General features: G+C 44.9%; 1 long non-coding RNA gene across 1 annotated transcript; it reads left to right on the top strand.

Moving 5' to 3' along the window:
• The first annotated feature begins 25,538 nt into the window (after positions 1 to 25,538).
• LOC146405884 (uncharacterized) lies at positions 25,539 to 63,426 on the top strand. Its single transcript, XR_014839443.1, has 2 exons — positions 25,539 to 25,680; positions 59,390 to 63,426. It is a non-coding gene; the product is annotated as an uncharacterized LOC146405884 (long non-coding RNA).
• The last annotated feature ends 8,663 nt before the right edge of the window (positions 63,427 to 72,089 follow it).

Genomic DNA, 72,089 nt, shown 5'->3' with positions numbered 1-72,089 from the left:
TTTAGGATTTGAACTTCCCCTTGGGGACCTGGTGACCTTCCCATTTTTCTGAGTTCAGAAACATCTCAGAGAAAGTTTCTTGTGTGTTTGCACTTTCAGTTTGGAAGCCTTTGCTCAGAGGCCATGTATACATTTGAGTTTGTATCTGGGGAGTCGGTGATCTTGGGGAATGAGGGGCCTTGCCTCTTTCCTCCCCTGCAGGTTCTTTTTCCTCCATTCTATGTTCCTTTAAAAGAAATCCTTTCAGTGAAAACCCTGACATGGACACACTTTTCCTGAAAGGGGTCTTGCGTCTCCACGGAGCTCTGGCCTCTAGAAGCTGGTGCTACTGATTTGCTGCCTCTAAGGACACTTGAGGAACCGGAGTGTCCTTAAACACGGAGGCTTTGAAATAGCACAGATTGACTTGGAAAAACCCATGGTGACCAAAGGGAACAGGTGGGGGTGGGGGAAGGGACAAGGCTTAGGGATTTCCACGTGCACACTGAGGTCTAGGGAGTGATTGGCCAACGGGGACCTGCCGTGCAGCGCAGGGACCTCTACTCCACACTCTGGTGATCTGTGTGGGAGAAGAATCTGAAAGTGAATGGATGAGTGTGCATGAATAACTGGATCACTTTGTTGTAGCAGAGATGATCACAACACTGCAGACCAACTACACGTCAACACAACGTCAAAAATGAGACACAAGGGAGCTCCAGTTGTGGTGCAGAGGAAATGAATCCAACTAGTATCCATGAGGATGCAGGGTTGGTCCCTGGCCTCACTCAGTGGGTTAAGGATCTGGCATTGCTGTAAGCTGTGGTGTAGGTCACAGACGTGGCTTGGATCCTGTGTTGCTGTGGCGGGGGTGTAGGCCAGCGGCTGTAGCTCTGGTTCAACCCCTAGCCTGGGAACTTCCATATGCTGTGAGTGTGGCCCTAAAAGAGAGAGAGAGAGAAAAAAATATAAAGTAGCACAGATTGGAAATGTTCTTTCTTTTATCTCCTGTGCTTCTTTTTCCCAGAAAGGACTAAAGGCCATTTCAAGAGAAGATTTTTTATTTTTTTTGTCTTTTATCTTTCTAGGGCCATACCCGAGGCATACAGAGGTTCCCAGGCTAGGGGTCGAATTGGAGCTGTAGCTGCAGGCCTACGCCACAGCCACAGCAATGCCAGATCCGAGCCATGCCTGAGACCTACCCCATAGCTCACAGCAAAGCCGGATCCTCAACCCACCTAGTGAGGCCAGGGATTGAACTAGCAACCTCATGGTTCCTAGTCGGACTTGTCTCCACTGGGCCACGACAGGAACTCCCTCAAGTGAGGACATTGATGGCGAGTTCCTCTCATCACCAATTCCTGTGGAATCAGCTCAGTGACGTCAGCGGAGGTGACAGAGGCTGTGGTACATGAGGGGACGTTAGCACGGCTGTCTTTTCATGGGGGCTTCTTGTCTCCAGACAGGTGGGCAGGTCCACATGCTGCTTTCAGTACATCACAGGTAAGCCCCTCTGATTGGTCCAGGGCAGGGCCAATGACAGAGCCCTCAGCTGCTCGAGCCAGGAGTGGAGGGAGGCTGTGGGCCCTCCTTTTGATGGGTTTATTACATTTCCATGGGCTCCCCCAGACACAGTCTTTCCAAGGCACCGGTGAGTTTGCCTCAATGTGCCACTGAAGAAGGTGGCATCGCAGACCCCGAGCAAAGGGCAGACCTGCCCCCTGGCAGTCCCTGCAGACTGGGTGTTCACAGCTGCCCAGTGATGGACCAGTGGCCTCTTGTGTCCCCGTCCACATTCGCTGCTGATGTCAGGGCTCATGACTTGGGAAGGACGGGGGATGCTCGGAGGTGAGGGGGTGACATTCCAGACAGCCTTGGATCAGGCCCTGGGCTGGATGAGGGAGAAGGGAAGATGCGAGGAGGCCTGGGGTCCCAGAATCTGCTCAGGGTGGAGGGAGCTGGGCTTTCCTCTCGCTGGGGCATGTCTGCTGGGAGAGGAAAGGCAGACACCCCTGGGCTGGGCACCCAAGGACCATTTTCGGGAGATACAGTCAGGTGAAAGCCCAGCTGAGAACAGCGGCTCGTGAAGCAGTGTCCACGACAGGCACGCATCTCACCAGGACAGGGTCCTAAAAGCAGCCTCACTTCCTCAGAAACCGGCACACGCAGCGTGGCCGGGGTTGGTGTGGACAGAGCAAGGCGGGACTGGGAGATGATCTAGAACAATCCAGGGCACGGCCCAGGCCCGCCTCCCAGGTTCCCATGGTGAGCCGCACCCTCCTGCCCTTTTGTCCAGAAGGCCCTTCAGGAGAGCAGCCAGCCCTGAGGCCCTGACCTTGAAGAAGAATTTCCTTCTAACCTCTTGGTGATCCGGGAGGGGCCGGCCATCCTGCCTCGGTTTAAGTTTCTTTTTGGTGATTCCGAAGCGGGAATCAAGGCCTGGTCCGTTCTCCCTGACCCTGGCCTCCCCCAGGCTCGATTGTCCTGGGAAACAAATTCACGTGGTAACTGGGCTTGAAATCAGTGGTAACAGGCCAAAGATTGCAGTTTTAAGCAAGAATTAAGGGGGATGGACAAGCGTGCTTACAAGCTGTAATATTCCAGACGCAGGAAGGATTCTGTTCAAGTCTCTTCCAAGAATCATACTTTGCCTTTCGGGCCAAATTTCCCACCATCTGGACCCCTCAGATGCTAGGACAGCACTTTGTGGTCCCCCGACCACACAGGGACCCCACTGCCTGTTGAGGTGGAGAGAAGGCTGATCACACGAGCCAGGTGTGGGGGGCGTCCACGTGGCCCCGGGTTATATTTTGTGATACTTCTCTTCCCCAGTCACAGTGCAGGCTCTTTGACGCAAGAATTGCCTTCTTTTCAGTCTCCAGCTCTTAGCCTCGGCCCTCACGCGTAGCTGAGGCTCAGAGTTGTCCATTCGATGCGTAAGTGCCCGCAGTAATCACCTTCTGGAAACAGGCCAACCCTGGACACGTGAGCTTTCCTTCGTCACTGTTCACCCAGCTTAGCTCTTGGGCAGAACTGAGGAGGTTATGCTCTCCAGGTACCTTAAATACCTACAGCCTATGGTTTCAGGAGGCCAAACGGGGACCTTGGATAAGCTCTTCCACTTTCCTTGAACTTCAGTGTCCTTGTCTTAAAGCCCGTGGTGAGAATGAGGGGGAGAGATGGTTCCTGTTCAGGAGGCAGCCCCCCTGGCCCAGATCTCCCAGGGCCACCCCCCGCCCCAGGCACTGTGCCCCCATGGCCCTTGGAGAGTACGTGAACCTTCCTCCTTCAGGGTCAAGGTCATGCTGCCTTGGATCCCGCCGTCTTTACCATTTTCCCACGTTTACTCAGATCTTCTCTTGACCTAAGATGGCTATGGAGTTCTTAAAGGTGGAGCAGGTGGGGGCAGAGCTCCTGGGTTGGACTCAAAGGGCCCCTGTCCCAAGGGGGTGTGGTCTGTTGCAGGGTCACTTTCAGTGGCTCCTTGGTCCCTCAGGCGAAATGACTCCCGGCAGTGGGCAGGCTGTCCAGGGCCCCACACAGCCCGGGCATGTCCCATTTCCCATGTCAGGACACGGAACAGACACTTTGGGGATTTTAAATACAAAATCTCTTAGGGCCTGAGATCCCTGGAGTGTGTGCTTGGAGGGGGAGGCGTTGGGGGGGGGTGGCACACTCAGCAAGGTGTTACGCCGGGAGATGGACTGGGAATTCAGTTCTATTAAGCATCTTTATTAATGAGCAGGAAGTGGGGTGTAAACAGAACATGAATTAAGCGCCTGGATACACAGTCAGGAGGTGCTGAGACAGACAAGCCATCTCTTTATCATCTCCTTGGTGAACAGGACTGGGTGATTCATGGGGCCGACTGACTGAAGTGGCACACACACTCTCACTAATGCGGCCATTTGGTCAATTCGTAGCGGGCGTTTTGGTTGGCTTTCTCCGCAGGTGTGTCCTTGTACTGGAAGCCTTTCTGTTATGCTCCTTTCGGAATGATGAGTCATCCTATCTGAAAGCGTCCAGGGAGAGAGAACATGTCTCGGGGAGGCCAAGGCGGTACAGATGCAAGCAGGGGCGGAGAGTGGTGCTCACTGGTCCAGGCCGGCTACCTGACTGTTCTCTCCTGACCCTGGGGAGGCCTCGCCTGTTTTGTGTCTGCTGCACCTGTTCTCCAGAGAGATCTCACAGATCTCCCTCCGAGCAAGAGTGAGTCGAGAACAGGCTAAGAGCACAGCGTGCTCTTGATTCCCATGGTGTAGATTTGGGATCAGGAGTCCTGGATTTTAATCCTCGTTCTGCATTTTTCTGACCCAGTAGTGGTGATGAAGTCACCACCTCTCTGAGCCTTCATTTTTTTATCCATGGAAGGAGGGCTAGAATGGAGCGATCCAGGGGTAAGCCTGGGAAGATTAAATGAATTTTGTGAACTGTAAAATCATCTAAAGTTAGTATGACATTGAATTGATTTGCAAAGAGTGAGGCGTACTATCCTTGTGTGTACAAAGCACTCCAAATAATTACCAGCAGAGCGGCCAAGAACATTTAGAAATATGGATAGGAAATTAAATCTGGAAAAATGCTGGTAAATACTTAGGGACAGTAGAAAATTGGCAGGGTTTGGAGTTGGCAAACTAATCAAACTATTTTTCAAATGCTTGGGTTCAACAAACTATAATGAGTTTGCCAAGCACCTTTTCTTATAAATTTTAGATCCTTTGTTTGTTTCAGCTAAAACACGATCCATAAGCTTCTGATTCATTTACACTTAATTCGCTAAAAGGCTATTTGTTAGCAGCCATCAGATGTTCCAGAAACCTTCTGCGCCCACTGCAAAGAGGCTTTCCAGATTTCTTTTTGTCAGAAATGTTACTAGCCTGGTGCACAAAGAATATCTGGGTATATTTAAACATCATTTAGTCAAAATCCTATTTTAAAAAATTCTCGAATATATATGTGTATGTATACATGTAGGTGTGTATATGTGTGTATATGTGTGTATATGTGTATCTATGTATGTATACATGTGTATGTGTGCGTATCTATGTGTATACATGTGTCTGTGTGCGTATCTATATGTGTATACGTGTGTCTGTGTGCGTATCTATATGTGTATACGTGTGTCTGTGTGCGTATCTATGTGTGTATACGTGTGTGTTTATGTGTATATTTATGTATTTGTGTGTATATATATGAATGTTGGCTGTGTGGGATGGAAACTACTGCTCGAACCCTCTAACTCATTCCCCCTTGGCGGTTCTGACTGGTGCATGTGTGTACACGTGGAGAGATGAGCTGGTCACCGCTCAGACTATGAACTGTATTAATGGAAAGCTGGGTTGGACACCATAGCTTAGACCTGGTACCCGAGGAGCATGCCACCACCTTGCCCTGCGATGGAGAACGCCTGAGAGCACCATCTGGGGGCACACGGTGGACAGCAGAACCTGAAGGAGGCAGACCCTGCCCGGGCCCCTGGACCCTGCACGCACACAGAAGCCTGGGGGCCGTCACCTCTCGTCTCTCCTTCGTGTGGGGAGGAGAGAACTGGGATGGAGCAGGAGGCGGGAGAGCGGACTCCAGGGCGGCTCCCTTCTGGGAAGCGACGTCCTTGCCTGCGTGGGGAGGGAAGGGGACCACGTCGGCTTGCAGTTCACAGGTGTGCCCTCCACACGCACTTGCCCTCCTCCCTCTCTGCCTGAGGCTGGCTCACGGCAGGGGCCCTTCCAAGTCCGAGGATGTGCGACCAGAGGACAGACCGAGGGGGACCTGTGGAGTCTACCTCCTGACCTCCTGGGTCGGGGGTTGCTGGGTATGACTTCTGAGAGCTTGAAGCAGAGGTGGGAAGGGAGAGGGCTGGGGAGAGGGTGTTTCCCTGTGTTCAGGTGCGGACAAAGCTCTCTCTGAGTTTGGGACGGTCGGTCCACCCATTTTCCCGCTTTTCCACAGCAGCCCTTCCCCAGTCCCATTACTAAAGTGAGATGAAACACACCAGCAATTTTAGGGAATATTAAGAAAAAATTTGTCTATAATCCACCTACCCAGAGACACCATTAACAGTTTTCTATGTGTCCTTCCTCTCTGATTTCTAGTTGTGTCTGTCTTTTTTTTTTTTGGATGAAGGGTAATTGATTTATTTATTTTAACTGAAGTATGGTTGATTTACAATATTCTGTTAATTTCTACTGTGGAGGGGGAAATAACATATATGCACTACTGTATAAAATAGATGATTAATGAGAACCTACTGTATAGCACAGGAAAATCTACTCAATAGTTTGCAGTAACCTACATGGGAAAAAATAATGGATATATTTATATGTATGACTGATTCACTTTGCTGTTTACCTGAAATGAACACAACACTGTAAATCAGCTACACTCCAATAAAATTAAATTTAAAAAAGAAAACAAACTTCTACTGTACAGCAAAGTAAGTCAGTTATGCATATCTACATTCCTTTTTAATATATTTCCCATTACGGTTTATCACAGAATATTGAATATAGTTCCCTGTGCTGTAGCAGGACCTCGTTGTTTATCCATCCTGTAGATAATAGTTTGCATCTGCTAAACCCAAACTCCCAATCCTTCTTTCCCCAACTCTTCCTTCTCCTTGGCAGCCACAAGTCTGTTCTCTATGTCTGTGAGTCTATGTCTATTTTGTGGAAGTTCATTTATGTCATATTTTAGAAACCGCATTCAAGACATTCAAGAGATAGCATGTAGTATTTGCCTTTCTCTTTCTAGTTGTGTGTGTAAGTGTGTCATTAGGGGGGTAGTCAACATTTATAAAGAGTTAGGGCCATACTGTATCCACAGTTTCATATTTTTCAGTTTAATTTTTTTGGGTCATGAGCAATTTTTCACACCTTTAAATAGTTTTTAAGACCTTGATTTTTAATGGCAGCATATTATTTTACTTCTTAGGTTGTTTCTGAACTTGCAGCATTATAATTATGACCTAATGACATGCTTGCACATATGCTCAGTAGGAGTCTTCAGCTTTCCTTTAGGATAAATTCCAAGAAGTGGGTTTACTGGGTCAAATGCTAGAACACATGAAAGCTTTTTCCAGCTAATACATATTGCTAATTTTCCTTTTCTTTTCCCTTCCTTCCTCCCTCGCTTCCTTCCTTCCTTCCTTCCTTCCTTCTATATTTCTTTCTGTTTTTAGGGCTGCACCTATAGCATATGGAAGTTCCCAGGCCAGGGGGGTTCAATCAGAGCTGCAGCTGCTGGCCTAAGCCACAGCCTTAGCAACAATGAATGCGAGCCTCATCTGTGACCTACCCTGCAGCTGGGATCCTTAACCCACTGAACGAGGCCAGGAATCGAACTTCCATCCTCACGGACACCATGTCAGGTTCGCAACCTGCTGTGCCACAATGGGAACTCCACATTGCTAACTTTTCATAAAAAATTGTGACACTCTGGCACTTCATTTGAGAGTACTTGATCTCTATGTTGTGACAACTCTGTGTATTACTATTTCTAAGTACTTCATCCTACTTTTGATGCAGTGTAAGCTCTGTCATCAGGGATGCTGAGCTGGAAGGACCAGACTGATGCTTCTCAGATCGTAGCCCAGCCAAGGGCTCCAGCCTGAGCCCATCAGGCCCTCTCCATGGTCTTTGGGACACGGGGCCCTCCCAGAACCCCTCCCAGAGCCCCTCTGGCCTTCAGCTGCAATGTGGCCATCAGCCAGCTGGCTCCTTCTTCCTGTGGGCTGCTCGCCACGCAGCTCTGAGTCTGAGTGCCAGCCGAGAGCTCCGGGGACGTTTGCAGGCCCCAGGCCACTCAGATCTCAGAAGGCTTGTTAGCGCTCAGATCTTTTGCTGTGACGGGTTTCCTTTCTAGGTGGTCTGGGGGTTTCTATTCAAGACGGAGGCTGAGGAACAGGAAGACAGTCACGACTTGTGACAGTTCCCCGAGATGCTCATGTGAACCTCCTTCTGAAGGATGCTTCCCACGGCCTGTGACTCAAGGCTCCAGCGGAGTTGGGGTTGTTGGTTGTTCCTGCTTGGGCATCTGGAGAACCCTGATTGCTCTGTCACTCAGCTGGCGACAGTAGAGGGATGTCAGTGCTCCCTGAAAGGGGCCTTGGGGTTGTAAATGAGAAATGCCTTTTAAAATAAGACAGAGCAGCACCAACTTCCAGCAAGAAATCCAACCCCATCAAATCGTACAAATATAATTCTGCGTATCATGTGGGAAATAGACACAAGATTCATTTACACACAGCGGCCCATTCACAAACATATTTACGTGAGCAACTGGGACACTGCAGGGCCTGGGATGGCAAATTCTTGTCACTTCCACTGGCATCGATGTTTTCATTTGAAAACACTGTCCCTTGCAGGAGCGCCTTCCCCTTGAGCTGTGGTTGCACCCAGGTCCACCTCCCTAGCCCTTCTGGATGATTCTGCCCCAGAAGGCCTTCCTGTTCCTGTCGCACCGGAGCCCCCGGGGCAGGCTCACCACCTTCCTCCCGCTTCAAGGCTCCCTCTCCGCTGTTTCTGTGGCTGGGACTGGAATTCAAGGAGGAAGAGAGATTGATTTTTCTCTCTTTTATTTCTGGCTATCTGTGCATAGAATACATTTGACACGTTATCTGAACCTCTACAACCTAAGAGTATGAAGGAGAGAATTAGGCTATTTTACATTCAAGATTCCAAATGAATCAGGGAAGCAGCCATTTTTTTATTTGCTGTCCAATTTCAATTTACCAATAGGAAGAGTCCTGGGATCCTAAACTAGAAAAACAATTAAGGTGGATATTAGTGAGAAACGTATAACATTCATATAAGCGAAAATTATTGCCTTGGTATCCTGAACTCAGGGAAATAAGTGAAACCATTTGGTGCCTGCTTCAAATGATCTGGGCATCATTTCTGACTGAATCTGACAGGAGGAGTCTGGGTCAGAATGGAGTCGGTGGCACTTGCAGGCACTCTTTGGGTTTTCTTGAGTCCATCTCAGGATCCCTTGAGTATGTGCTCTCTGGTGTCCTTTGATGGCCCTGGGGCTCCTTGTAATTAGCTTGGAGCTCATCTTTCAGCAGATGGTACTTACGTCTGCAAGAGTAGCCCTCTGCCGGATTAGATGAATACTTTCTCACACGTAGTATGAAGGGGCTGCTCCAATGCAGCCGGCTAAATGTGATGGCCTCAGAGCAGAAGTTTCGTCTGCTCTGGATTGCAAACTCCGTCCATGCTTACTTTGTTTTACTTATTTTTATGGTGGTAGAATATACATAGCATCACATTTGCCACTATGACCGTTTTTTTAAGCATTTAATTTTGTTGGAGTATAGTTGACTTACGATGTTGTAATACGGTTAGTTTCAGGTGTACAGCAGAGTGAATTAGTCATAAATATAAATATAACCATACTTTCCCCCATATCGATTCTTACAAACTGTTGAGAAGATCCTTTATGCTCTAAAACAAACATTACCAATTGAACTATGTAGTCATGCTCTCTAATCACCCAGGATTTTTACTTTAATAGTCATTAGAATAGTTCTTTTATATTTAGAGACTTATTTTCATCCAATATCATTCTTTAGCTTACGTAAAAAGAACATATGCCAAATAACTTGCTTAAAATGTAGTGTCCAGTTCAGTGGTATTAAGCACATTCACAATAGTGTGCCACCTTCCAGCTCAAGAACACATATCTGTATATATATCTGTATTTTTAGGGCCGCACCCATGGCAGATGGAGTTTCCCAGGCTAAGGGGTTGAACTGGAGCTGTAGCTGCTGGCATACGCCACAGTCACAGCAATGCCAGATTGGAGCCGTGTCTGCGACCTACACCACAGCTCATGGCAACACCAGATCCTTAACCCACTGAGCAAGGCCAGGGATTGAACCTGTGTCTTCATAGATACCGGTCAGATTCGTTTCCTTTGAGCCATGATGGGAACACCCAGCTCCAGAACATTTTCATCACCCAAACTGAAACTCTGTCCCCTTTAAACAGTGATTCCCCATGGACCCCTCCCCTCAGCCCCTTCTACTTTCACACAGTTCTTTTTTTTTTACAGGGGGTATAAACACCTGAAATTTAATCCTGACTAAAATAGGATGGCCATAGCAACAACGTACCCATCCAACTCCCGGCCGTCTCAGCCTTAAGAAGCAGGAAATCATATAAAGTACCACAGACCAGGTGGCTTAAACGAGAAAAATTCCTGTTCTAAAGCTTTGGGGGCTGGAAGTCCACAATCAAGGGGTCAGCAGGGTTGGTTTCTCCTGACGCCTCTCTCCTTGGCCTTCTTTCTGTGTCTCCACCTGGTCATCCCTCCCTGCTTGTATGCAGCCTTAGCCTTCTTCTGACAAAGGCACTGATTATACTGGATTAGCACCTACCCTAATGGCCTCATTTTAAATTCATGACCTTTTTAGAGATCCTATTTTTAAATAAAGCCACATTCTGATACAAGGCAAGGAGGTTAGGACTTTGACCTGTGAATTTGGGGGTTGAGACTCTGACTTGGGGTACCCTCTTGGATGCTGCAAATTCTGAGGACACCATTGGGTGAAAGGAGAATGGAGGCAGCTCAGAAGAGAACAGAGACGCCGTGTGTGAGAGCCCACGGGACCCTCAGGGAAACTGCGGGAAGCACGTGCCTCTGTTCCTGAGAGTTTTCAGAGACCAGCTCTGGGATGGTTTCATTTCCTTAAAGACACCCGAAAAGGCCCTAATATATACCGCCATCGACAAGGCGTGTGTGGCAAAGGTGGATTTGAAAAGTAATCACAGTCAGTCCATAGAAATGTCTTCAATTGGCTGTTTTATTGGGCAGCTCGTCATGCCTGAAGATGGGGAGAGGTTAGTCCAAAAATATTGTCTCCTCTGATGCCCCAGGTTTAGTTTGTGTTTATGATGCTTTGGGATCATGGTGATTAGAGGCCTTTGAGGAAGGCTTCAAATAATTCCTCCTCTATCCACTTTTCCCCCTGAAATTTAATATTTCAGCCAAACAGTGTGGTCCTCACCCTATGTTTGCTAAAACAGTTAAGGACATGTCATCCAACCCACAGCCCAGAAAGGAGCTCTGAGCAGCTGGTAGAAACTCGGTGGGCATTTTCCAGCAGTCTGGACCAAAGAGAGTCTGTACCGCACACAGGCTGGGAGCTGCCAGCCCTGGTCCCTGAGGGGCTGTGACCAAGCTCCATGGGCAGATGCTGAGCCCGTGCCTCTGTCCCCCTTCCTACCTGGCTGCATCCCGCTCTTTATCATCCTCTGCCAATGCCTCGCTCAGCCAGCACGGCCTTGTCTCAATGCTTCAACTTCCTTTTGAAACAAATCCTCTCCTAGGTTTCAAAAACAAAAACGGCCAGTACCTCGGAAAAGGAGAAATAGAGAAGGAAGCAAAGAATCTATATTTGTAAGTTCATAAAGAAATAAAATTCGGTGTTGTTGTGAAGAATGCAGAGCCTTCTTTTTTTTTTTTTTTTTCTTTTTTGCTATTTCTTGGGCTGCTCCCGCGGCATATGGCGGTTCCCAGGCTAGGGGTCCAATAGGAGCTGTAGCCGCTGGCCTACGCCAGAGCCACAGCAACGCGGGATCCGAGCCGCGTCTGCAACCTACAGCACAGCTCACGGCAACGCCGGATCGTTAACCCACTGAGCAAGGGCAGGGACCGAACCCGCATCCTCATGGTTCCTAGTCGGATTTGTTAACCACTGTGCCACGACGGGAACTGCTTTTTTTTTTTTTTTTTTTTTTTTTTCTTTTTCTTTTTTGCTTGCAGAGCCTTCTAATAGCAGAGCAAGAAAAGAAGAGGTGGACGTCTGTAGGCTGCTCTTTAATTCGGAGAGTGAGTGAACACGTGTATTCACCATGAGCATGTTCCGTGCAATTCTAATTATTCTGCCTGCTTAGCAAATTCATTTTTCAAAGCCAGTTCTAGGGCGAATGTTATCCTGCCCCCTCCCCCCCCGCCTCCGCATTAGGTGTATACCTGTACCAACAACTTCCAAACGAATAGAGCAGGCGTTAATAAGGTCTTACCAGTTGTGGCGGTAGGTGGGATTTAAATCAGCCGTGTTTGACCTTGATGACGCTGGACATAGAGTCACCTCAAAGTGATGTGACTAAAAGCTAGCTTTTAATGGGCTATGTTTTGTAAGCATTTCACGTGTATTTAATTTTAAAACTTGGGAGATGTGCCAGAGACTTCAGACCCAGAGTTGACACTTGAGAAGGTGTGAAGGTGTTTTCTTCTTTTGGTAGCACAGCGAACATCCTTGGGCTGGTGTGTGCTGGCAGGGGGCCCAGGCCCCCTCAGGTGCACAGCTGCCTTGGGGGTGGGCACTGCCTATGCTGGAGCAGCTGCTGTGGGGGGAATAGTTCCACCTAGAGGGTGACTGCCATGTCTGCTCTATTGGCTTCCTGCTTTTGTGCTGGCAAGTTCTCACCAGGCAAAGAGACTGACTCTTCTGATTAAATTTCCAATGACCCTGAAGGTGACGACAGGGCAGAAGCCAGGTACACGTGACCTTCACTTTGGGGCTCTGGGCTTTTGGCCTCAAGGAAAATTATGTGACATAATGCAAAAAACCCGGCAGGGATCTTGGCTCTGCCACCTGGTAGACCTGTCATTGTGACCTCTTTGAGCCTTGGTGTCATCACTCATAAAATTTAGGTGACATGGATAATAAGCTGGCATGGAGATTTCATTATTAAAGGTATTATATCCAGAACTCAGTGCCTGGCACATGGATGGTGTTCAATAAATAATGGTTAACATTGTCTGCTTCATTTGGACATATTTCTATTTTGCTTCTTTCTCCATTTCCCCTTTTCTGAGGTTTTGGGGTGTTGGCTTCTTTCCGCAGGACAACCTGCTGGCACTGTGGGGACCTGCATGGGAATTAGTCAATGTGGGGGGGTTGTCGCTGTGCTGGTCACGGCTCATCTGAAATACCTGGAAGTCAGGTACAGACGAGGCCAGATCCAAAAATTCTTCTTGTTCTAAAGGTCTGTATGAGTCCTGCATGCAAATTGAATTTTGAAAGTTGCTTCTCTCGATGGAACATTCATTTAGTGCTGGAAAATACACTGAGAGTTAATAAGGGTCCTGTGCGGCAGTTTTGTCTTTTGGGATGTGTGTCCCTGGACCCCTGTCTCTCAGGGGAGTCCCGCCCAGAAAGAGGGTATCAGAGGCAGGACCAGAAGGGGCTGCCTCATCATATGGGAAGGAAAACAGAAAACTGCTGTCTTCATAGAGTCTGCCATTAGGAATAGCCCGTACCTTAATCTCTAGAATATATAAACAACTTATACAACCCAACAGCAAAAAAGCCAATCAATCAATGGAAAAATGGGCAAAAGACCTGAATAGACATTTCTCCAAGGAAGATATACAGACGGCCAACAAACACATGAAAAAATGCTCAACATCGCTGATTATAAGAGAAATACAAATCAAAACTACCATGAGATACCACCTCACACCAGTCAGAATGGCCATCATTAATAAATCCACAAATAACAAGTGCTGGAGGGGCTGTGGAGAAAAGGGAACCCTCCTGCACTGCTGGTGGGAATGGAAACTGGTACAGCCACTATGGAGAACAGTTTGGAGATACCTTAGAAATCTATACATAGAACTTCCATATGACCCTGCAATCCCACTCTTGGGCATCTATCCGGACAAAACTCTACTTAAAAGAGACACATGCACCCGCATGTTCATTGCAGCCCTATTCAAAATAGCCAGGACATGGAAACAATCCAAATGTCCATCGACAGATGATTGGATTCGGAAGTGGTGGTATATATACACAATGGAATACTACTCAGCCATAAAAAAGAATGACATAATGCCATTTGCAGCAACATGGATGGAACTAGAGAATCTCACACTGAGTGAAATGAGCCAGAAAGACAAAGACAAATACCATATGGTATCACTTATAACTGGAATCTAATATCCAGCACAAATGAACATCTCCTCAGAAAAGAAAATCATGGACTTGGAGAAGAGACTTGTGGTTGCCTGATGGGAGGGGGAGGGAGTGGGAGGGATCGGGAGCTTGGGCTTATCAGACACAACCTAGAATAGATTTTCAAGGAGATCCTGCTGAGTAGCATTGAGAACTTTGTCTAGATACTCATGTTGCAACAGAACAAAGGGTGGGGAAAAACTGTAATTGCAATGTATACATGTAAGGATAACCTGACCCCCTTGCTGTACAGTGGGAAAATAAAAAAAAAAATGTCAGATGTAACCATACTGGGGAAATGAAGCAAAGTATGGTGTAAGTAGTGTAAGAGTTTTGTTTTCACCTGTCAGAAAGTCCATGATAATGTCTAAAACTGACGACTTAATTGGGGGTATGGGACTGGCACATTGGCATACTGTATATGGAATGGATCATCAACGAGGACCTGCTGTATAGCACAGAGAATTGTACCCAATATTCTGTAATAACCTATATGGGAAAAACCTGGGAAGAAAAGGATATGTATTAGTATAACTGAATCATTTTGCTGTACAGCAGAAATTACTACAATACTGTAAATCAACTGTAATTCAATAAAAATTTAAATTAGTGATTCAAAAAAAAAAAGGAACAGTCCTTAAAGCAATCAAGAAATTTCCAAGCAAAACAATCAGTCTTATGGTTCCCCTAAAAACTTAAAAATACAAAAAACCCAAACCTTGCATATTCTCAATATCTCTAAAGAGACAAAGCAGGGATATTTTGGTTCCAGAGATGAAAGGTTGATTCATGATGGGGGTGTTTCATTTTTTATTTATTTTTTTGTCTTTTTAGGGCCACATCTGTGGCATATGGAAGTTCTCAGGCTAGGGGTTGAATCAGAGCTACAGCTGCCGGCCTACACCACAGCCACAGCAATGCCAGAGTCAAGCCATGTCTGTGACCTACACCACAGCTCACGGCAACGCTGGGTCCTTAACCCACTGAGCGAGGCCAGGGATGGGACGCACATCTCATGGATACTAGTTGGGTTCTTAACCCACTGAGCCATGATGGGAACTCCATGACCGTGGTGTTTTAAAGATTTGAAGAGCTGCCTGTTCCAGTCTGTAAATTTGGGGAGCTTTGACGTTAAAATCTAGGGAAAGCGATGTCCTGCATGAGTCCCTTAGGGCCACCCCAGAGACCAGATCCTGCCTGGCTGGATGCTATTTCCACATGAAACCTTCACATGCTTTAGGTCCATTGACCTGTGAGAGAAAGTGGGGAGAGGAGGGTGGTGGAGGGGGCACGGTCCTTTCAGCCTCTCAAGCAGAGCCAGCCCACTATCGAGCCATGGGCTGGATTAGCTTGTCACTCTGGGCAGGGCAGGAGAGGGCTAGGGCATGACAAGGTAAATGCTAATGCCTTTTTAAAAAAGAAAACATTTTTTCTTTTGGCTGCAGAGAGCAGCAGTTAGATGTGGGATCTTAGTTCCCAGAGCAGGAATCAAACTCTGCCCCAGCAGTGAAAGAGCTCACCAGGGAGTTCCCCAACGAGTGCTTTCTCTTTACGGTGGACCTCCTTATAGACCCCACTTGAAATGGCCTTGGACAGCATGGCTCACAGGACAGTTAATTGTTATTAATATCCAGCTCTCATGGAGTTCCCTGGTGGCGCAGTGGACTAAGGTCTGATGTTGTCACTGGTATGGCTCAGGTTTGATCCCTGGTCCTGGAACTTTTGCATGCCAAGGGTGTGGCCAAAAAAATTTGCAAAAAAAAAAAAAAAAAAAAAATCCAGTGCTCAGAATACCTTCTCACTTTCAAACACACGTATGTGTGTGTTCTTGCTACTGACTGAACATACTCATCTTCTCAGACATCAAAATGGCCATTTCTTAACCATCAGGACTGGAAAGGGATCAGGTGGTTGCCCCTGCTCAGAGAGTGACTAACGAGCAAGGGGGTGGAAGGCGTTCGGAGGCGTGGGGTTCTCCTCTGTCTTAAAGAACTTGTGGTCTGGTTGGGAAAATGAACCCCACACATGAAAAGGCAACAGACATTGGCTTTGAAATGCAGAGGTTGGCACTCTGGAGGAGCTCACCCGCTGTGGTTTCCATCTCCTGTGCACAGAGGCACTGTTCCCAGAATTCAAATAGAGTTGCAATGAACTTTAATATATTACCTTTTAAAAATACTGTCATTCGTCTCAAAGTAAACCCAAAGGTTAGCACATAGGATACCGAGGCAGTGTTTACGTCTGGAATTTAATGCAGAATCATTTCTAGTTCTATGCACAGTTGTCCCTGTTCCGCCCCGCCCCCTTGGTGTATATTTAACACACAATATTGCACAACAGCCCGGATGAGCCACTTAGGATCCCCTCTGTTCCCATTACATTTCCAGCTCTTATTTAAGGATGCTGGCACTCCTGGCAGTTCCTCCTCAGCCTCTTTACTCCTTTGGGTTCTAAAGACGATGGGAATCTGCTCTCTAACCGCTGTCCCGGCGGCCCAAACGCGGGAGATCATTCCTGCGGGAACCGCCTCGCTGTCCCTCTTGTCCTCGCATCCAATGGCTTTCTACTCGAGCAGCGCTTCTCTTTGGATCATGATTCAAGGTCCCCTGCCTGCCTCCCTTCCCAAGACCTCCCGTAAGGTCATTCACGTTGCGAATCGTTTGAGCCTGATTTTTGGGGGGATTTTTTTGGGCAGATTGATTTCAACTGAGAAGGTGGCTTCCACTTCTGCATCTGTTCTTTTAGGGTTGTAGGTGTCGCCGGTGTCAGAGAGGACAGGGACGTGGTGGGGCGGGACCATCAAGCACCACCTCCTTGCTCCCCTGCCTTCCCCTCATCTGACCATTTGACCGGGCCAGCTCCCGACCCCCCAGGGCTGCCCCAGGAAGGTTCTCGCACTTGTTCCTAAGAAGCTGTGGTTGGTTTCCTTTGGAAGCAATTCTGCCCTTAATTGTCTCTGGGGCTTTCCCCCTCATTGTGTGTGTAGTTCACATCAAGACCTTGCCAAGAATGGTTTGCTTATTCCCACTGCCCCCCAGTATCCCCCCAAACTGCAGGAAGCTCCACCCCCAGCCCACGTGGCCGAAATTGTCTCCCAGCCCTGTGCTCTGCAGGCCGTGTCTGCAAAGAATGGGAAGGGGAAAATGAGTTCGTTAGAGTGGAACCCAAAGCTGGGTCGGCGGATGACAGCCCTATAATTGGAGTATTTATGTGTCTAAATATTTCAGCATCGCCTGCGACGAAGCAGGCGGCGCAGAGAAGTGGATCTATCAGCCCCAGCAGACGCGGGGCGCCGGGCCCACGCTCGCAACCTTGCCCCTGTTTTTGGAAGGATTTTCTCTCCTTGAGTTCCCATTAATTTAAATCAAAACTAAAGTTCACCGTGACTCTCTTCTGCTGGTGACATTTTCCGCTTCACACATTGTCAACCTCATTTACCACGTTGCTGCTCGGCTGCGGTCACCTCCGTGGAAAGTGCAGAGCGGAACAGCACCGCCCCCTCCCCCCTCCCCCTCCCCCCTTTCCCACCTTCCTCCCCTCTTCCCTCCCCCTCACCTTCTCCCCTCCCCCTCCCTCCCCCTGCCCTCCCCCTCCTCTGCTCCTCCCCCCCTTTCCCCCTCCTCCCCCATCTCCTCCCCTCCCTCCCCTCCTTTCCCTCTACCCCCCCTCCTCACCTTTCTTACCGAGCCTTCCTCTTCCCGAGCCTCTCCCTGTGCTGCAGTCCTGGTCCAAGTGTGTGGCCGGCAGGAGCAGCTCATCGGCCATCACCACTGGACACCATGGATGTCCAGCTCCAGTCTCTTCACCCTTTGAGTGTTTCCAAGGACTCAAATGTTGGTAAATAACTGAAACAAGCTGCTGCCTCCGCAGCCCCAGAAGGACGGATTGTAGAGAAAACAGAGAAGGAGGGTGGAGAAGATCCGCCAGCGGAGGAAACTGACGGCTGCGGCCAAATTCGGGCCAGAACTCTATTCTAATGTGTAGGCACTTGTCCCACTCAAGTGTCTGGAGGTAGCATGTAAAAAATTCAGGTTTCCGTCTTCTCTGTAAGTACGGGTCTCTCTGCCCACGTGGGCCTGTGCTTTCCTGTGGAAATGGGGAGGCCGGCCTTCAGTGGGGCTGACTCCCCCCATCCTCCACCCCCACGCCTTATGCTGGGGTGTCAACTTGACCTGTTCCTCTGGGCATTCCAAGTTTTGGGCCCCTGCCCTGAATATGGTAACACTGGGCCCACACTGCCAGCCTGCTACCTTTGTAGGGAATCTAGAGGAAAAGCTTGTACCCAGCACACACGTGGTCCAAGCCCATTTCATGACACACCTGAAAGTTAGACGTGGCCTTTGCGTACTTCTCAGAAGGAGTAATTCCCTGGCGTTAGCTTCCAAGCATGAGACACCAGCTTTGGAAAGGAATCTAGGTTTTCTTTATAAAGTTAAATGTCTCTCCAAGGAAATTGAGCAGGGCCCTGTGGGGCTCCTGGGCATACAAGATTTCCTGTGCCCCCCATTTCTTGTTCTTGGGGAATGGGCTTCAGCCTCCAGGACCTTCCCTGAGTTCCAAAAAGCAGGACCGAGCAGTTGCTCATCAGGGAAGGGAGTGGCTGCAGAGACGGGGTGGAGCCGTCAAGAGCCGATGGTGCAGCCTCCGAGCAGGGTCCTGATGCCTCTTCAAGGAACACACGTAACATCGTCTTTGAGCTCTTCCTCGGAGCTGCAATCCCCAACAAGTGGAAGATGTGGATGAAACAGTGCTCATTCCAGAAGGATCATCACAGCCAGTCCTGGGGCCACCTGAACACCAGCTTTGAAAAACAACGCAAGCTCTCCTCTCCTCTGATCCCTACCAATGGGCCTGTTTTTCACTCCCCAAACTGTAAAACCACCCCCATCTCTCCCAAGGGGGGCACAGTCTTTAAGGCACTGGCCTACCCTGACCCTCCTTGGCCTGGCAAAGCAATACAGCTATTTTTTCTCCTCTGCTCAGAACGCTGTCTCTGCATTGCTATTCGGCACTGGTGAGCAGAGGCCGAGTTTTGGCAACGCCAAGAGTGGAATTCATTGAACTCAATATACAAGTATTGTCCTGCCCCGGGGCGGTGCTGTGAGTCTGTCCGCTGCCACTTCTCTCACCGGAACTTGAGTTCCACACGTCAGAGCTGTGTCTCAGCCCAGAGCCCGAGAGAGGGGTGATCACCACACGCTTTTGAACGTGAGTGGGTGAGAAGACCCGGGGGGGACATGGCAGGGGCCCTGTCAGGTGGACGTCCACCCACTGTGGGGAGAGCGACCGGCTTTCCTCCAGCAAAGGTGAGGGCGAGGCAGGGCGGAGCCCCGTGTATGCAAAGGCCCAGAGGCTGGAGATCGCAGGTCATGTGGGGAAGGGGACAGAGGGGCAGAGGGCCGCTTGCCAGAAAAGGGAAAAGAGACTGCTGGGCTAGACAGGGGCCGTATCCCCGTGGGCTCAGAGCCCTCCAGGGAGTTAGGGTTAGAGGGAGTTAGAGGGAGGTGACAAGTAAGGCAAGAAAGAGAGGGGACAGAGCAGGAGACAAGGGACCCAAGCGTGAGGGTGAGGAAGCCATGGGTGAGGAGCAGCAACAGAGCACAAGAAAGGCCTCATTTCCATGTCACCTCTAGGAGGTCCCGGGGAGGTGGCCTCGGAGTGGGCTGTGGTGAGGACTGGACGCTGGAGTCAGAGAGACCTGGATTTAAATTCCAGCTCTTGGCCAGGGATTATTCTCATGGATACTAGTTGGGTTTGTTACTGCTGAGCCACAAAGGGAACTCCTGTCTTCATTTTCAAAGGGTGTTCATTTACCCCGTGTGTGTTATGTGTCCCAATAAGGACGCGGGTCATGCACTCATAACCAGTGACATGTGCGGTGATCGGTCTCTAAATAAGGTCCTCTTCTGAGTTAGGTTAGGTTCTGAAGGTTAGGACTTCAGTGTTTTTTGGGGGACCACCCTTCAATCCAAAACAGCCAATGTGATGGATAAAGCTTTAAAAAGCACCCCCTTTTCCTCCCCCCGACAAATGAAGACTATCACCTGGTTTGCTATCTTCTTTTCCACTCTGGTTCTGCCACACACCTGGGTGCCCCCAGGGGACATGTGGTGGCCTGGACCCGAGAATTTTGACCCTCACTGTCCCAGTGACCCTACCCCACAGCATCACGGCCACTTGATGGCACAGTGTCATTGCAGCATCACTGATTCGCCTTCTCTCTGGCTCCAGCGGCTGCTCCCACTTTAGGGAAACTCTGTACCCATCCCCCTGCCTTCAGCCCGTGGATTGCCATCTTGACTGTGTCTCTATGAACTTGACTGCCCTGGGTCCCTCATATAAATGCCATCACGCTGTTTTTGTCCTTTTGTGACTGGCTTAGTTTATTTAGCATTGTGTCTTCAAAGTTCACCATCTTGCAGCATGGATTAGAGTTTCCTTCCCATTTAAGACTGAATAGTATTCCATAGCCTTATTTCATTTATGCATTCATCTACTGATGTATGCTTGGGCTGCTTTTTGCTATCATGAATAAAGCTTCTATGAGCATAATTCATAAACACCTTCCCAAGAATGTCTTTTCAGTTTTTTTGGGTATTCTGCTCAGAAGCAGACTCACTGAATCATATGGTGGTTTGATTTTTAATTTTTTGAGGAATGTCCATTCTCTTCTCCATAGACGCATCAGCATTGGTGCACAGGGTTCCAATTTCTCTACATCTTTGCCAACGGTTATTTATTTATTTATTTATTAAATAATAGCCATCCTAATTGGATGAGAGATTGTAGCTCACTGTGGTTTTTATTTGCATTTTCCTAATGGTTAGTGACATTGAGCATATTTTCACGTGCTTGATGGTTACTTGTGTATCTTCTTTCTCCGAGAAGCACCTGTTTGGGTCCTCTGCCCATCGTTAGCATTCTCTTAGCAGCATTTGATGTAACTGGTCCTGCTTTTTTTCTTCTCACTGATTCTCTTGACACCAGGCTTCCCCTGCCCACCTTCTCCATTCCTCTGGTTCTTTTCAGGCTGCTTTGCCAGCTCACCCTCTTCTCCCAGGCTTCTGCCTCTTGGTGCTGCTTACAGATTTTTCTCTCATGTCTCCTTCCCTTCATGCCCCACTTTGCAGGGAGAACTCACCCATCTCATGACTGTTGCCACCTCTAAGCACCATTGGTATTACAATGATCCTTAAATTCAAATTTCTAGGTCAGTGGTTTCTTTGAATTCAGATGCATGTTGTCTAACTGCCCACTTGACATTTCCACTCGCCTACCTTAAGGGTACTTCGTCATGTTCAAAACTGAACCTGTGCTCTGCCCCCAAACGCATTCTTCCTCCTGATTTACTGCTTCAGTAAAATGCACCTTTATCTGTCTTGTTCCCAGAAACCTCAGAAACACGGTATCTTTCTCTTCCTCCCTTCCGCTCGAGTCTTGAGGATTTCAGCTTCTAAATACATTACGTCACTCTTATGTGTGTGTCACTTTTAGTTCTTTCTCTCCATCTTCGTGGCCATCACATGTGTCTAAGTCTCACTGTTGTCCCTGAACTCAACTCCCATACTGACTTTTATTTTATGTACTACATGCACAGCGGTCTCCTTAACCATGCACGGGTCAACGCTGTCCATTCTCCCAAACCCTTATGGGCTCCTATGTACTAAGCGTCATGTCCAGGGACCCCGTCTACCACGGGGTGGGAGTGTGGGGGGACAGAGGAGAGCAGAGAGTTGAGCTTTAGGGAAGTTCACCCTTGAAGGTCAGAAGAGTGGGAAGACCCAGAAGAAGTCAAGGGCAGGAAGGCAGGAGGAAGCCCAGGAAAGGGGAAACACAGAAGCCGGGGAAATCATGCGCCAACAGAAACAAGGTGGTGCCCTTATCAGACGACGCTGAGGTGTGCAGAGAAGTGAGGACCGGAAGGCGTCTGGAGTGAGGAGAGAGCCTGAGGCGAGGAAGAGGAGGCAGTGCCTCAGGGGTTTGCTGATAAGCAGAGTGAGATGGGGTGTTAGTGTGCCAGGACTGTTGAAACAAAGTACCCAGTCTGGGGACCTAGACAGCAGCAACTGAGCGCCTCCAGTTCTAGAGGCTGGATGTCTGAGGTCGGGGTGTTAGCAGAATTGCTTCCTTCTGAGGCTCTGTCCTCGGCTTGTGGACAGCTGCCTTCTCCTCGAATTTCCTCCTATAAGGACACAGTCACGTGGTGTTAGAGCCCATCCTAAGGGCCTCCTTTACCTTAACCCCTCTCTAAAGGCCTCGCCTCCAGATACAGCTGCCTTCTGAGGCTCCCGGGTTCAGGGTCCCAACATAGGCGTTTGCAGGGGCCACAGTTTAGCCCAGAACAGATGGGGGTGGGTCCTGGGCCGTTTGCCACCTCGAGGCCCTTTGTACATAAATTCTGGGCTGACTTGGCTTCCCCCGACCCCCACTCTGCTTCTCCTCGTTTCCCCTCGTTTCTCCTCCTTTGGGTCAGTAAAGACGTGGTTCTTCAGACGACACCGCTCTGATCTTTCAAGCTGAGGGCCTCGCCCCACGGTGACTCCCTTGTTCTCTCTGGTTCTGTGTCGTTTTCTGCTGTCCTTTACTTCTGTTCCTTTGACGGTCCCTCCTTCCGGGCTGTGACCTCGGCTGCAGGCCCCTTACGCTTCTGCTCACTGAAACATCCCAAGGCTCCTTCCCTGAGCCTGGCGCATGGTAGATGCTGCGTAAATATTTGTCCCATAAATGACTGATGGAGGGAAAAACCAGCGTGCTCCCCAGTAAACATTTACTTTCAGTTTGCGTGCTTCTAAAGGCATCTTCCAGAGGCTCAGTGACTCCTGCAGAGAAAGAGAAAAAGGTGCCTTTGGGATGGAGATGAAGACCACCCATCACAGGGGCTGAGATGGGGACGCCTTGGGTGCCTCTCCCCAGATGGCTTGGTGTTAATTACCCTACACGCCATCAGCCTGACCTTGAGCCAGGCGCCACTTTCTCAGCCCTGTGCGTATGAGAGGTGTTAGCGTGTAAGTGTCCCTTTTTTCCAACATGTTCTAGAAATACAACCTAAAATACCTCAACTGCCGGAAAGTTACCTCTCTGTGGTTGTATTCACGTTGAGTTTTCTCTTTTAAAATTTTAAAATTGTTCGCATTTTTAAAGGTTTTCTTGAAGTATAGTTGATTTACGGCGTTGTGATTGTTTCTGCTGTACAACAAATGCCGGGGAGCCTTCCTTGACGTACACGTTGAAGGGAGCAGGCGCCCTGCTGCTCTTCCTTACGTGTTGCATCAATCCCCTCATCATCTGTAGTGGTCTGTGTGTACCTGCCGTTCAGCCATTCCCTCCCTCTGCTGGAATGAGAGCCCCGCAAGGACAGGGCTGTTCTTCTGGGGACAGTTGAATCCTCAGACACCAGAATCGCACCCGTAAAAGCCTTGGGTGCTATGTATTTGTTTGATGACTACAAACTTTTTAGGTGGGCGTTTCATTCCATGGTAGGAATTTAAAGAGCTGGAGAATGAACATTCATTTGTAGAAAAACAAAGCCAGAGCACGCGTTGGCTTTTTTACTTTATTTATTTTTTAATTTTATTTGGCTTTTTAGGGCCACACCTGTGGCATATGCAGGTTCCCAAGCTAGGGGTCAAATTGGAGCTGGAGCCACGGGCCTATGCCACAGCCACAGCAGTGCAGGACCCGAGCCAAGTCTGTGACCTACACCACAGCTCACGGCAGTGCAGGATCCTTAACCTACTGAGCACGGCCAGGGATTGAACCCGCATCTTCATGCATCCTAGTCATGTCCGTTAACTGCTGAGCCGCAAAGGGAACTCCCAGGCTTTGACTTTTAAATTGAGCAGATTTTAGATGAATACAGACACTTTGGGGAAGGGATTCGCAGGTGCATAGGATGAAAAGGCTCCTGGGGGGGAGAGGGTCCAGAATGTGCCTCACTGTGGTGCCACCAGCAGGCAGGATGTCCCTGAAGCCATGGGATGAAGATAATTCGTGCCATGGACTGAACTGTGTGCCTCCTAAATTCAGACATTGGCGCCCTGCCTCCCCAGGTGCTGGTACTTGAAGATGTGGGCTTTGGGAGGGGATTAGGTTAGATGAGGCCAGGAGGAAGAAGAGGCCAGAGAGATTGCCCCTCCCTCTCCACCCAGTGAGGACACATGGGAAGTGGGGTGTCTGCAAGCCAGGAAGTGGCAGTCACCAGGACCCAACATTATAGTCACCCCAATCTTGAACTTCCAGTCTCAGGAGTGCGGGAAGTGTTTGTTGTTTAAGCTGCTCAGTCTCAGGCCCCTGTTACGTTAGCCTGAGCTGACTCACATGTCTTGTGAAAGTGGTGCTTTTACATGCTGGTAATTCATTATAGACGAGAAAGTGCACGCACCCAAAGTATACCAGTGCTCCACATGGCCCAGCCTCTGCTCAGTCAATCGAAACACATCAAATCGAGTCCAAAGAGCCCTGAGAGTAAATCAGTATCTTTCCTCCATCTCTCAAGGAAAGAGCTAGTGGAGGTGCCCTGGTGAATGTTTCGCCGTAAAGAGAAACCGTCCCCTCTCTCCAACTCCAGGGTTCTCCATGGGCGGGACAGCCGTGCCTCTCTGTGAAGGACTTGCTCCCCAGCCCCCGGAAACCTCATCTGTCTGCTCTAGCCAAAGCGGGCCAGGTTTTGTGCTTTGAGGCCCTGGATAAGCCCGCATGAGAGATTTTATTGCCTCCCTGAGACAGCAACATTTCTCAGATGCTAGGACTTTCCATGCCTGAGCCGTTCCATTGGCAGGATCAAACAGCGACGACTCAAAATTCTGTCTCTGGGCCGTCTCCTGGGATGTCCTGTGATTTTCTTGAGCTTAAAGCAGAAGGCAAGCTATTGAAGCAACTTCAGCACCGGCTTGTCCTCCAGCCTTGCAGTAGCTGCCAAGGTCCCCAGCGACCCGTCAGGGCCTTGAGCAAGTCCAAGTACATTTGCCATCGCTGCCCCTTTGGGTGTTGGAAAAATAGCCTTTCTTGCAGCTGTGCCAGGAAGGCCTTAATCTCCCAGTTAATTGAACTTATGTTCTATCCCATACACCTGTTACTGTGAATGAACCATTGAGGCCGATTCAGTAGCTTTTCCTTCAAACGGTAAACCTAGTACCTCTGTGGGCTCTACCACCTTTATGGCGGGCACGACTAGCTTCCAACACAAATCCCAGTTTCTTCCCCCTTCCAGTACCAGGAAGACTACCGTCTCAGCCCCTGTGATAGGGATAGACTAGGCACAGGTGGTTGTAGAAGTCCGAATAGGGGATCCTTGATAAAGAGGGAAACCTGGGGGATATTGGGAGATTGTTGTTAAGTTCAAGAAAACCATCAGAATAAGACAGCTTGCTTAACTCCTGGAGATGGGAGATTGCCTCAGGTCTTTGGATAGGGGATGGGTGAGGCCTGCATTCAGATTCAGATCAACGGCAAAAGTTTGAAGACCACCCCTCAGCTGATCTGAATACACAACTCACTGGATACTCAGGAGGAGCTGCTACTCCCGGAAATGAAGAGGCGGGCCTTTCTAAAGCCCCGCCCCTGGGTGATAAAACTGTGGCGCACTGGATCCTCAGGCAGCGCTTCTTCGCCTTCCCGCTTGCATTTCTCACAAGCGTCCTATCCGGTTAAATCTGTTTCTGGCCTGTCACTCTGTCTCTCGCTGAATTCGTCTGCTCAGAGACATAAAGAACCTGAACCTCAGTGAGTCCGGACACAGGGTGAGTAACTCGAATTTAAAAATGTGGGTTTGAGCCACAATCTGACTTTAGATTGTGTTCGAGTCCTGGCATGTGGGTTCAAGCCCCAGGCATGTGGGTTCAAATCCCAATATGGTTTTTGGCTGGGTTCGAGTCCTGACATGTGTGTTCAAGTCTCAATCTGGGTTCTGGTTGGGTTCGAGTCCCGGGCATGTGTGTTCAAGTCCCAATCTGGGTTCTGACTGGGTTCGAGTCCTGACATGTGGGTTCAAGTCTCAATCTGGGTTCTGGTTGGGTTCGAGTCCCGGGCATGTGTGTTCAAGTCCCAATCTGGGTTCTGGCTGGGTTCGAGTCCCGGGCATGTGTGTTGAGTCTCAATCTGGGTTCTGGTTGGGTTCGAGTCCCGGGCATGTGTGTTCGAGTCTCAATCTGGGTTCTGACTGGGTTCGAGTCCCGGGAATGTGTGTTCGAGTCCCAATCTGGGTTCTGACTGGGTTCGAGTCCCAGGCATGTGGGTTCGAGTCCCGGGCATGTGGGTTGAGTCTCAATCTGGGTTCTGCCTGGGTTCGAGTCCCGGGCATGTGTGTTCGAGTCCCAATCTGGGTTCTGGTTGGGTTCGAGTCCCGGGCATGCGTGTTCAAGTCCCAATCTGGGTTCTGACTGGGTTCGAGTCCCAGGCATGTGGGTTCGAGTCCCGGGCATGTGGGTTGAGTCTCAATCTGGGTTCTGGTTGGGTTCGAGTCCCGGGCATGCGTGTTCGAGTCCCAATCTGGGTTCTGACTGGGTTCGAGTTCCGGGCATGTGGGTTCGAGTCCCGGGCATGTGGGTTGAGTCTCAATCTGGGTTCTGGTTGGGTTTGAGTCCTGGGCATGTGTTTTCGAGTCCCAATCTGGGTTCTGGCTGGGTTCGAGTTCCGGGCATGTGTGTTCAAGTCCCAATCTAGGTTTAGGTTGGGTTCGAGTCCCGGGCATGTGTGTTCGAGTCCCAATCTGGGTTCTGGCTGAGTTTGAGTCCCGGGCATGTGTGTTCCAGTCCCAATCTGGGTTCTGGTTGGGTTGGAGACCCGGGTATGTGTATTCAAGTCCAATCTGTGTTCTGATTGGGTTCAAGTCCCGGGAATGTGTGTTCAAGTCCCAATCTGGGTTCTGGCTGGGTTCGAGTCCCGGGCATGTGGGTTCAAGTCCCAATCTGGGTTCTGGCTGGGTTCAAGTCCCGGGCATGTGGGTTCAAGTGCGAATCTGGGTTTAGGTTGGGTTCGAGTCCCGGGCATGTGTGTTCGAGTCTCAATCTGGGTTCTGACTGGGTTCGAGTCCCGGGAATGTGTGTTCGAGTCCCAGTCTGGGTTCTGGTTGGGTTCGAGTCCCGGGCATGTGGGTTCGAGTCCCGGGCATGTGGGTTGAGTCTCAATCTGGGTTCTGGTTGGGTTCGAGTCCCGGGCATGTGTGTTCGAGTCTCAATCTGGGTTCTGACTGGGTTCGAGTCCCGGGAATGTGTGTTCGAGTCCCAATCTGGGTTCTGACTGGGTTCGAGTCCCAGGCATGTGGGTTCGAGTCCCGGGCATGTGGGTTGAGTCTCAATCTGGGTTCTGCCTGGGTTCGAGTCCCGGGCATGTGTGTTCGAGTCCCAATCTGGGTTCTGGTTGGGTTCGAGTCCCGGGCATGCGTGTTCAAGTCCCAATCTGGGTTCTGGTTGGGTTCGAGTCCCGGGCATGTGTGTTCGAGTCTCAATCTGGGTTCTGGTTGGGTTCGAGTCCCGGGCATGTGTGCTCGAGTCCCAATCTGTGTTCTGATTGGGTTTGAGTCCCGGGCATGTGGGTTCAAGTCCCAATCTGGGTTCTGGTTGGGTTCGAGTCCCGGGCATGTGTGTTCGAGTCCCAATCTGGGTTCTGGTTGGGATCGAGTCCCGGGCATGTGGGTTCAAGTCCCAATCTGGGTTCTGGTTGGGTTCGAGTCCCGGGCATGTGTGTTCGATTCCCAATCTGGGTTCTGGCTGGGTCCGAGTCCCGGACATGTGTGTTCAAGTCCCAATCTGGGTTCTGGTTGGGTTCGAGTCCCGGGCATGTGTGCTCGAGTCCCAATCTGGGTTCTGGCTGGGTTCAAGTCCCGGGCATGTTGGTTCAAGTGCGAATCTGGGTTTAGGTTGGGTTCAAGTGCCAATCTGGGTTTAGGATGGGTTCGAGTCCTGGGCATGTGTGTTCGAGTCCCAATCTGGGTTCTGGCTGGGTTCGAGTCCCGGGCATGTGTGTTCGAGTCCCAATCTGGGTTCTGGCTGGGTTCGAGTCCCGGGCATGTGTGTTCGAGTCCCAATCTGGGTTCTGGTTGGGTTCGAGTCCCGGGCATGTGTGTTCAAGTCTCAATCTGGGTTCTGGTTGGGTTCGAGTCCCGGGCATGTGTGTTCCAGTCCCAATCTGGGTTCTGGTTGGGTTCGAGACCCGGGCATGTGTATTCAAGTCCAATCTGTGTTCTGATTGGGTTTGAGTCCCGGGCATGTGTGTTCAAGTCCCAATCTGGGTTCTGGTTGGGTTCGAGTCCCGGGCATGTGTGTTCAAGTCTCAATCTGGGTTCTGGTTGGGTTTGAGTCCCGGGCATGTGTGTTCCAGTCCCAATCTGTGTTCTGGTTGGGTTCAAGTCCCGGGCATGTGGGTTCGAGTCTCAATCTGGATTTAGGTTGGTTTCGAGTCCTGGCATGTGGGTTCGAGTCTCAATCTGGGTTCTGGTTGGGTTCGAGTCCAGGTCATGTGTGTTCAAGTCCCAATCTGTGTTCTGGTTGGGTTCAAGTCCCGGGCATGTGGGTTCGAGTCTCAATCTGGATTTAGGTTGGGTTCGAGTCCTGGCATGTGTGTTCAAGTCCCAATCTGGGTTCTGGCTGGTTTCGAGTCCCGGGCATATGGGTTTGAGTGCCAATCTTGTTCTGGTTGGGTTCGAGTCCCGGGCATGTGTGTTCAAGTCCCAATCTTGGTTCTGGCTGGGTTCAAGTCCTGGCATGTGTGTTCGAGTCTCAATCTGGGTTCTGGTTGGGTTCGAGTCCCGGGCATATGTGTTCAAGTCCCAATCTGGGTTCTGACTGGGTTCGAGTCCCGGGCATGTGTGTTCGAGTCCCAATCTGGGTTCTGGCTGGGTTCAAGTCCCAGGCATGTGTGCTCGAGTCCCAATCTGGGTTCTGACTGGGTTCGAGTCCCGGGAATGTGTGTTCGAGTCCCAATCTGGGTTCTGGTTGGGTTCGAGTCCCGGGCATGTGGGTTCGAGTCCCGGGCATGTGGGTTGAGTCTCAATCTGGGTTCTGGTTGGGTTCGAGTCCCGGGCATGTGTGTTCGAGTCTCAATCTGGGTTCTGGTTGGGTTCGAGTCCCGGGCATGTGTGCTCGAGTCCCAATCTGTGTTCTGATTGGGTTTGAGTCCCGGGCATGTGGGTTCAAGTCCCAATCTGGGTTCTGGTTGGGTTCGAGTCCCGGGCATGTGTGTTCGAGTCCCAATCTGGGTTCTGGTTGGGATCGAGTCCCGGGCATGTGGGTTCAAGTCCCAATCTGGGTTCTGGTTGGGTTCGAGTCCCGGGCATGTGTGTTCGATTCCCAATCTGGGTTCTGGCTGGGTCCGAGTCCCGGACATGTGTGTTCAAGTCCCAATCTGGGTTCTGGTTGGGTTCGAGTCCCGGGCATGTGTGCTCGAGTCCCAATCTGGGTTCTGGCTGGGTTCAAGTCCCGGGCATGTTGGTTCAAGTGCGAATCTGGGTTTAGGTTGGGTTCAAGTGCCAATCTGGGTTTAGGATGGGTTCGAGTCCTGGGCATGTGTGTTCGAGTCCCAATCTGGGTTCTGGCTGGGTTCGAGTCCCGGGCATGTGTGTTCGAGTCCCAATCTGGGTTCTGGCTGGGTTCGAGTCCCGGGCATGTGTGTTCGAGTCCCAATCTGGGTTCTGGCTGGGTTCGAGTCCCGGGCATGTGTGTTGAGTCTCAATCTGGGTTCTGGTTGGGTTCGAGTCCCGGGCATGTGTGTTCGAGTCTCAATCTGGGTTCTGACTGGGTTCGAGTCCCGGGCATGTGTGTTCGAGTCCCAATCTGGGTTCTGACTGGGTTCGAGTCCCAGGCATGTGGGTTCGAGTCCCGGGCATGTGGGTTGAGTCTCAATCTGGGTTCTGCCTGGGTTCGAGTCCCGGGCATGTGTGTTCGAGTCCCAATCTGGGTTCTGGTTGGGTTCGAGTCCCGGGCATGCGTGTTCAAGTCCCAATCTGGGTTCTGACTGGGTTCGAGTCCCAGGCATGTGGGTTCGAGTCCCGGGCATGTGGGTTGAGTCTCAATCTGGGTTCTGGTTGGGTTTGAGTCCCGGGCATGTGTGTTCCAGTCCCAATCTGTGTTCTGGTTGGGTTCAAGTCCCGGGCATGTGGGTTCGAGTCTCAATCTGGATTTAGGTTGGTTTCGAGTCCTGGCATGTGGGTTCGAGTCTCAATCTGGGTTCTGGTTGGGTTCGAGTCCAGGTCATGTGTGTTCAAGTCCCAATCTGTGTTCTGGTTGGGTTCAAGTCCCGGGCATGTGGGTTCGAGTCTCAATCTGGATTTAGGTTGGGTTCGAGTCCTGGCATGTGTGTTCAAGTCCCAATCTGGGTTCTGGCTGGTTTCGAGTCCCGGGCATATGGGTTTGAGTGCCAATCTTGTTCTGGTTGGGTTCGAGTCCCGGGCATGTGTGTTCAAGTCCCAATCTTGGTTCTGGCTGGGTTCAAGTCCTGGCATGTGTGTTCGAGTCTCAATCTGGGTTCTGGTTGGGTTCGAGTCCCGGGCATATGTGTTCAAGTCCCAATCTGGGTTCTGACTGGGTTCGAGTCCCGGGCATGTGTGTTCGAGTCCCAATCTGGGTTCTGGCTGGGTTCAAGTCCCAGGCATGTGTGCTCGAGTCCCAATCTGGGTTCTGACTGGGTTCGAGTCCCGGGAATGTGTGTTCGAGTCCCAATCTGGGTTCTGGTTGGGTTCGAGTCCCGGGCATGTGGGTTCGAGTCCCGGGCATGTGGGTTGAGTCTCAATCTGGGTTCTGGTTGGGTTCGAGTCCCGAGCATGTGTGTTCGAGTCCCAATCTGGGTTCTGACTGGGTTCGAGTCCCGGGCATGTGTGTTCAAGTCCCAATCTGGGTTCTGGTTGGGTTCGAGTCCCGGGCATGTGTGTTCAATCTCAATCTGGGTTCTGGTTGGGTTCGAGTCCCGGGCATATGTGTTCAAGTCCCAATCTGTGTTCTGGTTGGGTTCGAGTCCCGGGCATGTGGGTTCGAGTCCCAATCTGGGTTCTGGCTGTGTTCGAGTCCCGGGCATGTGGGTTCAAGTCCCAGTCTGGGTTCTGGCTGGGTTCAAGTCCCGGGCATGTGGGTTCAAGTGCGAATCTGGGTTTAGGTTGGGTTCAAGTGCCATTCTGGGTTTAGGTTGGGTTCGAGTCCTGGAATGTGAGTTCAAGTCCCAATCTGGGTTCTGGCTGGGTCAAGTCACAGGCATGTGGGTTCAGGTCTCTATCAGGGTTCTGGCTGGGTCAAGTCCCAGGCATGTGGGTTCAAGTGCCAGTCTGGGTTCTGGTTGGGTTTGAGTCCCGGGCATGTGTGTTCAAGTACCAATCTGGGTTTTGGCTGTGTTCGAGTCCCGGGCATGTGGGTTCAGTCCCAATCTGGGTTCTGGCTGGGTCAAGTCCTGGGCATGTGTGTTCGAGTCTCAGTCTGGGTTCTGGCTGGGTCAAGTCCCAGGCATGTGGGTTCAAGTCCCAGTCTGGGTTTTGGCTGGGTTCGAGTCCCGGGCATGAGTGTTCAAGTCCCAATCTGGTTTTTTGCTGGGTTGAGCCCCGGCACGTGAGTTCAAGACCCAGTCTGCATTCTGGCTGGGTTCAGGCCATTCGTGCAGTCAGTCTCACCTGTGCAGTGGATGGCAGTACCAGTGAACCGCCTGCCATATCTTCTTCCCCTGTCTTGGCTCACTCTGAAAGTTTGTGTTTGCACCCACATGCCACAGATTGAAGAGTCCTGAATTCTGTGTCACCTCTTGTAGGAGAATCATCCTTCATATAGTCTGTTAGACTTTGAGGGAGTAAAAATCAAGGTTTGGTTTTGTTAGGCACTGGAAATTTGGTGCCGTTTGCTACCAAGCATGACCTAAGTTCTGCTGATGGATGAAAGGTCCTTCCTACATTTGGATGCTTGGCAGAGGCTCAGCATGCCTTGGGTCCTTCCATTTCTGTGTCTTCCCATCATTCTTCTAATAATTTTGTGCTGGTAAAGCCTGTGAGTCAAAGCACACTCTTGGTCAGATGGAGGGTGACAAATAGAAAACAAAGCACAGTGAAGGATACCAACTTGGATTTAGAACACCAAACCTGGAAAATAATGTGGAAAATGTTACTAAGCATAACTGGGAGCTATGTGGCCAATGATTTCTCATTATCAGCTCAAATATAAAAGGAATTTTAGAGTAATTCAACTATTTAACTTTGTTAAAAAATATTGGGGAGAAGGGTAAGTAGATGGTAGATTCTCAATGCATAGGGGAAAAAAAAACTCTTAAATTTATTTTCCCTATTCCTGCCACTACTTGTACCCTCTGCACAGAGCAGCTGCTCCTTGAAACTCTTGTCTTTGTTTTTCATCCCCAATCCCTCAAAATTCTGCACCATCTGATACTTGCCAATGCAGTGCTTCACTGACTTGGACGGCTACTCTTTCCCTCTGCCTTCCTGCTTTTTTTTAAATTCTTTTCTTCTGCCAGCTGCTATTTGCCTTTCAATAAAAGAAAAAGGCCTCACATACTCATACATTCATAACTTCCATCTCTATTGTGTATGAATGTGAATATCAAATTACTAGGCAAGATAGCATGAATTTATTAGCTTGAACAGGAAAATCCAAACTTTGGGCAGCCCATGGTGGTTTAGAACTTGGGTTCCCAACCCCCAGATTTTTTTGTTTGCTAGCAGTGTGAATTGGCAGCCAGTTAGCCCTTCCGAGTACCAGTAAATGCGTTTGTAAAATAAAATCAACACTACTTACCCCACGGGCTTATTACCAGGTTCAGTGAGGTAATGTATATGAAGTACTTAGGGCAGTATTGGACATGGAGGAAGAGCTCCGTAAGTATGAACTCTCCTTTTCCACCTCCTCCTTCTCTTGGGCCCCCATCCCCCCCACTGTACTCTGTTCCTGTCACTTGGAAAGCACTCAAGTAAATTAATTCGCCCATTCTTCTCATGGCTTTGAAGTAGGGTTTGTAACATTCATTTTGCAGATCAGAACACGTAGGAAGAAAGGAAGAGAGACAAAGGGGAAAAGAGGAATGAGGTACTTGGGGCTCAATTTCTCTCATTTGAATTTTAATCTAAGTTGAGAGTTAAATTAGCTTCCTGCCTCCATTTTCCTTGAGAATTCCAGTTAACAGCACTTTTCTACATTTCCAGGCCAGACTATAGTTGGGAGGTCTATTCATTCTTAAGGATGAACATGAAACAATCTGGCAAAATAAAATCAGTGAGGTGCAACCATCTTATTGAATTTGACTGACAGAATCTGAACATTTCCAAACATTCTTCTTACATACAGGAGATGTCATAACAAAATACCTCCAGCTGTCATAACAAAATACCACAGGCCAGGTGTCTAAAACAATAGACATTTATTTTCTCAGAGTTCTGGAGGCTGGAAGTCCAAGATCAAGGTGCTGGCAGGTGGGTTTCCTCTGAGGCCTCTCTCTGTGGCTCACAGATGGCCGTCTTGTTGCTGCCTCTACACAGGGTCCTTCTCCAGGGCATGGTGTCTGCTGTCTCTCTCCATCTGTATCTTTATCTCCTCCTAGAAGGACGTCGGTCATGTTGAGTGACGGCCCACCCTGAAGGCCTCACATTAACTTAATCACCTCTGTAAAGACTCCATCTCCATGCGATGAACTGGGGTTTAGGGCTTCAGCACATGAATTTTGGGGGAATACCATCTAGCCCATAACAACTGTAAGGTATAAAGAGACTTTGTCAACTTATTGATGTGTGAACATTTTGATGTGTAGGGAATTCTTTTTTTTTTTTTTTTTGTCTTATGTCTTTTTAGGGCTGCACCCATGGCATATGGAGGTTCCCAGGCTAGGGGTCTAATCAGAGTTGTAGCTGCCAGCCTACACCACAGCCACAGCAACGCCGGATCCAAGCTGCTTCTGTGACCTGTGCCACAGCTCTAGGCAATGCTGGATCCTTAACCCACTGAGCAAGGCCAGGGATCAAACCCACAGCCTCATGGTTCCTAGTTGGATTTGTTTCCACTGCAACACAATGGGAACTCTGGGAATTCATTGTTTTTAATGCAACACTCTGCAGAAGTTGAATACCACTGATATGAACTTGTCACATCCCAAGAGGTGTCACTGTCCTAGGAAGCTGTGGAAAGTGAAGCTCATTAATGTTCTTTTGGTTATGATTTAGTGATGAGCTGATGATGCATTACTAGTTCATAAAGTTTACTCTTTATGACGTTGAAACCGATGACTTTTTTTTTCTGAGTTGACTGTTGTGAGACTTGAGAAACTAATAATGCTTAGAGGAGAAAAAAAAACACCATTCTCTGAACCCAGTTTAAAGAAGCAGAACTAGCATAGTGTTGAAGGGGGAATTATTTTAGTCTACAAAATATTCTAAGGCCCAACTGTTTAGATGTGCTTTGGCCTCAATAGGTTCAAGGATTATTTGACACCATTTTGTAAGACCCTATTGAATATTAAAAAAAAACTCAAGGTATTTTATTCCTATAGAACAATATTTCACAGTGGTATCAGCTATTTTGGGCTGGATATTTCCTTCTCTTACTTTTCTCTTTGAAACCAAAAAGTAGAACCCCAGGAGCTCGCCTTGTTATGAAAAGCAAGGGGTCCCAGGTGAGATGGCCAAGGTTGAGAGGAATGCAGAGCCCTTTATTCCTTTTTCAGCAGGTTTGGCCTAGAATGAAGGCTGAGGTGTGGATAACAATGCAGTTGTATCTCTCTTTCTCTGACAATCTCACGTTCCTGGGAAGATCTTCAATTTTAAGGGTCCAGCAGGCTCTGGTAACGTGGGGAAGATGGCTGGGGTGAAGGGTGGCTGGAGCACGTGACTTGAAGTAGGACTATAAGGGGAGCATCAGCTCTCCTGTGAAGCGGAAGGCATGGGCGACCCCACGTCTGGGCACAGGTGACCACACGCCTTGGACCCTGGAAGGCACACTTGTGTCTTACACTTAAGATGATGATTGCAACGACAGACCCGAGCCGCATCCATGACCTATGCCACAACTCACAGCAATGCTGGATCCTTCACCCACTAGAGCAAGGCCAGGGATCGAACCCATGTTCTCATGGTTACTAGTCGGGTTCTTAACCCACTGAGCCGTAACGGGAACTCCAAGATAATGATTTCTTCAGACTGAATTCTTAATAATGCTGAAAGTCATCTTTGGTTCTGATAGACAAAGTCTTTCCTTTGAAGACAGTAGGCAGGTAGGTACAGTCGTGGAGATGTTAAAGTTTTTTGAAACCTCTCTGTAATGATTTCATAATAAGTAACTTTAGTAGAAATAAAGGACCCTAAACTCAATGCTCATCTTCAGTGACCCTTCGTAAAATTTATCCTGGTTAATTCCCCAACTCTGTGATTCTATGGCCCCATCTTCCTCCTCCTTTTCCCCCGACACCTGACGGATCTCCCCCTGCAGCATTCGTTGCTGTCTGTGCACAGGAAACAAGGATCTTTCCTCTTGACTTCTGAGTCCCTCAGCTGCACTTAACCTAACCCTTGGAGTATTGGATTGTTTAAATGGGATGATCTATTTTCACTGCATAATGAACATGGAACACCTGAGAGTTCTCCTAGATGATGTTTGAGGCCTCATTTAGCTCTAAAATGTCTAAAATCCAGTGTCTCATCTCCATAAGGTACTTCTCTATTTTATCCCACAAAGTGAATATAACTCTGTCATCCACTCTTTAATCAAGAAAGCTTCAGTGTTCTTGGACTATTTCTTGGGCTTCTCTGTCTCTCATACGCTGCCAAATGCTGCCCGCATTGTTTTCAATAGCATATTTCCTTGTTTTCTGGCAAGGAAAGCTTTATAACATTTCCAAAATAAGTAAGTCTCCAGTATCTGAGTAGGCCAAGCATTTGGCAAGTCCCAATATGTGAGAGAGTTTGTGGAGTCTATTCTAAAATTTCCCTTCTTTCTCTTTTACCCTATACTAGGTAAGCAATTATTTCTGCCACCCTTTCATCATTTGTCTCCTCTCTGGAGCCCCCTGAGGCTTGCGGCCAGACATGACGAAGGGAGTCTCTCTGAATGATAGCCTGTAACTGTCAGCGTTTCCCTGGGAGGGGCTGAATTCCCTTTTCAATCCAAACAACCAAACCAGAATAAAATCTCTGCAATATTTCTGGCCTATAAACAGCATGCCTTCCTTGGTTCGCTTCCTGACACCTCCCCAGACTGTTTGGGTTTTCGCAAACATCCTTCTTGGCTTCAGGAAGGGTGGGATGAGATTGTTTAGTTGTTCAAGGGGTTCTGAAGTCTCTCTCATCAGCAGTGGTTCCTTGAGGAAGCAGGGACAGAACAGGCGCTCGGAGGGAGCAAGGTGAAGCTTGTGGGGGAGGGGGAAGCAAAGATGAAATCTTGCTCCAAAGTGCAGATCCGGAAAGGTTGGGAAAAGCAAGAGCATTTCAGACTCCCGGGCTTGCTCACATACAGCCAATAACAGCCCAAGATCTACTCTGCTTGACCCTGTTTAGCTCAAGCTGGCAGAATTGTAAAAAGTCACTTGACCAGCCTGCGTCAGGTGCGTCACTTCGAGGTGGGTAGCGTCCAGATCATCTCCATTAAAGGGTGAGGGGGTGGACCTTTGCTTTAGGTCATTCTGTATGGCCGTGTGCTGTCAAGGACCAGGCTGACATGAGAGCGTATCATGTCACGGCCAAGAGCACCTGAACAAACTTACAAAAAGAAACAGGCCCCTTTTCTTCTTTCCTTTTTTAAAAGGAAGAGCAAGAAACGAAGAGTAAATGGTTGTCTTTCTGTTCTTTGTCCTCTTTCTGACAAGAACAGCTGTGACATTATGAATGACAAAGAAGGAGCAATTTGCAGGGACACGGGGCCAAATTATCAAAATTCAGTCCCTGTTTATCCATGGCATAAATATACGTGACGTTGGGGCTCATTCTTGGAACACATCGTACAGTTTCGCACAGGGTAGGGGGTGTATCTGTGCACCACTGAATTTCTACCATGTTTAACTCCTCCGAGGCATGGACGACGATCCTACGGGAAGCTCACTGGACTAGGGGATGGTTAACCACACGTGAGTTTCTGGACAGCTGACAATCTTTCTTTATTGATACTAAATTTGTGAACCACAGAGTAGATGATAGATCCATAAAGAAGTACTTTTTTATTTTTTCAATATTTCAGTATATTTTGCAGTATGTTTTAATGTAGTATGGCCACTGCTATAAGTATAGACATGCCTAGCAAAAGTCATTCAAGCTATTTGCAGGAATTTATAGCAAAGGTGCCTTTAGAATTCAGGGATCCTAGGAATCCAAACAGTAGCTTCGAGAGCTCCGAATGAGTACACGATGGCACAAGCAGTTGTCAACGTTCTTTTCATAACATTCTCTAAGTAACTCTGAAGCCGGTGCCATTGCTGATCAGTTAGTGTTCTGGTCCAGTGGGTCCCAGGACTCACACCATAACATCGGGGGAAATCTTTGCTTTTCTACCACTTGTGTCTGAGGATGATATTCTTCAGGTGGAAGTTGTCAGCTAATTGGTGTCAGACAAGTCTCCCCGGGGCCCAGCAAGCTCTGAGCCTACTATGTAAGTTAGCTAAGTTTTACCAAGGTAAATACTGATTCCCCAGATGAGGACTCCATCTAAAGAAGGAAGCTGAACAGTGGAGTACTTGCTAGAGTCCTGTGCTGTGTTGTCTTTTCAGCACTGGCCACTTTAGTCTCCCCCAGTGGAAATAAGCATCAGTTAGGTGTTTCGTTTTTTTGTTTTTTAATTTTTAAATGGCGTTATGATGCTCCTTGTTTGTTGTTCATGGGCCAAAGTCTCTGGTGAAGTTGGCTGGACTTCCAGCATTTGATGCAGATGCATTCCCTGAGCCTCAGAGTGATTTAGAGGTTCCAGGTTGTACTGTGAGAGCCTCACTGGGGACCTCATTTAGCCTTGGGGATAAGGAGGCAATGAGAAAGGGGACTCTGGGCCCGGCTAAGTTTTATTTTCCCAGAGTCAACTGGAAGGTGCACAGCAGGGCCCTCAGCTTCCTCTAGGGTTTGAGACGGAGGAAGAAACAAAGACCATGGGTTCAAATAGTCTCTTGAGATACACCAGTTAGGGCTTGGGAACCTTCCAGTCTTTGTCTACTGACTGAGGCCTTCTTATACGTGCGATATCTATTATCTTCTCTCCATAATTCATAATAAAACCTATGGGATAGAGCTCAAAAGCTAAGAATGGTGTCAGATTCTGCTGCCGTATTAATGTTTTAATATTGTTTAATGTTTAATATTGTATGATGTTTTAATATTGAATAAACCTGCCCAGTTTCATTGCTTTGCTTTTACTTAGAGTATTAATAAAAAGTGATGGCAACATCCACCTATGATTTGTTTTGCAGTTTTCATGGTGGAGTAGGTAATTTTATATATATATATATATGTATATATATATATATATATGAAAAAATAAACTTTATGCATACACATATATTTATCATTCCATTATCCTTTTTTTCTTTTTTAATCCTGAGTTCCTAAAGGACAGGATAATCTCCCATCTAGGTTAGCTCAAGTAACATTTAAAAAGTTCTCTAAGACGATGTGGTGGAAAGAATCCAGGAAATGGAGTGAGTCATCTTGACTTCATGTCCCAACTCTATCACTGTGCGACCTTCTGCGAATCACTTGATCTCATTGACTTTCAAAGTTTTCATCTATAAGCTGAGGATAAAAACTGTTCACTCTTTCAAAAAGTTGTGATGATCCAGTAAGATACTGATGATATCAAAGCACTGTGTAAACCCTAAATCAATAACTACCATTTAATCTCAGTAACATTAATGTAGGTTTTGATTTAAAGTGTTTCCTAAACTTAAGAGTATAGTAAGGTTAACATTTTTTTCTGGCTTTTTGCTTATGCAACTATGTACAGCAGCATGTTCCTGGTTAGGAAACAGTTCTATCCCCATGGTATCTTGATAGCTCTGAGAATTAAAAAAAAAAAAAAAAAGGGAAAAAAAAGGAATAGACTAGTGAATAAACTCCACTCATTTTTATTATAATGATTTTTTTGGTTTCAATTATTTGTATATTTCTGTGTAAACCAAAATGGGGTAACCTGAGATTTGGATATCTTTCCAATAATTTAATTTTCACAGTCAAAGCCTCATTTTGCAGATTTGATCTCCTGCAAGAAATGTCTGATGTAAAAAACTGGATCTTGGATTTACGACAATAAAGATAACTTTTGATGTATCCCTGAGCTCACTAGATCTCAATCTTTATTCAGATATAGATAAGATTAAGATTGAAAAAACTGAAAGAAAAGGGATCTAAGACCATAGTGAAAAATAAACAAAAGTTTGGGAGGTAGCTTTGAGATCAAGTGTCTAAATCAGCACCACCATGGAGAGAAAAGATCTGAGACTGTGAAAGTTGGAAAAATAACACCCCAAACTCCCACATTAGTCGAGTTCTCTTAATAAGAACTAGTGTGGCCACAGGTTAAGTACTGCCCCTGGGCCCTTGGGATAAGTCAGCAGAAATCTCCTTTAGGGGAGAGTATCACCAGGTTAGGTCCTGGAATCACTGCAGATTAAGTTTAATAAAATGTGGGTTTGCAAATAAATAATGTCCTGCAGAAGATGTATAAACTGCTATAAAAAAGCCAAACCAATAAATAACCATAGGTAAAACCGCAAGTTTTAAAACATTAGTATTATGATATATAGAATACAAAATAGTTACAAGTTAAATGGTTAAAATAAATTAAAAAATATACAGTAAAGTTGAGCATAAACTAAAAGTTACAAAATGAATTGATCATATCTGAAAAACAAAAAGAACCATATGGAACTTATAGGAATAAAAAACATAAATCTTGGAGTTCCTTCTGGCTCAGTGTGTTAAGGATCTGGCATTGTCACTGCAGCAGCTAGGGTCACTGCTGTGGCATGTGTTTGATCCCTGGTCTGGGAATTTCTAAATGCCATGGTGTGGCCAAATAAACAACAAAAAATACAAACCTTAAAATTGCAAACCTGAATGACTTAAAGAGAAATTGAGACATACATGAAGAAACAATTCATGAACTAGAAGATAGACCTGAAGAAATTACCTAGGATGTAACATATAATAAGAATAGGGACATTTTGAAAGAGATTAAGAAATATGGAAAATAGAATGAAAAGAGATTGGAAAATAGAATGAAAAGAGATAACTTATTTCTAATTAGTCTGAAGGAGAAATAGAATTGACAAAAGACAATGTTGAAAAAATGATGACTAATACTTTCCCAGAATTCATGAAAGAAATTCAGATATTGAAAGAAAACTGTACACCAAAAAATAAAGATGAAAGAAAATTTACACATAGTTATTATAGAATACCAAAGACACATTGGAAATTTAAAGATAGCCAAAGAGATTTTAAAATTTATATAAGAATGAAATAAGAAAAAAGGGATAAAATAAGGCAAATAGCCTGCAATTAGGTGGCAGGTAGCATTTGTGATTTATCAATAATCATAATATAAATGGATTAGCCTCATAAATTATATGACAAATGTAATTAAGAAAAGAAAAAATTTAACTACTAAAATGTATACTACTTACAAAAAAAGTTCTAAAATGCAAAAACATGGAAAGTCTCAAAAATAAAAGACATAAAATTATATACAGGCAAATGCTAACTGAAGGAAAATTGTTAATGTAATATGTTTATATCAGACAAAAATATATCCTCAAACAAGGAGAATTATTGCATAATGATAAAATTTCCAATTTATCAGGAGGATCAACTTTAGACTTGCATGGCTTTAATAAAACAGACATAAAATACATACAGCAAACTATAGCAAATCTACAAGAAATGGACACACTCACCACTACTATGTGTGTATGCAATACACCCTCAGTTACTGATGGGCAAAGTAGATGAAAATGAATAGAGCTAAAGAACACAGCTGGTCTGCATGAACTAATGTCCATCGATGGAACACGGCACCTACATCTAGAGAATATACATCCTTAAATTATGCATGGGAGAGTCAGCAAAATGGCTTGCATAATAGGACAGAAAGAAATTCTCAGTAGATTTCAAACACCCTGCTGTCATCATACAGTGTCTGGTTACCACGGTACAATTATGTGAAAGTAAATGACAAAAGATAAAAAACACTACCATTGAAATATCCTTGCATACTGATACACAGGCATTAAATGGTTTTCATTTTCAGGAACTCAGGTACTTAGTGTTTTATAAAAAGCAACTTCATTAGACTTATTCTAATCTTATTTTACTCGGTTGATTCTGTAAATATAAATATTTTACAAAACTAAGACACAAAATTAAACTGGAAAAACAAAACCTCCTGGAAATCAAAATAAAAGTTAACCTAAATTAGCCATTTGGTGGCATAACCACACAACAGAAGCTATTAAGTGATTTAAAATGTCATTCAATTTTAAGTCTTCAATGTACATATATACACGCAGGACAAAAAGAATTTCTAAAATTATATGCTGTTTTCAACAATCATATTGCCACTAATTATGTTAGTGTCATAATTTAGAGTCTGTTCTGTGTGATATGGATAAAACAAGTAATTAATTACGTGATGTTGAATCATTCCCAGTATCACTGAGTACAACAACAAAAAATGGTAGTGAAAAAAAGAAAGCATGAATCTGAAGGAGTGAAGCAAAAACCCTGGAGTCCTTAATTTGATTTGGAATATTAGCATTAACTCATGATGGGTTTTATCTTTTTAAAAACTATTTTTCTCTTGGCTTCATTGACTGAAAAGACCCAGAAACAACAACCAATCTAGCAGCACTGAACACCTTAACAGTCCAGATTGTGGTCTCTAAATACATTTTTTCTTTAAAAGAAACCATGGATCTTTAGAGGAAAGGCTGATTCCAGGTCGAGCGGAGCAGTGGGAGAAAAGATGTAAGATGGACTTCACCATCAAAATCCACATTATCATGTTCTATCCTTGAAAGAACCAAGGAGGTAACTTGAAGAAGCTCCCATCAGCAAAAAATTGGATATTCTGAGCATCAATACTAATAACATCTGCAATGGACCAATGCACATTAAATGTAATTATATCAATGAGCTTGTAGTGATGAAAAAAAAAATAAAACAATTAGTTGGTCACCACTGGAAGGTGCAAAAAACCCAAACTTTATTTCAAAAAATAATAAATAAGAATCAAGACTTTATTCTGCCTTTCCTATAAAAATTGTACTCTGGGTACCCAAGGTATAGATGAGGAGAAAAGCATTTTTATTGAAGTATTGCAGCTGACAAAAACCATAGGATTAGAATATTACCAGTTTTCAAGTTTGAATAGGTCCAGGCAATATTCAGTGATGGCAGATGCATCACCTAAAGATGATCAGACATGTGCTCGATGGAAGAAAATGCCACCAGCTGTGAAGGTGCTTTGTGAGGGAGAGAGAGAGAGATGAATCTGATTAATCCTAGGAGATTAGGAAATTCTTAGGGCAGAATCACCTAAGTGACAGTCATCAGAGTGTAATAAACAAGACTTGTTATGTGGAAGCTCTTCAGAAGAAGCTGATTTATTCCCCAAACACAGTGAATAAAAAATAGAGAGTGTGTGTGTACATGTGTGAGGGATCTAGGGATTGAAGAGCTTAAGGTCCTGCATAGGACAAACACAATGTGTGAACCACATTTGAATCCTGATTCAAACAACCAGTTTAGAAAACACTGTGATACTTATAACTGGAAATGTGAGTATTGACGGTGTTCAATACACAGTGAAAACGGACTTGGTGTTAAGTACATGATAACAGTGTTGTGGTCACATTACAAAAACGAAATGCCAGACTTTGCACTGTGGTGCAGAGTAAGGATCCAGCATTGCCACCGCTGTGGCATAGATTGCAGCTATGGCCAGGATTCCGTCCCTGGCCCAGGAACTTCCTTATGCTGTGGGTGTGGCCAAAAAACAAAGACAAAAACAAAAGAAAACAAAACGCTTGCATTTTGGAGATTGGTGCGTGCTCTAGTTAGCTGTATTAAACATCGGTGACATTCTGCAGTAAGAGTTCAGCTTGATTTGCTGAGATGAGAGTCAGGTGGCTGCCTGCTGATCTAGAATGGCCTTGGATAGGACAGCTAGAGTGACCACATGGCTCTCCCTCAGCAGGCCAGCTCAAATACATTCTCTTGGTGGTGGCAGAGCCCGAGAGTGGGAGCGAGCTTGATTGCACCAGCAATTTGCTTGTGTCACATTTACTAGAATTTCACTAGCATCCCAATGGACAAGGTAAATCACATGGTGAGCCCAGAGCCTTAGTGAGAGGCCAGGAGGAAGCTACACGCATAGACGGGGTCTGGCTAGAGGGGAAGAAAGGGCATCACTTTTTTAGGTGGGGAGGGGGGCTGTGCCTGCTGGCATGTGAACGTTGCCTAGCCAGGGATTGAACCTGAGTCCCGGCAGTGACAACACTGGATCCTTAACCTGCTGAGCGACCAAGGAACTCCAAAAAGGCACCACCTTGGTGCCATGCCATTGTACTAAATTAGGGAGGGTGGGCAGGGTTAGAGATGCAGTAAGCTTTTCCACCCAGTGATCATTGTTAAAGCTGGACAATGAACACCTAGGGATTCATTATATGATTCTATCTACTTTTGTATTTGCAATTTTCTATCCTAGAAAAGGAAAGAAAGAAGTCTCCAGTTCCTCCATCTGGGAAGGCTATTAGTGGATCTTCTTGAGAGTTTCTGATGAATACACTGTTCTCCAATGTTCTTTTCATGTTCTCATTAGGCTGAAGCAGATCACAAAGTCATGATTCTTCTGCCTGGGGGGCTGGACTGTGGGTGGGGAAGGCAGCAGATTCTTGAACATACTGGTATTTATGCCAGTCTCAATGACCAAGTTTCTATGTAAAATTCTCTCTACCCGTACCTGTTTGTACTTTATTGTGAAGCATATGACAGAATTGTGTCCTTTATGTGTCGTACACTGTGTGGTTTGATGTATTTTTTTAAGTTTTATTGAAGTACAGTTGATTTGCAGAGTTGTGATAATTTCTGCTGTCTAACGAAGTGATCCAGTCTTTTTCAGATTCCTTATCAGATTCTTCCCCCATATAGATCATCTCAGAATACTGGGTAATTTCCCTGTGCTGCGCTACACAGTAGGTCCCTGTGGGCCAGGCATTCCATATACCACAGTGTGCATATGCCAGTCTCAAACGCCCAGTCCCTCCCTCCCCTGCAGCCCGTCCTCTTTGGTAACCATAAGTTTGCTTTCCAAATCTGTGAGTCTGTTTCTGTTCTGCAAATAAGTTCACTTGTATTCATTTTCCCCCCTAGATTATCCATGTAAGTGATGCCATATGATATTTGTCTTTCTCTGACTTACTTCATTTAGTAATTTTTAGTTGTTTGAACACATGACAATTTCAACTTAACTAGTTTCTTTCCCTCTTCTTTCTTTCCTTCTCTCTTTTTTGTCACTTTCTTTCATGTTCTTACGTTAAAGGATATTTACTGCACTTCTGCGAAGGCCAGTCACTGTGCTAGGCACTGGTGATAAAAGGGTGGGCAGAGAAGCAGATCTGCCCTGACTCTACGATTTATAATTTCAAGCTCAAATTCATAATATATGTGAGAATGCTCTTGTGGTTTAGGTCTATCAGACTACTTTTTCACAGTACTTAAATGGCACTTTTCCCCTCTTCTTAACAGAAATTCGGCCCAAAGTCTTCTAAAACTAAGCAGCCACCTGCTGTAAATCCAGCCCTTCAGTTATTCCATACTTGTAAATCTTTATATTTCAGGTCACAAATCTAGAATTTTTCTGACACTAATTTTCGCATTCAAGTCTTTGCAAATTGCATATTTGGACCACATAGAGCAATTCGCATGCAGTGAAGGAGTTTACACTGAAAACCCAAGGAAGGGGGTGGGCTTGGTTATGCTCATTTTTCTGAGAGCAAATGAAAAGGACAAAACTACATTGGTTCGTGAACCTGGTTGTACTTGGAATGGGTTTTACATCTTCCATTTGTCTTGCCCGGAAAGATATATATATATTTTTTTGTGGCATTTCCTCTTTAGTTTGGGGCAGTCATAGGTAGAGCTGTTGTGTAGAGTAGTGATTATCTATGTAAGAAGCCAGCACGCTACTTCTATATTCAGGTTTGCTCTCTTAATTCGCTGCCAAGCTCACTCAGGCCCTTAAAGCATCATCCTGGACTTTGGGGGAACTCAGAAAACAGAGCCTGGAAGCTATGTCCAGGGTGGCAGGTCCAGCTGGATGAGAAGAGGCCCATCCTCTAGGAAATGTAGCCAGGACCCTACTATTCAAGAGGCATCACAGAAGAATAAAAGCCCCCTTAAGACAAACAAGGTGTGTTTCCAGGTTGCTCCCTCCACGATCCACCTGCAACCATCAGTAGCCACAAGAAAGATCGATAGCATCCATAATCATTTTGCTTGACTGAGGAAACCTAGCCCACTGTCAGTTTCAGGTGATGGATAATCTTTTTGCAATTTTTGTTTTAAAGTGAACTTTATTTCTGGTGGTCTGTGAAGAACCCCGTCTTTGTAACACCTTAGGGGCAAACTCCGTCTTGTACCAGGGCTATTTCCAAGAAGACAGTTCAGCTGAAGCCTCTGTGCCCTCCAGGTGGCTCCTTCCACAGTCTCCTTGTGGAGGAAAAAACCCGCACAAAAACAAATGCAGCAGGCCAGCGAGGGTGATGTCATACATATGCATTAAAGGCGGAAGGGCGTGAGGTCTTCCCAGCTGTTCACTAAATGCTTCCGCCCTGGGCACCACGGGTGAGCTTGTTAACCCTTCACCTCTGCAGAAGGGGATCGGCAAAGGTGAAGTTGCTGGTGTCCTTTTAAATCTACAGCTATTTGTGGTACCAATAAAATGCTCACGATGGGCCCAGATGGTAATAGGGATTTTAGTCATGAGCATCCCTGCGCAGCAATCACATGAGCAGCGCAAAGGGAAGGGGCAGCATTTTCGTTTTCCTTGTTAAGAGATGGCGGAAGCCTGGATTTGAATCTGGGCTTTGCAACTTTCTAGTTATGCCAGGGTATAACCACTGGGTCTCTACGGCTTCCAAGTCTCCGGAATGAGACTGATATTCTATATCCCTGTCTCAAAGGATGTTGTGAAGATGAAGCAAACACTACGTGTCAAATGCAGAGCATAATGTTCTAACAGAGGCTAACTTAGAAATATTGCTGACAAGGAAGAAGAGCTTGAAAGTGGTAATGAGAAGGAGGATAAGGATGAGGACGAAGATGATGACAGGGAGGAGGGTGAGAGAACAGCCTTCTGGAATTATGTGATCTGGGGAAGCAGCCCCAGAGATGTGAATTCAGTGTTTCCAGGCATCTAGCTATCTCTTATTTGTTTTCAACTATTTGGATTTTTATCATTGAGGGCAGCTTTCATGTTTATGTCTCTCTTTCTTATTTTATTTTATTTTATTTTTTTGTCTTTTGTCTTTTTAGGGCCGCACTTGCAGCAATGTGGAGGTTCCCAGGCTAGGGGTTGAATTGGAGCTGCAGCTGCCAGCCTATGCCACAGGCACAGCAACGTGAGATCCAAGCTGAATCTGCAGCCTACACCATAGCTCATGGCAATGCCAGATCCTTTACCCACTGAGTGAGGCCAGGGATCAAACCCATGTCCTCATGGATACTAGTCGGGTTTGTTAACCACTGAACCAAGACGGGAACTCCTATGATTCTTTATTTTTTAAATTTTTTATTAAAGTATAGTTGATTTACAATGTTCTGTCAATTTCTGCTATTCAGCAAAATGACCTGGTCATACGTATATATACGTATACACACACACACACATTCTTTGTCTCTTACTATAAATCATCCTTTTACGAGGTTATCAGCCATCTCCTAATGAATACTTCTCTAATCCAAGTTCAACAGGGTGTTGACATAGTGGTTTGGGTGGTATTTATACAACTCGGATTCTGTGCTGAGTCTTTCCTCCTTTGTTCTCTCTCTCTCTCTTTTTCTTTTTCGGGTTACACTTGAGGCATATGGAAGTTCCCAGGCTAGGGGTCGAATTGGAGTTGCAGCTGCCAGCCTACGCCACAGCCACAGCCACGTGGGATCTGAGCCTCATCTGCAAACTACACCATAACTCACAGCAATGCCAAATCCTTAACCCCCTGAACGAGGCCAGGGATGGAACCTGCATCCTCATGGGTATTAGTCAGGTTTGTAACCCGCTGAGCCATACATGGACACTTCCACTGCTCTTTTGATAGTCTTTTCAAACTTAATCTCCCATAATTTAAATGGGGTCTTATCCGTGAGACTGAAACTCCATCCACACATGTGGGTAAGTGTGTTCTTGGTACCTATGCAAACCGTGTTCAGTAACACAGAGCAGCTCTCTCGAGGCTGTAACTCCCACTGATTATACTATGGAATTGGTTTCAAGCAGGGGTCTGCAATCTGCAGCCTACAGGCTAAATCTGACCACTGCCTGCTTCTGTAAATAAAGTTTATCAGGACACAGGCAGGCCCATTTGTTTACGAGTGGTGGACGGCTGCCTCCTCCTACAACAATAGAATCTACTAGTTGCGATGGAGACCTCACAGCCCACAAAATCAAAAATCTTTACCATCTGGGGCTTTACACATAAACTTTTCTGGTTCTTGGTTCAGAGTAGAAAGGGTGGACTCTTTATTCCAGCTATAGGGACTTTGTGTTCCTAAATTCAGCGTGTACGGTGGGAAAGGTCTTATTTGAGAAATAAGTTCTTTCCTCAACCTCCCAGATTTTCAGGCTGGGCAGTAGATTATTGTCTATTTTCCTCCCTATGCTCAGTAGAGCATTTTTTCAGATGTATGTCAATATTTTTTCAGAAGCTCTTGGGACACCCAGTTCTCAGGCAGTTTTGCCAAGTCCACTAAGCCATTAGGGTGAGTTAATAGAAGCCTCTATAAGAAGCATGTCCCTGGCTGCCATATCCAGCTGTCCCTGCAACCAAATGCTGCATCTCTGTGCAAGAGACAGCATGGACGTGAAGCTATACCAGTCAGCTATGATGGTGTGCAAAGGGAAGAATTAGACCACATGTAGAGAATGTGAGTAAAAAGAAAAGGATCGAAAGGAATCATGTTTAAAGGTAGAGCGAAACCTGGAGCAACACGGTGACGCATTTCAAACTCTTTCGTATGACAACTTCCTGGGGCCCCTTAGACCTGTAAGTATATGAGGAAGCAGAGGAGGGTGGGGAAGGAGGTGGTGATGGGATAAGAAGAGCAAGCTGGATGAGGACAGAGGTAGGCAACACAGTGCTTGGCTGGACCAGGAGTGGGTGGGAGCGCTCTGTGTGTGGAGAGATAGCCTATCGAACACTTTATCTAGTCCCTTCTGTTCTAGGAAATTTTGGAAGGGAATAACAGCCAGCTGGAGCCAGGAACCCTACCCACGGGATGTGCATCCTGTCTGAGAAACAGTGATGTACAGTTAGCAAAGGCTAATCAGCTCCTGGGAGGTGCCCATGAAATGTTTAAAAGTTAGCTTTGTGGGTGGAAGAGTGGATGATAAGGAAGCATGAGATAATTTTGTACAGAAAGAATTAGAAGTAGGAACTGAAGTATTGCAATGATGAGGGTATAAAAATAGCCAACCTAAGACCTCAGTCTATCTAAGAAAGAGAGCGAACCGATTGAGAGCAGTGGGAAAAATCCCATGGCAGGTGAAGGGAAGAGATTTTTAGGGTCCACCCGTCACCTTCAGCGTGCACAGGACAGTTAAGTATGCACAGGCTCAGCTTTCTCACCTGTGAAATTGAATCTGGTGGGATGGGGCAGAGACTTGATGAAACCTAGGGATGCTTCTGGCTCCCAAAATGCTATTGCTCTATGTCTGTCTATGTTATATTTGCATTTCATTGTTGGTGGCTACAGACTATTCTCTCTCTCTCATCTGTCCATCTTCTATTACCTATCTTGAAAAACACTGCCATTGTTTGTTTGAACAGGAATAAAATGAGATTTTTCTGTTGCTCCGACCTCAGACTGGATGTCTCATCGCCTCTACCACGTCCTGTTTGTTAGAGGCCATTCAGCAGGTCCAGCCACCCCCAGGGGGGAAGGATGACCAAGGGCATGGATACCAGGAAGTGGGGACCAGTGGGACCACCAGCTTTCAGCATGAGGGCTTCCCTCTTGTGTTTCCAAAGCTGAGCTTGAAACAGCTCTGCTGTTCCATCCTCATCATGAAGCCACCCCCAACAACCACATATGAAGGCCCTACTATGTGCCAAGACAGAGTAAATAGTTTGTCCTCCATACTCTTGCCTTAGGAATGGAAAGGTACCATTTGACAGATCAAGTGCAAATCTTTATCTTATACACTTTCACATGTAAAGGGAAAAAGCGATTGCTAGGATTTTACACCAAGACAGAGGACATCTTTGTCCAATGATAGTCCCCAAAGATACTAGTATCAAAAGGATGGTTTTTACTTTTTTCTCAGAAAATCTGAACGAAAGACACTGACTCGTGTGGCGCTGAGCCATTTGCAACTCTCACACTTCCTCTTTCAAAAATAATTAGCAGTTTATTGAGGGAATTGGCTCCTAATTTGGTTCCTAAGGTCCAATGCTGAGTTGAGGTCAATAAAAGTACTTTCCATTAGGTCATCATGCCTATTAGTTTCAGAAATAATTTGAAGTACCCTCTCGTCTTTTCTGGTGTTCCATTCATGTTGGTTTTGTTTTCGCTCCAAGCACATTCATGCATTTTAGTGACTCTCTTAGATGCCTTGGGATTTTTTTCAACTGAAAAAGGCATTTGACATTGAGAGGCTTCTTTACATTGTTTTAACCTTTAAGAGATATAAAGAGTGAGTAATACTCTAAAAATAATAGTATCTTCTAAGAGTTTGACAAAAACACATGCATGAGAAGAAAATGCATATTATATGAGGTTCTCATCAAATTAAGTTTGTCAAAATTGTGTTCCCAATTTGGAGGTTCCGTGAAAAGCCTCATTTTGCTTACGCTGCACCTTCTCAGGTGAGATGGCTTTTCATTCTTGACTATTGGATAAACTGAATAAATTTCCCTCAGTGAGGGTCACCCTTAATTATCAGGGCTCGCCTAATCAAAAACCTCTCTCCCTTTGTGTTGAAATAGCTGATTGTCCAAAAATACTTGCATAATATCCTTTGCTTTGCTCTTTTCCACCTGAGGTCATCAATCACCCTGTTTCTTTGTTTTTCAAAAGGGAATGTTCGCATCGTCTAGCCATTCCGTCTCCGTGGGTGTAGTAAAGTGGAAGAATGTTTAATACTTGCAAACCCTTCCAGATCCTTAAACACACGATATTTTGTAAAAGCATGTTATTTCCCCACCTCATGTGAAACTTTCACCTTAATGATCAATTAATTTTGTGTGGTCTGGTTGGACTCTGAGTTTATCTCCCTGTGTTCAGCATTGTCCATAAGAAAGCAAATAGCCTAGTGCATGTTCCCACAAAGTCATAGAAAGAAAGCCTTTTTTTTTTTTTTTTTTTTTTTTAAATACTTAGGGGAATTATGCTGGGGGCCTACTGGGCTCTGGTAAGAACAGCTGCAAGTAAGTTGATACCATGTGGGCCAGGCCTCAGATTCACTGATGGCCCTGGGCTGGCAGCTGGCCTGGGCTGCAGGGTGTAACAACAGAAGGACTCCAGCAATTCTGGTCCAACTCTGGAAAACCCTGGGCAGACGGGACAAATGTTTCAGGGAACAACTGGTTTGAAAGAATAGTCTATTTGAAACTCCCAGCTGTGAAGGTCACTGTGAGTAAGTCTCTGTGCTTGCGTAAGGCTCAGAAACAGCTGTTGCCTGCGGCTTAGATTTCAAACCAAAGTGAATTGCTGGCTCTAGGACAGGATTTTGATCATATATGGACTTACTGAAATTCAGCTGTTGACTTCTGGGGGGTGTGACTTTGGACACCAATGCAAAGGTCTCCTGTTATCTCAGGATTTACCAGCTAAAAGCAAAGCCCATCCAATAATCAATCCCCTTAGTCCCATCTGAGGTAGCAGAAGCATAGTTCTTGAAGTATCTGAGCAGGTAATACCCACAGCACTGTGCAATATCTAACAGTCAATACATTTTGAGTATGTGTTTGTTAAGTGGAAGGCTTCTTATCTAAATCAGATAGATTTTGAGAAGACTTGTTAACCGTAATAATATGGTTACTGTATAAATAGATCAATGTGACCACAATAGCCCCAAGCATTCTAGGTATTTATTATAAAAGTGGGATTTCAAATCAGTGGAGAAAATGCTGTTATTCAATAAAAGAGCATTGGAACAATTACAGTACAACATCTGGAAAAAATGAAAGTTGAATTTCCTATTTGCCATCCAAATAAGTTCCTAGTGAACTTGTATGTGCAATAATAAAATTACTAAAGTTGTTAGACGATGACATGGAAAAATTAAAAAAAATAATGTCAGCACAGGAAAATTCTATAAATTTGACCCCAGACTGGTTACTTAAAACTAAAGAAAATTGTGCACGGCAAGAACATCACAAATGAAATAAAAATTAAAAATGATTGCAATATTTCACAAGAACTTAATTTCTTTAATACATGAAGAACCCCTACAAATCCCTACAAATCTATAAGAAAATTATCAACAATCCTTTGGAAAAATGGGTCAAGGTTATAATCTGTCATAGTGAAGAAAAATCAAGTAGCCCTTAAACAGAAAAAAAGATGTTCAACCTCACGTATCAGAAATATTCCAATTAAATCTAAAATGAAGTAACATTTTTCAAATTGGCAATGATACAGAGAAACTGGCACTAATTGCTTTGGGGGGTATCTTTATTTATTTATTTATTTATTTATTTTTGGTCTTGTTGTCTTTTTAGGGCCGAACCCGCAGCATATGGAGGTTCCCAGGCTAGGGGTCTAGTTGGAGCTACAGCTGTTGGCCTACACCACAGCCACAGCAACATGGGATCTGAGCTGTGTCTGCGACCTACACCACAGCTCACAGCAATGCCAGATTCTTAATGTACTGAGTGAGGCCGGGAATCGAACCCACATCCTCATGGTTCCTAGTTGGATTCGTTTCCGCTGTGCCACGATGGGAACTCTGGAGTATTTATTTTTATAAGCCTTATAAAGGACAAACAGGCAACATCTATCAACATAAAAAATACGCATGCATTTTAGGAACTAATAGTTTAGTAGTTGCAACTTTTAGGAATTTATCCTACACATATTCTCATACTTATGCAAAAAACCACACATGCAAGGACATTTACTGCAACACTTTTTTTTTTTTTTTTATGGTAGGTAGCAAGAGTGTTGTCAGACTGGGGGTCTGTCAATAGAAAAATAGGGACCTGGCTCAATGAATTATGATACATCCACATAAGAGAAAATTTAGTATTTGTTTAACAGAACTGAGCAGCTTGTATGTATGATCTCCAAGGAAGTTCACATGAAATGACAGAGCAGCATTTTCTGTGTGTTATCATCTGCCTAAGAGAGTGTGTGTGTGTGAGGGAGGTGGAGTGGAGGGGGGAAATTGACTCTTTCTTTGAAAGGACTCACAAGACTCTGGAAGCAGCGGTGATCTGGTGTGGAAGATGAAGGTTTCATCAACTCCAATCTGTACCTTTAGAATGAGGCTTGTACACGTTAGCCATTGGCTATAATCACGAAATAAAAGTCTAGAAAAAGTTATTTCATAATACCTCTTTATGGTCATTCCTAGAAGCAACAAAGGCCTTTGCCATATTGTAAAAACAGGCTATAATCTTAACCAATACCTTTATGTCTGACTATCTGCCGAAATAGAAAAAGTGTCAGCAACCTCTAAAGATGCTCATCTGAACATACTGCGTTACTAGAAAACTTCCGTTCCTCCCGAAGGTGGACTGGACTTCCAGCAGCCTCGGGGAAGTTCAAGGACATCCTTGCCCTGCCCTTTGCTCAGTTTCCCCTTCTCATTTCTCAACACTCCCTGCTCCTCCTGCTCCAACTTACGGATGAGCTGATCTCACCTACGCATCTCCATACGCACTTCCGGTGCTCCGGCTCCCAGGGCTCTGCAGGCTGCAGCTTTGGCCTGGGAGCCTTTTCCCCGCTGCTCTGTCATGCCTGTCAGACTGCCCTTGAAGACTTGTCTTGGGCAATTCCATCCCTTGGACCTTCACTGGCATCCCATCTCCCGGGTGGTGGTGTTACCCTATGGGTCCAGGCCTCCTCCTAGACCAGGGACTCCTTAGGGACAGAGGCTGGTTGACAGTTATCTCTGCATCTCCAGGCCCTTGAACGGAGTAGGCATCAAACACAGGCGCGAAAGTGAAAACTGTCCCTAAAGGACGCAGAGGGAGCATTTTAATCCCCTGAAGGGGCTCGTGAGCCTTTGTAGAGGAAAGACAGCGCGTAGGGCTGTCAGCCCAACCTGGGGGGCTAAGAACCCAGTCCTCGGATGGCTCTTGCACTCTGGTCCCCTGTGTTGCCTTCTTGAGGCTGGTGTGGCCTAGGTAGTACGAGCTCCTGTGGAGGACAGATGTGCGATTGGTGAAGGAGGCAAAGCTTGAATTTGGTTTCCTGCTTCCCACTCCCACATGCTTGTTCATACCTACAGCCTCCCTGAACTCATGCTTCTCCACCAGCTTCTCAAAGTATCCTTCTTTCCTGCCCTCATCTTCTAGCCAGGGCATCGTCACGAGCCCTTCTTGAGTTTAAGGAGCTCAGCTCTCTGCCTGTTTCCCAAGAGTGTGCGAACTTCCTGGATTCCTGCTTTCTTCTCCGCAATCAACCGTTTCCCAAATCCAATTTTCTACCTCTCAGGTTCCTCTTCATTCTGGCACCTTCTCTCTAGCCCCTTCTGCTAAAAATATCTTTGGGGCATTTGCTGGAATGTCTTCTTCACCTGTCACCAGTATTTCTCTCCTCTGTTCTCTGCTGAGCCATTGGACTCATCTTTCTGAAAGTCAGCTCTTACCATGTCGTTCTCCTGCTCAGAACCCTCCAAGAGCTTGTTCAGGGTCGAACTCTGTACTGTGGCTGACAATGCCCTGCACTGCCAAGCAGCTTCCCTCTTCTCCAGGGGTGTCACCACTCTCTCTTCTACAACCTCAGTTCCTCCAACATTCCAGTTGTTCTTGTTTTGAGTCTCCCCTCGCTGCAGTGTCATTTCCATCCAAAAGCCTTCTTCAACCCCACAAGTATAGGCTCGTCGCCCCTCTGTGATAATGTCTCTGTCTGCTGTCCTCTCTGCCTGTATCATGCTTCAGGATAATCACCTCCTAAGTGTGGTTAGGGAGGGCGGGAAGGTGGGGTTTTACTCCAGTTGCCTCCCTAGTCACTAGCACGAGTCTGGTGTATAGGAGGTGATCACCTAATCTTTGTTGAATCAAGCGATAAATCAAAGCACATAATATTCCCAGCTGACCCAGTAACCCAGTGATCCTTGAGGCTAAAGGAGTGGAGGCAGCAGCATAAAAGAGTCAGGAAGGGAGATGATTTGAAGATAATAATTTTTCTTTTTTCCTCTTGAATTTTCTTGTCCAAGCTGCTTATTCACATTTATCTAAGCTGCCTCACTTTTCCTCTCTAAATTATGTAGGTTAAATATAACATTATTACACTATTACTGTATTACATTATATAAATTATGATATTACACAATGCAATTATAATAAAATAATACTGTAATTTATAATAACATTAAAGGGAGTTTTAAACAGAAACACATTTTATCCATACCTCCCCAGTGTATCCACTGCTTTCATCATTGCATTTTCTTTGCATTCTTTGCTCTTATTTATACTTATTCTTACATAGTCACGATGATATTTTATATTCACTTTGTTTACTTCACATTTTACTGTAAACCTTTTCCTTTTGTTGCATATTTTTGAAGACAGTGAACAAGGAGGACCTTAGAGAACCTTCCTCTGTTCCAAGTTAAGTAAGCTTGAGCCTTCTAACATTTCCTCAAGGGTCTTGGTTTCCATTAACTCCATCGCTGTAGCTGCTCATCTCTGGATTCTTTCCAGACCCAACACATTCCTCCAAATGCAGAAACCAGGGCTATGCCCTAGTACATACTGATCTCTTGTTTTCTATCTTTGCAGAAGAATCTATTTTGTCCAGCTGTCATCTCATTGCATGGTGTGCCCTATTTTAATAAAATGTAGTATTTGAAAATCCAAATGTATGGTACAGATTAGCTGAAGGGCAACTATTATTCACAAAGTGTTCATTATTTTTAAAAGGACTCACTGCAATATAATTTTAAATAGCAAAACTTCCAGTGTATATAAAATAGATTTGAAAACAGCACAATTTACATATAACTTGGGGAGCAAAATTGCTGTGTAAAATGAGGTGCATTTTCACTGGTCAGAGGCAAGCGTCCACCTCTTTCTGCCAGATGCCCCAGGGCCCTTCGTTCTCATCTCAGTGTTGAGTCTTTCAACCTAATTTGAAGGCTTGAGTGGTTTTTAGCTTGGACCAACCATGGGACAGAGTTTAAAGCCTCATGTACGGCTTGGCTGATTTTATGGTGTTACTCATTAGACACAGGAATAATTGGTTCTTGAAATTTTCATTTAGCATAAGGGAAGTTAATAGAATCCTTTAGTCTCTTATATGGCTGTTTAATGAAGTGAACTAAAAGGGTCTATGTATAGTTAGATTGTCTAATCACATGCCTTCTATTTCTTCAACATGCAAAATCATTATTTATTGTAATCCTTCACCTCTTTCACCTTTCTTTTAATGCTAAAGCTTAGATAACAGTTGACATTTCACATGGAAAAATTACTATTGTTTTGATTAATGAATTTTATTACAATATTTTATAAGAGACCATGCTTCTAGAATTTCTGAAGACAAGCAAACTTGCATCATAGGGAAGACTTCCAGACTTCCAGATATCTTTTTTTTTTTTTTTTGTGAACTTCTTGGTAAGGGAAGGGAAAAAAATTCACAGAATGAGAAAATATTTGTAAATCTGTATATTTGCTAAGGATCTAGTATTTGGAACATATAAACTATCCTTCTAAGAATAAAAAGACAACCCAAATAAAAACCAGGCAAAGGATTTGGACAGATGTTTTTCTAAAGATGATATGGTCATGGCAAATAAACCCATGAAACAATAAGTTTGGTATCATGAGTCATTAGGGAGATGACAATTAGAACCACAATGATGTCATGTTACACTCACTAGGGTGGCCACCGCCGTGTCATCATTGTCATCACTGTCAGCATCAGACAATAGCAAGTGTTGGTGAAGATGTAGAGCAGTTGGAACCCTCACATGTTCCTCTAGGAATGTAAAATGATTCAGGCACAGTAAGAAGTTTAGCAGTTCCTGAAAAAGTTGAACATAGCATTACTGTATGACACAAGTTCTATTCCTAGGTGTATAATCAGTGTTTGAAAATATGTTCACACATAAACTTGTATGTAAATGGTCATTAGCAGCATTATTTATGAAAGCTAAAAACCTGGCCCAAGTGCCCATCAACTGATGAATGGGTAACAGAGTGGTATATCCGTACAATGGAATCTTTTTCAGCCATAGAAAGGAATGAAGGCATGATGTATGTTATGACATTGACAGCATAAGTCCTGATGATGAAAACATTAAGCTGTGTGAACAAAGCCAGACACAAATGATCACATATTATATGACCCCATTTATGTGAGATGTTCAGGACCAGAAGATCCAAAGAGATGGAAAGTTGATTAGTGTTTGCCGGAGGGTGAGTGGAGAGGGGGCTTGGGACTGACTGTTAATAGGTGTGGGATTTCTTTTTGGAGAAGTCATAAAATTAGATAGTAGTGATGGTCTTAGAGCATAGTGAACATACTAAAACCATTGAAATGTATACTTGAAAATGATAAGTTTTGTGATACGTGAATTATATCTCAATTTTGAAAAAAGTCAGAGGGAATAAGACTTCTTAAAGATACTTGTAGATACATATACAGAAAGGACATTGGGAGTTCCCGTCGTGGCGCAGTGGTTAACGAATCCGACTAGGAACCATGAGGTTGCAGGTTCGGTCCCTGCCCTTGCTCAGTGGGTTAACGGTCTGGCGTTGCCGTGAGCTGTGGTGTAGGTTGCAGATGCGGCTTGGATCCCGCATTGCTGTGGCTCTGGCATAGGCCGGTGGCTACAGCTCCGATTCGACCCCTAGCCTGGGAACCTCCATATGCCGTGGGAGCGGCCCAAAGAAATAGTAAAAAAGACAAAAAAAAAAAAAAAAAAAAAAAAGAAAGAAAGAAAGGACATTGATGAAGGAATTGACTTGTAAGAGCTAAAAAAATTAAAAAAATAAAATGGAGTGATTCTCTATTCAAACTCATACAATACCCTCTTAAGCCAGAAACTAAAGCAGGACCAAAATCAATAGTCAAAAGTCTAATGGGGAGAGGATTTGTCATACCTTGTACCTGCCCCTGTACCCAGTCCAATCTTCCTGGTGAAACAAGACAGCAGAAGACAACAACAGCAACAAGCAGAAACCAACCTAAACTAAGACAAAACCAACAACCAGTGCTGTGCAGAGAGGTAAATTTGTTTAGAACCTCTGGACCCTCCCTATAGTACCAAATCCTAATACTAGTGTGTGTGTGCTGCCTACTGAGAATGTGTCTTTTATAGCTGTCCATTGTATTGGCTTTCAGTGTTCCCATCCATCAACACAGTATTTGTTTGCTTCTCTCGGGACAATCGACAGTATATCTACACTCTTGTCCCAAGGATTTACTGAAGTGTTGCAGGTTTTTCTCAATTAGGACCTCAAGGACTTTACATTTCCCTTTGTTTCTATTCCTGTCTTATATGTAGACGACCTTTTATTGTGTTTGAAAGAGGAGGTAAACTGGTAAGCTTTTAAGACAGTTTACATCTATCTACTCTGTGTTCTAGCTCAGAAAGGGCAGAAGCTGTACAAAGAGAAGTTACAATATTGTTACAGTCAACTTCATTTCTGAGGACATGCTTGACTCTAAGGAGGTCAATCCCTTATCATCACAGACTATAGAACCTTCTAAACTTTCCCACGCCAGTCGCTAAGACACAATTCAGAAGTTTGCTGAATTTCACTTGTTGCTGCCGACAGTGGTTTCCCAAGTTTTCTGAAATCGGCACACCGCAATGTGACCTAACCAAGTCCTGGCTAATCCTAAACATTAACATGCTTTCTGTGAGTCAAATTAGCCTCCATCAACCTCCCTCTCAGTGCCTATGGCGTCATTTTTACGTATTTTTGCATGAGAGACAAAGCCCATCCTGTTCTGACTCTGCTCCACAGGAACCATGGGAGCGTTTCTCTTGACCTGTTAACCAAGTCTCTCAGCTGCAGAAGCTAGACTGGTGGAAACTTCACTAGCCTGGCTTTGGGGTCTTCTCTGATTTTGTTGGTCTTTACAGTGTAGATTCTTTGTTGCTAATGTGATGTTTCTTAGCAGTAAATTTATAGCTTAGGAAATTCTTTTTTTTCCTGTTTTCTCCTGATTTCCATTCATTCATACTTCGAATCCTACTGCTTTTCTCTCATCACCTTGAAGGAGAAACCCATGACTTCCTAATCTCCATGGGCAAACTACCTCTTCCCCAAATATATTTGAGAAGCCCACAGCAACTGCAGACTTGTTGATGGGTTGTTGATGGGTCATTTCTTAAGACTGATAACAGGAAACTGTCAGATGAATGAAGATGAAACAAATCTCACATCACCCAGAGGGGCAGAATGGAGACAACAAGGTTGGTAGATACCCTAGAAGTAGCCGTACTTGTAGGATAATCTATGTTCTGACTGCTTGGTAAACAAAGAGGATTCTTGACCCGAGTGGGAACCCAATTAAGAGTGGTCAGGGATTCAAAGAGTCTCTGAGTGCTCTGAGGCTGTTAGAAAGGAGCTTCTCTTACAAAAGAGTTCCCATGAAGCTAAATGCTGTGCCCTGGCTGGTTATTAGACAGGCAGCCCCCACTGATTCCAACCTCATAACACACCAAGAAACCAAGTCTTTGGAGAGATGCAAAGACACTGTAATGGAGTATAAGAGATCAGCTCCAAAGTAAGAAGACCTCAAATGGAACCTTTCAAAATCTTGCATAAAATTATCCACCACAGGATGGAAAAGTAGCTAATGCACCCCATCAGCACTGATGGGGAAAAGTTACTAAAATTGTTAAGGATGGTTGGGGGTCGCTCAGGCATGTGGCAGAAGCTCGGTAAAACTGTAAATGTGGGTAAAGTTGGGACAGGGGCAAGAGCGCAAACCTCAGGGCCCCTTTGCTCACCTCCAAATGGATTTCACAAAACTGCCCTTTGCAGTGAATTTTTACTTTATCCTTTGAACATTGTTTATGTTTAGGAGGGAGGGACTGAAATCTTTTTTTTTTTTTTTTTTTTTGCTGAAATACTATAATTCATATAGCAGAATTTTTTTTTCCCAACCAGGAACTTATTTCTCAAGTGACCAGGAATTCCATTTTACTGGCACTATTATCAAAGAGCTTTGCAAAGCCCTGCCACTTTACTCCAATCTCCAGGAAAGGAAGAAAGGAAGGAAGGAAGAAACAAAAGAATCTTGAAGAAAAGAAGAGAGAACAAAAAGAATTTTAAAATTCAAATTAGCGGAATTCTCAGGGGCTCTAGAATTTTCATGATCTAAGAGATTGCCATTGACTTTAGTGACAGCTGCCTCCAAGAGTCATTGACTCTGTCCATGAATGAGTAACAGCCTGGTCCAGGTATTTGTAAATATGGCTTCTAATTCTAAGCTCTACACTACTGCGAGCAGACATAGTCAAATTTTGCAGGAACTCATGTAATTCATCCAGCTGTTTCAACAGGTACAAGGAGACTTCCTCAACATTCTCCTAAGTAAACTTTATATTACTGACACCCAGCTTTCTGGAAGAGACATTAGATGACGCTAACCCCCAAACCCCAGTGAAAGGATGGTATCAAGTACTATTAACTGCAACAGCAGTAACATTCCAGGGGATGATTCTTGGATTCATGTGTCTTCATTAAAGAGGAAAAAACTATCAACTCACTGGAAGACTTTCTCTGTGGGAGACCTAAGCTGAGGCTTCTTAGAAACCCCCAAGAAGCAGATGGTCCTCTGAAAGGGACATCTTCTACCAGAACTTTGGACCAAGCGGATGACTGCATGAGATGGAGACATCTTCCACCCAAAGTCCACAGAAGAAGACTACAGGCTGTCATGCTCTGATCCGAATTCTTTTGTTTTAAATTTTCCCAGCTGTCTTCTTTCTTCTTCATTCTCTAGCTGGGTTAAAGCTGCTTCGACCTGTTTCCTATAAGCCTCCATTATTAATGTTGCCCTTGCCACTTTTAGTCACCTCTTGGTATGGGCCCAGTATCTGGCTGTACCTTACTTGCTAAAACATACAACCAAACCAAGTGTTGGATTTTTATACATTTGCCTTTGATAATCAATCAGTTGGCTTTCTGGGTACCTGAACTCACCTTTAGGTGACTTTTTATTTGGCAACCACCACAATAACTAGAAATATATATTTTAAAAAGGCTTAGCTTGCGTATCTAGAAAAAGAGGTTCATACCTCCACAAAACAGTCCTTGGGGACCTTTTGTGGGAGTTCGCTTTAGTAACCGAACTTTTGTAGCGATAGAATGGGAAGAGGAATAGGGTATGCATTTAAGGGCTGTATCTCCTTCACAGATCTTGCAAGTAAAGTACAGTACTTTTTGTCTGCTTTAGAGTTACTTAATTATTTGGATGCTAAAAATATTTTTGCCTGACATTGAACTATTCTTGGGTGAGTGGTATCAAAACATCATAACATAATTTGACAATCCGACAAGGGTATTTTGGCCAAAAACTGATCATTGAGTGTTCCCCAGTGACCGGCATGGGATGTGTGACACAAAAGCATACTGGCTGTTATCTGAAAATGGGATTGATACTTGCTACTTTGGTAAATTGATACCTGCCTTCATGGTAGTACTTAGCATTCAGTCATTCACTGATTCAACAGTTTCTCCTCTAGGAAAATAGATCATGTGATAATTTGACTCAAGAAGGAAAGAACTGGACCTTGATTTAAGAAGCCAAACTAATCACTCAAGAATTATGGATTGTTTTCTTCTCCAAGTGGCTTAATTTCATGTTTTATGTTTTACAAAAGGCCAAGAAATTAAAGAGACTCTTTCATGCCATGATTTAAGGACTAGTAGACAGAATAGATGGTTCCACCAAGGCCATATAAATCCTTTCTTGAGAGATTCATGAAATAGGGCAGAGGAGCAGAATGTTCTATTTATATCTGTGAAGACTTTGCTGGATTCTTTAATATTAATGAAATGACTTGGAATGCAAACGAATCAATCATAGCATTTTATGTAATTTTGCTAATAACCCTGTATTTGATTCTGCAAGCTCTTCAGATGGAGAATTTGATCTTGGTTTAACCTGGTCACTCTCAGCTCCTTGCTGAGAAAGAGAATACAAATCTGGTAATAATCCTTCTTTTGGTGTTTTTCTGTGTTGTAGTGTACAAATGTGTGATCTCCAGAGTCTTAAGTGCTGCTGTGCAGCTGCTGTACCTCAAATGACCCAACAAACCATCATCCAGCAAGAAGAGCAGGAAAATCGGACGTTTTATGGAAGTTGACCCAACCATGCCCAGAAGCCTTATATGCAGTCAAACATCTCAAAGAGTGATAAATATATGAATCAATCATGCCCTTGGGTATGATCCTTAAAGGTCCCTCCTTCAGCTCAGGTGGAAAAATGACATCATGGGTGACACAGAAACAGAAGCATCTCTATACCCACATGATTTACTTGCTGGCTTAACATGAATTTACTATTATACTGTCTTTATTAACATATTTTTATTATTTCATGGAACTTTTTTCCCAGAGTACAAATAACTTTCTGAAAGACATAAAAAAATATTTACTGGAAAGAATCAAACTTCATTTTATTTCCAGAGCTTCTGGCTTCAATATCATTGCTTTCCTGTGACCGTCAGTCATAAATTATGATACAGAGCACCCCTCTTCAGGAATGATAGGAACCAGATTGATTCTCCTTCCTGAAACAATGAAACAACCAACAAAACAAAGCAAAACATATGACACAATGGTATTTTCAGGCCATGGATATCAGGCAACAAGCACAATGACCCTTGAGAAATGTGGGCAAAACAAAATGATGTAACTGCTCAGCTTATTGCCTTGAGAGAATTTCCAGATTGTGGCACAGCAGACTCTCCAAGTCAAGAAGCTGGAACAGAGAATCTGGGGAGATCAAAGCAGCTAGATGGCAGAACACTAGAAAGTAGAAAGCTATGAAGTGAGAAAACCCTGATGGTTACAGAGAATCAGAAAAGTACATATCAGCATACAGGTGTGGGCAAACTATTGAACACCAGCCATACTGGCAAGCTCGATTCATGGGGCATTGGGTTGACTACTTAGAAAGGTTGTACCTCTGTGGCAGGGAGTAATGAGCCCCAGCCAGAGCCCTTTTCCAGACAAGCTTAACAAGTCATAAATTTGCAAGCTCTGAGAAGATCAAATTGTAAGGAATTTAACTGCATCACAGAACAAAACTCAAGAATATTTATAGGAATTAAAAAATATTCTGCGCTCAAAGTAAAATTTGCAATATCAGGCATATAAAGAAGAGGAAAACATGATCCATAGTGGGAAAATATACATGAAATTAAAACTGGTCCAGAACTGATCAAGATGTTAGAATTAGCAGGAAAAATATATTAAAAGTTATTATATGGGAGTTCCCATCATGGCTCAATGGTACTGAACCCGACTGGTATCCATGAGGATATGGGCTCAATCCCTGGCCTCACTCAGTGGGTCAAGGATCTGGCACTGCCGTGAGCTGTGGTGTAGGATGCAGATGCGGCTCAGATCCTGAGTTGTTGTGGTGTAGACCAGTAGCTGTAGCTCCAATTCAACCCCTAGCCTGGGAACTTCCAAATGCTGCAAGGGCAGCCCTAAAATAATAATAATAATAATAATAATAATAACAACAACAACAACAACAATAACAGTATCCTGTATTTCCAAAAATTTAAGTGGAGACATGGAGATACAGAAAAGACCTAAATTGAAATTGTTGAGATAGAAATGACAATGTCTGCAATAAAAACACACTGCATTGAATCCACAACAGATTAGACATGGCAGAAGAAAAGATTCATGCACTTAAAGACACAGTAATAGAAACTATACAAAACAAAACACAGGGAAAATATTTAAATGAAAAGAGCATTAGTGAACTATGAATAAACTTCAAGTATTATAATACTTAGTTGGAATCGCCAATGGTGTTTGAGCAAGAGAAAAAAAAATGAAGGAATAATGATTGCTTGTGATAAAAAACTATGAACACGCAGATTCAAGAATCACAACATGAAGGAAATGACACAAAGGCACATCGTATTTGAATTGCTGAAAGCCAGCACTAAAAAAGAAAACTTAGAAGCAGCCAGAAAAAAGTAATCTGATCTGCATAGAAGAACAAAGATAGGAAAACAGCACACCTCTCCCTGGAAATGATGCAAATGAAAAACATTGGAGCAATGTCTTTAAAGTCCTGAGAGCAAAACGCCATTAACTTAGAAATCTACACTCAACAAAAATATCTTTCAAAAAAAAAAAGGGTAAATAACAATATTTTCAGATACACAGAACTGGAAGGAATTCACCACCAGAAGGCTAACAGTATGAGAAATTTAAAGGAAACCCTTCAAAGCAGAAGGAAGGTAATACTGGTTGAGAATCTGGATCTACACAAAGGAAGAAGAAGAACTCAGGAATGACGCATATATGGATTAAAAACATGAGAATTTTTATTATTAACATCTCTTTAGAAGACACTTAACAGCTTCAAAATAATAACATGGGGTGTATAATATGAAAAAGTAAAATGTGTTAAAATAAGAGAATGAAGCTGGGAAGAGAGAAACCAAAGTTTCTTATATTACAGAAATGTGCACTGTCATTTGGAAATAGACTGATAAATTAAAGTTGTATACTGTAAACCCTAAAACAACATGACAAAGAATAATAGCTAGTGAGCCAACAAAAGAGATAAAATTGAATTTAAAAAAGATTCAGTTAATTCAAAAGAAGGCAGAAAAAGATGAAAAAGGCAGTAAGAACAAATATGAGCAAAATGATAGATTAAACCCTAATGCTATCAATAATCACTTTACATGTAAAGGTTTAAACACCCGAGTTAAAAGACAGAGATCATTGAATCTAATGAAAAAGAAAGCCAAATTGTATGTTTACAAGAAATAGACTTTAAATTCAAAGCCACAAATAGATCAAATGTACAAGTATGGAAAAAAATATCATAAGCTAAGACCAGTCAAAAGAAAGCCACAACATCTATATTATCAAGTATATCAAAGAACATCACCAAGGTTAAAGAAGGTCATTTCCTCTCCCCCTTGCGATGAAGGGGACTCTCAGTCAAACGAACCTGAAACTTGTGTTTTTGTCCCCAATAACAAAGCTTCAGAATATATGAACTGTAAATTGAAGTAACTGCAAAAAGAAATAGCAAATATATAATTATAGCTGAACATTCCAATAGCCATCTCTCAAAGTTCATAGAGCAAATAGCAGAAAATCAGCAAAAAAATAAAGAAGAGCGCTAGCAATCAACAGGACCTGATTAGCGTTTATAGAATACTCTACTCTATGACAGCATAATGTTCAGAGCTCTTAGTCATTAAGGAAGCACCACAATGAGATGTCATCACCTATTAGAATGGATAACTTAAAAAGGACTAAGGCTACCAAGGGTTGGCGAAGATGCAGAGAAACTGGCAACTTTGTACACTACTGCTGGGAAAAAAAAAATGATGCAATTTTGGAAACCATTTGGGCAGTTTCTTCAGAAGGTAAATATCAACCACACTGTCCAGCCATTGCACAACTAGGTATTTATCCAAAAGGAATGGAAGCATATGTCCCTACAGAGACTTGTACACAAATGTTTAATAGCTACTTTATTTGTAATAGCCCCAGACTATAAACAACCCAAATATCCTTTAACAGATAGATACATGGTGATATATATATATATATATTTTCGATAACGGCAGGTTTTTTTTTTTTTTTTTTTTTTCCTTTTCTAGGGCCGCTCCTGTGGCATATGGAAGTTCCCAGGCTAGGGGTCTAATCAGAGCTGTAGCCGCTGGCCTACACCAGAGCCACAGCAACACAGGATCCAAGCTGCGTCTGTGACCTACACCACAGCTCACAGCAACACCAGATCCTTAACCCACTGAGCAAGGCCAGGGATCAAACCTGCAGCCTCGTCGTTCCTAGTTGGATACGTTAACCACTGCGCCATGACGGGAACTCCAATGGTGATATTTTTTTACAAAGGAATATTTTCAACAATAAAGGGAATTAACTATTGATAGATGCAACAAAAAAGAATCTTGAAATAATTTTGCTAGGTGAAAGATACCAGATGAGTACATACAGCATAATTCTATTTATGTAAAACTCTAGAATCTACAGTGACTGCAAGCGGATTGGTGGGTGCCCTGGGTGGAGTCCCGGGGAGGGGCAGAGTCAGGAGGAGGGTACGAGGGAAGGATCATAAAGTAGCGTGATGAGAATTTGGGGGGTGACTGATACATTTATTACCTGGCTTGTGGAGTTGGTATCATGAGTTTATACCTATATCAAAACTTACAAAGTGTCCAATTGAAAGATGTACAGTTTATTGTATGTCAATTATGCTCCAATAAAGCTGCAAAAACATAAGTTTTTGTTTTTTATCAGAACTAGAAATAGGCTATTCTAATTGCACTATCCTTACTTGCTAAACCTAACCCGGCCTCCAAATTGAAAGATGCACCTTAAACCAGACTCCAAAATCTCAACCACTGACTTGACTTGCCCTTCACTCTCCGAGGCACTGCCACGGCTCTGCTGAATGGTGGCTCTCCTTGACCGCTGCTAAGCAATAAACTCAGCTGTGGATGAGCAACTGGCTGGCTTGGTGATATTTTGGGGAGTCAGTATTTGACAGAACTTCCATGCCATGGGATATGATGCAGCTCTTATAGGAAAGGGGTTCTATTGCAGTGAATGGAGGGAATCCTGGATGTGATAAGAACAGAAGCAGATGCAGAGAAAAGGTTTACATTTGTATAAGGCATTAATTAAATAAAACATTATGTGTGTGTGTGTATTTATATGCCATGATTATCCAACCCATGAAGCAAGCTATGAATAGAATTATGGCAGTCTGTAAAAACTGGTTATCTGAAAAAAGGAAGAGGAATAAGAAAAAAACAAAACAAACAGGCAACAAAGTCACCTGTCAAAAGAAAAAGAAAACTATCTATAATCAAAGCAGCATTTGTATTATGAGCCTATTTCTATGATTTATCAATAGCTTCAAACTGTTAACAGTGATTATGTCATGTTTCCTTGAATTGTCTTGAATTAGCAAATACACAGTAAAAAGTGCTACTTTATTACCCTTTCTGCAACCTCTCTCTCTAACCTTATAGTTCTAATGGCTCATTAATTATAATAATTCCAGTGTAAAGAGTAAATTTTGAAATAATAAGATCTCCTTGATAAGGATCTTTTTTTTTCTCCTACAAACAGCCATAACTTTTGCTTTATCATTTGTTTTACAAATCTCATTAAAACTGCACTGCTTGATCAATGTTTCATGAAGTTTTAAAGATACAAATCTTCTACCATATTTTTTTAAAAAGGAAAACTGCTCCAGTGCCCATGTGGTTGCTTCTGCAAAACTAGCCTAATTCCATCCAAATTGAAAAGACCTTGGCACCGCCTTTGTCTCCAGTGAAAAATGAGTCCCATTTGATGACTGACCTTCCAAACAACTGTAGCTTCCACAGAAATAGAGAGGATCTATCAGCCCACAGCTGTTACCTCCTAAGAATCATTACTTGGCTGCTGGGGGTGGTGGTGGGGGGACTGGTTCCCCTGGTAAGGCTGAGTTGACAGAACACTCAAAAATACAATAAAATAAAATGGATGCAGATAAACCCTAAGAGAGAGCTTTGATTAGAAGCAAAGAGGAGTATTTGTGTTTCTGGAGACAGACGAGAGTTGTGTCGTGTTTGAGAAAATTGGCTGTTAACATTCCCAATTATGTCAGAGGCTTCAGATGGATGCTTCTTTCTGTGCCTCCTCGGGATGGATATGAAAGAAAATTTCACAAATAATGATGTTTCTAAAGTGAGAGTCGTGGCTGAGGGTATGTTTGTTTGGCGAAGCATTTTTTGTTTATTTGCCGTCTTTGGTTGATGAGTGCAGCAGGAAGAGATGGGGTGTTTCCTGATCAATTCCTTTCCAAGCTCTTCTCCCCAAAGGAACAGATTCCCTCATCCTTTAACTTTACCAAGCAGCTCTCTGCTACCCAGACGCCAAGAAACAGATGCTTCCCTTCCTCATTTTCTTGAAGGGCGGGACATTACAGAACTTGATCGAGGTGGGAGCAGGTTCATTCGTAATCCTCCAATCTCTGGATTTCTGGGGCTCCGACCACATTACAGAGGTCACCTTGGGAAGGTTGGGGCAGTGATTAATGCAGTGTTAGGATGAGAAATTTGACTAATGCCTTGATAATCTGAAATGAATTTCTTGCCTCTGGGGCATCATCGTTGTGTGTAACTTACAGCGTCTGCTCTGTGTCCCTCTTCCTGCCTTATTGCCAGTGTGCTTCTTGCCCTGAAAGGGCCACTCAGGTATCACTCAGAGAATTGTTTTATTGTTCAGCTGCAAAGGTCAAGCATGCAATGCAGGGATTTCCAAGATTAGATTCCTGGGACACTGACAATAAGCCCTTGTAGATAAGCAGAGAGAAAAATTTTTAATTAAAACTAATTAACATGAAATTGAAGTTTCTGGTCATTAATTGTGCGCAGTCTGATTTAAATTTCTGAAGCTTCTTGAGGGTTTTGCACTAGTGATTGAATCTGTGGGAACAAGGATGTTGATGGTTTTTGTCTTTGCCTGTGACTTTGCTCCGAATTTCTTTTCAACTTTTATTTCCACTCTGGAATTTGAGGTAATACGGCCCAGGATAGAGGCAGAGGATGGGGTGGGGGGTGGGGTTAGGTGTTAGGAAATCTGACCACTCCGTCCTGGAGCACATGAACCAACTCTAGCTGCCCAGCAATCTTTCCCTCCCCGGCAAAGAGGAGATTCCTTTGTAAACCATTTCAAGGGATACCTTTGACGGCATTTCCAAGAACAGTGCTTCTTTGCTTTGGGGTCCCCAGGCTCTCACCCTGCTGGGAGGGATAGCAGAGTGGGCTTGGGCATGTAGCACACTTGGCAGGGGAGTGGGCATGTGCCTTCAGGTCCTGCTCGTGGTGGACGTAGCGACTGCTATGGTCTAGGTCCTGTGATGCTACGGGAGCTCTGGCAGTGGCAGGGGTGGGGGGGAGATCATGCTCCCCAGCCACGTATCTAGGGCCCCGGGGGCAGGGGGGTCATTCAAACTTCACAAACCCGATTCTTATCAGCAATGACATGGAAATGATAGTATTTGTGCTGTTTATCCCAGTCAAGCCCCATCTGCTTTGTGGGTTCTGCTGGGAACAGTGGGAATTATGCTAGGGCAGTTTGAGCACAAAAAAGTGGCAGGAAATGCTCTTCTGGGGATGTTTAGGAGTCAGGTTCTCCAGAGGAACAGAACCAACAGGATGTATTCTTTACCCTTAAAAATTAGTTTTATTAATAGAGTCTTCTGGTCGTAAGCGTAATCCATGCTAAAGTACAGTACTGGTAACATAGCGTGAAAGTATAACTAACTAAATAAATGGTCTGTGGCCTCTCCACCGAGATCACCATCCTTTCAGGTTACAGCGTATTTTTCTTCCGGTCTTTACTTAGGAAAAATTAATTTTGGTGTCACATAAATAGTTCTGTACAAATCCTGCTGGAAGTTTACATTTAACAATTTTATATCTCATGGTTTTATTTTATTTAATTAATTTATTTAGTCTTTTTAGGGCCATACCAGCAGCACAGGGAGGTTTCCAGGCTAGGGGTCAAATCAGAGGCACAGCCACAGCAATGCAGGATGGGAGCCATGCCTGCAGCCTACACCACAGCTCACGGCAACGCAGGATCCTTAACCCTCTGGATGAGGCCAGGGATGGAACCTGTGTCCTCATGGATACTAGTTGGGTTCGTTCACCTCTGAATGGTGAAGGGAACTCCTATATTTCTTGGTTTTAAATTTGACACATAGACACACATGTTGAGAGAGAGAAAAAGGAGGAGGAGGAAGGAAGGAGAAGGAGGGGAGGGGGAGGGGGACGGAAGGAGGAATTGGCACATAGATTACAGGCCTGTCAGGTTGCACTCTACAGGGGAGGCCAGCAGATCAGAAACCGCAAAGAACCAAGGGGCGGCTGGAGTCCAAAAGCCATCTGGAAGCAGAATCCTCTCTTCCGGCAGGTTAGTCGCTCCTTTTAAGCCCTTCAGCTGCTTGGATAAGGCCCACCCATGCCACGGGGAGTAATGTGCTCTACTCCAGGTCTGCCGGTTTTAATGCTCATCTCTTCCGAAGAGTGTCTTCCCAGCGCCATCCAGACCATGTCTGATCCATCCTCTGGGTACCATGGCCTAGTCAAGTTGACACAGAAGGTTAACCATCCACCCAGTGAGGACTGAGCTGCGCTGTGATTGGCTGGCCTGGAAGCCGCCATGCCAGCTGATGCGTGAGCTGGAGAGTCAGAGGGACTATCTCGTCCTGGCCGCGTCTCCCCACTGCTCTGCTGATGGTGGGTTAACAGGCACCTGGTGGAAGGCAGCCTGGGGGGCCGTCCTGGAAGAACCCAGGGAGGTCCAGAATGAGCCCCAACTCACCAGGAAGGAGTTCTTGGAGGTGGCGTGCTCCCCAGGCCATCCGAGGGCTGAGAAATAGGAGGCGAGTATGCTTGGCTTGTGCATGGAGCCCCCTCTGAGTTCTCACCTGATCACTCACCCAGAACTCAGCTTCCTTAATGAGAAGAGGGGAGGTCAGCTCTGGCAGAGTCAGGCCTGTTGTCTGAAGCTCTGACCTCAGAAAGGCTCTCAGTTCCTCTCCAACACTTCGTGGGGAAGGATCTATTCTTTAGTGTGGGACTCCTGGTTTTGCTTTGCAGGAAATGTTTCTTTAAAACAAAGAAATTCACTCCTGCATCCCATTCACTTTCTAGTTATAAATCCTAGTAGTTACTTAAGAGCTACTTTGTTATTAGTATCCTAAGAATTTTATTGTTATCATATTTGCTGATAAAAAATATCATATGTCGTAAATTAAATATTTTGTGTTTCATTTCATCTCTATGTGGTTTTCTTCCTGATGGACATGTATATCCTGCTACATTTTCAAGTTTAAAACCATGAAATGCGGAATTGCTAAATGTAAACCTCCAGCAGTACTTACTGAGAATCATTTATGTGATGTCAACATAATTCATATTTCATAAGGGAAGGCTAGAAGAAAATACACCGTAACATAAAAGGATGATAATTTTAGAGTGGAGAGATTGCAGGTGATTTAATTTATTTTGTTACACTTTTAATGCATTTTACTAATATTGTGCATTAGCATGTATAATCAGAAGAATATATTAATCAAAATAACTTCAAGACAAAGAATAGGCAATTACATTACAAACAGATATTACTTGTGTAATAGGTCTTTTGTAATTTAATACAAGAGATGTTGATATTTGCTAAGTTTGTTTTACCTATCCCTGAGGTATGAGGACTAGTTGGATAATTATTTACAAGCCTCTGGTGATAAAGAGGTGAAGAAGTATCAGTCTCTAGGGGTGGACAAGAGTCTGCTTGTCATGAAGAACTGATTTTATCTTCTATACGTCTGAGCAAGCTTTTGCATCCCTCCTTGGGTGCACATGTGACATCACCCAAACCCATTCTGAGCCACAGTGGAGAAGATACGGTGTCCCCAAGCCTGGTGTCTCTCATTGTCTACCACCTGGGTCCCGTGGAGAGAGAGAGGAGACCTGATGTTCTGGGTTGTAACGTCTCGCCCCAAAGAGACCTCTTCTGTCCTTTCTGTTGGGATTATTTTTTTTCTCCCCCTATGAATCAGTTTTGGTTATTTGTATACTTAAAATGATCATACTTTGATTTATTAACATTAACTTGTCAAGGTCTTGTTCCCTTTTCACACTGTAAACAGTTGGTAGGTAGTGGAATTTTGATTTTTCTCCTGTGTTCTCTGGAGTTGCTAGCACATTGCTTCACATACAGTGGTTGCTTCATTGTGTCGAAGTTTCTGTGACATCATTCTGGGTGACTGGAGTGAGTACATGCCTCAGGTCTCACCAATGTCATCACCAGACACTGGGGCTCACATATCTGTTAGACATGCTCTGTGGGATTGACTCTGAGGCGCAGGGTCAAGGACACCCCCTAGGAGCCACTTTGCTAGAAGAGCCCCCCCACCAAAGGCCAAGGTTAGTGGATGAGGTCACTACTCCAGTCTGACACATCTAGCCTCTTCATTCTTAAATTAAATTGAGAAGAGTGGTCAATTTAGAGATTAAAATGGACTCCAGCCATAAGGGACCAGTTAAGTGTCTTAAATAAATTATCTGCAAGATCCAAGCTAATAAGAGGAAAAGCATGCGAGCTCTATAAAAATAACCCAGGAACATTTAGAAATTGAATTCACTCTATTTGACAGAAGGAAAGTTCCTATTCTGTTTCTTCTTCACTTGATAAGACCATGCCTGGTGAAACACAAAGTTCTGCTCAAGAACAAGGAAGAACAGGGCACTAATACAAATATAAACAGTTAGCACACACATAGCTCACACTGTGTGACATTCAAGTATCTTTGGTAATTCTCTAACCCATTGTTACAATAATTCAGCTTTTAGCTTTGCGTCTCTCTTCCCTCCACCCCCAAACATCTTTAACCACAATTCATTTCCTGGTTAGAAGTCATTGGGTTTCCTAGGATTTTTGTTTAAGTTTTTCCAGTTTCTCCAAAATGATTTCCAGACATCAAAACTTCTGCAGAGACTGTGTGAATCAGATTTCACACATCAAGTTTATCTGATGTAACAATTAGGTCATATTTTTTCGTTAAAAGGCA

The sequence above is a fragment of the Sus scrofa genome, chromosome 1, assembly GCF_054392235.1.
Source record: "Sus scrofa isolate SSC_HxYL_T2T_F1_AM1 chromosome 1, Sscrofa_HxYL_maternal_Yorkshire_Landrace_v2.0, whole genome shotgun sequence".
Lineage (NCBI taxonomy): Eukaryota > Metazoa > Chordata > Mammalia > Artiodactyla > Suidae > Sus > Sus scrofa.
The sequence above is the reverse complement of the archived record's forward strand: the minus strand, read 5'-3'. Positions and strand labels throughout refer to the sequence as shown.